Raw genomic sequence first — 68183 nt, 5'->3', positions numbered from 1 at the left:
GGATCACACTTCGGTTTAAATACTGAGCCATCTCCACCAAGGCGACCTTGGATCTGAACTCCTTTCTGAACACCTTGCCCAGCACTCGGTATCTGCCCAGGGGGTGGAGGGCAGCCTGCACGGCCTCCTGGAATTCCTGGTCCTCACAGTCGTCGGGAATGCCCAGGATGAGCAGCGAGCGCTGCTCATTCACGCCCATCCACCTGCACCAGTCACGCAGCACTGCCAGTGCCATCGCCACTGCTCACAACCTGAGGGTGGAGAGAAATGACTGGAGAGGGGCACAGACTGTCGCAGTGTGAGCCCAGCCTGTGAGGGCAAAGGGGCGAAGGGTGTGTCCAGAGCACCCCCCCACCGCCCCACCGCACAGCCAAGCCCATCCTCCTCACAGTGGTGGCCCGCTCTGCCTCTCCTCCTGTTTTGTTTGATTTTTCAAAAACTTTTTTGATATATACTAGTTTATTTACTAGATACAGAGCTAGTCACCTTTTCTATTTTTTTCTGGCATCACCTTTAGGAATTGCTGTTTCTCCCGAGGAATATGTCAAGGTTTCAAATTTTTTATGTACTTTTTTCCATAATATTCTCTCCCTTCTCTTTTTGATGTCTGTCTGATCTATAGGGATAGCCCTCTTTCATTCCTGATACTGGTAGTGTTCCCTTCCTTTTTTCTTGATTACACTCAACAGGGCTTTACCACTTTTGTTTCTCTTTTAAAAAAAATTTGGGGGGGGCACCTGGGTGGCTCAGTCAGTTAAGCCTCCGACTTCGACTCAGGTCATGATCACATGGTTTTTGAGTTCAAGCCCCATGTCGGGCTCTGTGTTGACAGACAGCTCAGAGGTGGGAGCCTGCTTCAGATTCTGTGTCTTCCTTGCTCTCTGCCCTTCCCCCATCCCTTCTCTCTCTCTCTCCCCCCCCCTTCTTTCTCTCTCTCAAAAAAAAAATTTCTTTTTAAAATTTTTTTAGGTTTGGGGCACCTGGGTGGCTCAGTCGGTTAAGCGTCCAACTTCAGCTCAGGTCATGATCTCCTGGTTCACGAGTTTGAGCCCGGCATCAGGCTCTGTGCTGACAGCTCTGAGCCTGGAGCCTGCTTCAGACTCTGTGTCTCCCTCTCTCTCTGCCTCTCCCCTGCTTGCGCTCAGTTTCCCTCCCTCTCTCTCTCTCTCTCTCTCTCAAATGAAAACATTAAATTTTTTTTAAGTTTACTTACTAATTTTTGAGAAAGAGAGAGCTAGGCAGTGTCAGAGAGAGAGGGAGAGAGAGAATCCCAAGCAGGCTCTGCACTGTCAGCACAGAGCCCATTGTGGGGCTTCAACTCACAAACCGTGTGATCATGACCTGAGCCAAAACCAAGAGTCGGACACTTAACCAGTGAGCCACCCAGGCTCCCCTTGTGTCTCTCTTAAAAACAAAAGCCGACATATGGCTTTGTTAAATGTCTCGATAATTTGCTTTCTAGTACTGATTTCTTTTCTTAGTTATAGCATTTTTTCAGCCAGCTAATTTTGCATTTACTTTATTCTTCTTTTTATAGTTTCTTTGAATGCACCATTAGGTCATTGACTTTATGCCCTTCTTCTTTTCTAATATAAATATTAAGAACAATACATTTTCTTCTGATTGCTTCTTTAGCTGCCTCCCAATAATTTCAGTAAGTCGTAGGTTTATTATTCAGTTTGAAATATTTTCCAAGTTCCTCCGTGCCTTCTTCTTTGAGCCACGAGTTTCCAAATATTTAAAAATATGTTACCGTTACTAATTTTAAATAAAACTCCCCTGTGACCAGAGAACTTATGATGTAAAAGCACAATCCTTTAAAATTCATAGAGACTTTTTTATGGCCCAACATATGATGTATCTGGGTGAATTTGCAAAGCACTTTTGTAAAGAATCTGTATTTTCTGTGGAGGACAAGGTCGTGCCCCTCCCACGGCTAGAATCCTTATTCCATCTCCCATCTCCCAGGCGACCCAGAGCCCCCCGGGACCCCACCCAGAACCCCTCCCCCATGCACCCTGGGCCAGTGGCAGTACCTTCCAGCCCATCCCCCTCCCCGCACCCAGGCTCACAGCAGGGCGGCAGCACCCTTCCAGTCCCCGGAAGCAGGGCTCCCCGACACGCTTAGACATTAACCTTCCTCTCCCACCTCCTCACAACCGGGAGCTCTCCGTCCCCCCTCCCAACCTTTACCCCTGGCTCCCTTGCTCTCCACACCCTCAGTCAGTCACCCTCCCTTGTGGTCCTCCGAGTCGCGCACCCACGTTGGCCGTCCCCTCTAGCCTCCCCACACCAAGGAGTCCTCCCACCAGCGCCTGCTGGCTGGGGCCCTTCCCCCCGCCCCCCACGCACACCCCGAGCAGGCGCCCCCTTCTTGCCAGGGGCAGTTGGCACCCTTCTTTCCCCGCTCCCCCTTCCGCCCCTCACAGCCCGGTAGCTTCCCCCCCCCCCACGCCTCCCAAGTCCTAGGGTCCTCCCCATACCCCCCACCTCAGCAGGGCGCTCTTCCCCCTCCCCCTCCGCCCCCCCCCCAGTAGCCGTCAGTCCTCCCACCCAGTCTGAGCGCCGGGCACCCTTCCTCTCCCGCACCCCCGACACCAGTAGTCAGTAGCTCTCTACCCCTAGCCCCTGAAGCTAGCCGCCACCGCCCAGCCGCCAACCCTGCCCTCTCACCACCCCACCAGGGAATCGTCCCCGCCACCTTCCTCCCCAGCGGTGCTCCCCTCAGGCCTCCAGCCTCTGGCACCAGGGAGCCCTCCTTTTCTGCTCCTCACAAGCTTAGCTATTAGGCCCCACCGGAGCGCCCAACCAGACACCCCTCAGCCAGCAGGCCTCCTCTGGACCTCCGACATTGTGGAATCTTTCGTTCCCTCGGCCGCCCCCCGCCCCGCTCCCACACCGCCACGGGCGTCCGCGTTGGTTCTCCTCTCACCCGGAAGCATGCCCACCGTCCCCCCACCCCCCACAGCGAGGCCTCCATTCAGGCCACGAGGCCTCTATTCCGGCCACAGCCCCCACACAAGGCCGCTATTCCCGACACCAGCACACCCCCCCCCCCGTGTGTCCTGTATTCCGGCTACCGCCCCCCCCAGCCCTCTTTTCGGGCCACAAGCCCTGTATTCCGGCCACCGCCACCCCCCCCCCCAACCACGAACCCTCTACTCTGGCCACTGCCCCCCCCCACGAGCCCTCTATTCAGGCGAATGCCCACCCACGAGCCCTCTATTCGGGCCACGAGGCCTCTATTCCGGCCATGCCCCCCCCCCCAAGGCCTCTGTTCCGGCCACCAGCCCACCCCCCCCCCCTCCGCGAGTTCTCTATTCCGGCTACCGCCCCCCCCCCCCAACACGAGCCCTCTTCTCTGGCCACCGCCCCCCCCCCACGAGCCCTCTATTCGGGCCACGAGGCCTCTATTCCAGCCACCGCCCCCCATGAGCCCTCTATTCGGGCCACCGCCCCCCCGCACGAGGCCTCTATTCAGGCGACCGCCCCCCACCCGAGCACTCTATTCAGGCCACGCCCCCCCCCCCACGAGCCCTCTATTCAGGCGACTCCCCCCCCCACAAGCCCTCTATTATGGCCACCGACCCCCCCCACAAGTTCTCTATTCCGGCCACCGTCCCCCCCCCCCACAGGGCCTCTATTCTGGCCACCGCCCCCCCAGCCCTCTTTTCAGGCCACAAGCCCTCTATTCCGGCCACCGCCCCCCTCCAACCACGAGCTCTCTACTCCGGCCACCGGCACCCCACCACGAGCCCTCTATTCGGGCCACAGTCCCCCCCTCCCACGAGCCCTCTATTCAGGCGAATGTCCCGCCCACGAGCCCTCTCTTCGGGCCACGAGGCCTCTATTCCGTCCACCACCCCCCCCCCCCCAGCCCTCTTTTCGGGCCACAAGCCCTCTATTCCGGCCACCGCCCCCACACGAGCCCTCTACTCGGCCACGAGGCCTCTATTCCGGCCACCGCCCCCACACGAGCCCTCTATTCGGGCCACCGCCCCCCACCACGAGGCCTCTATTCAGGCGACCGCCCCCCACCCGAGCACTCTATTCAGGCCACGGCCCCCCCCACGAGCCCTCTATTCAGGCGACTCCCCCCCCCCCCACGAGCCCTCTATTACGGCCAACGGCCCCCCCCCCACGAGTTCTCTATTCCGGCCACCGTCCCCCCCCTCACGAGGCCTCTATTCCGGCCACCGCCCCCACCCAGCCCTCTTTTCGGGCCACGAGCCCTCTATTCCGGCCACCGCCCCCCCCAACCACGAGCTCTCTACTCCGGCCACCGGCGCCCCCCCACGAGCCCTCTATTCGGGCCACGAGGCCTCTATTCGGGGCACCTCCCCCCCCCCCCCCCACGAGCCTTCTATTCCGGCCATCCTCACCCACCTCGGCTCCCCGCCCGGGCACCCCCACCCGACGCCGCCGGGAACTCCGAAGCCCTGGCGCTAACACGGCCCGCGCCCACCCTCTTACCTTCTCCAGCTGGGGGACCGACCCCACGCTCCCACTCACAAGGGTCTGAAGAACTCGCCTCAGCCGCACAGCCGGGAACTGCGTGGCCGCCTCTCCCAAGCACTCAGTGCGAAGGCCACGCGGGCTTCCAGCTCTCCCAGAAGCCCCCAGGCCGAGAAGCTAGAAAGTTCTCGGCGACGCGCTCTTTACGGAGCAAATGATTGGACCAGGAGGGCACGTGAGGAGGCAAAATGTTACTGTAGCGACTGGGCCTCGCGAGCCGTGGGGGCTCGAGGTTCCAAGGCTCGGAGCCTGCAGAAGGCTCCCCGCCTTCACTTTGCACCCGTACGACGGCCTACCGACAAGGCAGTGGCATCGGAGGGACAGACCTGCAGACCCAGGGCTCATCGTGGCGAATCGGGCAGAGTTTCTTCAGAGGTGGCTTTCTATGGTGGTTGGTAATGTCACAAACATATTCTCTATTTCTATTGATTTCGGATCTAGCTGTTTCAACTGCTGAGGCAGAAATGTTAAAATCTCCACCTATACTTGTGGGAAAGTCTGTTTTTCTCTGGAGTCTGTCAACTTTTGTTTCATGTATTTTGCAGCCCTTTTATTGGCTGCAAGGACGTCTATCAGTTCTGTGTTCCTGATTAATCGATGCTTACATCATCATTACCTTTTATGTCGGGTGATAGTCTTTGTCTTTAAATATATTTTGTCTAATTTAATAGAGCCATTCCCACTTTCTTAGGTTTACTATTTGCATGCTATATAATTTGGGATTCTCTCACTATCAACATATCAGAGTCTTTATTTTTATTATTTTTTTTAAATTTTTTTAAATGTTTGTTTATTTTTGAGACAGAGACAGAGCATGAACGGGGGAGGGGCGGAGAGAGAGGGAAACGCAGAATCCGAAGCAGGCTCCGGGCTCGGAGCCGTCAGCACAGAGCCCGACGCGGGGCTCGAACTCACGGACTGCGAGATCGTGACCTGAGCCGAAGTCGGACGCCCAACCGAATGAGCCACCCAGGCGCCCCATATTTTTGAATTGCATCTCTTGTAGGCAGCAAAATCCTCGCTCCTTCTTCATTCTGGCAATCTGTGCCTTGCAGTCGCAGTGTTTAACCCGTTAGCTCTGACTATACCTTTTGAACGGTTGGATTTCGGTGTGTCTTCTTACTGTCCATCTCAGTCCGCTCATCAGGCTGCTATGACAAAATATCACAGACTGGGTGGCTTATAAACAGCAAAATATTTCTTTCTCACAGTTCTGGAGTCTAGGAAGTCCACGATCACAGTCCTGGCAAATTCTGTGTCGGGTGAGAGCCCGCTTTCACAGTTAACAGCCAGCCGTCTTCTGCCCATGTCCACAGAAGTGGGTGAGGGACCTCTCCGGAGTCTCTCTTATGATGGATGGCACTAACCCCATTCAAGGGCTCCTCCCCACGACCTAATCACCTCCCCAAGTCACCTCCTAACTCGCTGCGATTGGGATTTAACATGTGAATTTGGGGGAGGACACGAACATTCAGTCTGTAGCACTGTCTGTCCATCTATTTTTGTTCCTATGTTCCCCTTTTCCTGCCTGAGATAATGAATTATTTAAAATTCCACCGTAACTTATCTATGGCTTTTTTAGGCAATTATCATTTTGCATTGTTTTTACAGTGGTTCCTCTACAGACTACAACGTATACCCTTAACTGTTCACTTGTCTACTTAAGGTTAATGTTGTACCACTTGACGTAAATGTAAGAACCTTCCCACCATATGGATTCATTCGCCCCCTACCTCATCCCTCATGCTGCAGTCGCCATATGTATTACGCCTACCTCTATCATAAAGCCTACAATACACTAGTATAGTTTTTACTTGACATGGTCATACGTACGATAAAGATATTAAGAGCAAATAAGTATTCTTTAATAGTTGCCTACATGTTTACCATTTCTGGTGTTCTTCGTCTCTAACCAAAAAAAAAAAATCAAATTTTCCCTCTACTGTCATGTTTCTTTAGAAAGACTCCCTGGGGTGTCTGGGTGGCTCAGTCGGTTGGGCGTCCGACTTCAGCTCAGGTCATGATCTCACGGTTTCTGAGTTCAAGCCCCAAGTTCAAGGTGAACAAGGCACACATCCTCAATTTTGGGCCTTTCACATGGGGATTCCATTCACTGTGGCTGGGGACTCAGGAAGAGCACCAGACTGGGTAGAAAAGCATGAGTTGCATTTTGGACATGTGAGTTGGACGCATCCAAGTGGAGATGTCTAGAATGCAGCTGGATAGAAGGGGCAGGAACTCTGAGGAGACGTCTGGGCTAGGGAAAGAGTGGGGCATTATGGAAAGCTCCAGGTGGCCCGGGGATGAGTCCACCTACAGACGTGTCTCACCTGCCCCTCCTCCCAAGTGTAGACATAGGCCTGGGGACGGGCCCCTAGTGGGAACAGGCAGTGGGGGGCGAGGTGCAGCTGGCTGCAGGTCGACCTCAGGCTGAGTAGCTGCCCTAGGCTGCTGGAAGGTGAGCCTCCCATCCGCCAGGACACCTCGGAAAAGCTGGATAGCTCTCGCAGGTCCCTATGATTGGTGACCCTTCTGGCCACAGCCCCTGCTGCCCAAAGGAATGCCTGGAGACAGGACACTGCTGGCTGCTCTCCCAGCAGCCATTCGCCCTTACTTCTTTGCTCTGAGGACCCCTTTTTTGTTTAAGTGTCTGTCCCTCCCTCACACAGCTCAGGGCATGATAACCCCCAATCCCCAAATCCAGAGGCAGGTCTGATTGGTCCACGGCCAGCGGCGCATGGCATTCCTAGGGCAACTATTAGTGATCTGGGCAGCCCACCACCCAAAAGGCCCAGCAGGGTGGGAGGAGAGGACTCACATTCTGTGTGAGGAGGAGGGCTTCTCTTTCTTTGGGCAGGAAGCACGTGGTCCCAACTGCTGCTGACAGACCTTCCCCAGAGCACAGAGAGCAGCCTGACTCTGGAGCCAAGACTCGATGCTACAAGAAGGCTGGGTCGGGGCGCCTGGGGGGCTCAGTCGGTTGCGCGTCCGACTTCAGCTCAGGTCATGATCTTGTGGTTCACGAGTTTGAGCCCCGCGTTGGCCTCTGTGCTGACAGCTCGGAGCCTGGAGCCTGCTTCGGATTCTGTGTCTCATTCTCTCTCTGCCCCTCGCCCACTTGTGCTCTGTCTCCCTCTGTCTCTCAAAAATAAATAAATGCAAAAAAAAAAAAATTAAGAAGCAGGCTGGGTCTTGGGGCAGTGTAGCACCTAAGGACACAGAGTGGGGGGGGGCATGAAGGGACAGTGGTAGGCACATTGGGAGGGTCAGTGAAGGGACGGGGTGGCCATACTGGAAGGGACAGTTGAGGGACAGTGGTGGCCACACTGAGGAAGGACAGCAAAGGAAAAGTGTTGGCTCCCCTCTGGGAGATTCAGCGGCCAGAGCAGCAATGCCATCATCGGCAAAGCCCCAGCTCCAGCCTGAGCTTCAAGCCCACAAAGGCCAAGGTGGGCTGTTTGGAAGGGAAGGTTTTGCTCCCTCCTGGCACCCAAGCCCGACGCCACTGCCCCCACCATCCTCGCTACGAGCGCCCCATCAAACCTCAGGGACCCCAAGGGTATGAGGACTGGCCCCCCCATGTGACATAACATCTCCCCCCGCACGAGCCACTCAGTGTTCTGACCCTCGCGCCGGGTAAGGAGCAGCCTCCGTGACCCGGCACACTGACTGCCACGCGCATTCCCAGCTACCGCACACCCCAGGGCCCCCGTCTCCCAGCAGGACGGTTTGGACCGCCCCCTCCTCCACCCGCAGGCTCCGCTCCATCCATGCCACCTTCACCACAGGGGTGCGCAGGTGCGGGGACCTGCCTAGAAACAGCTTGTGCTGTCCATCTGTCCACAAACCAGCTCACCTCCCATGTCAATCCCGGGCTCTGTCTGTCAACCTCAGTTGGTGTCAAGGCTTCGCACGGGCCCCAGACCGCCCTCCTCCATGGGAGGAATGGGCTGGCAGAGCAGGTCGGCCACAGCGTAGGTGGCATGGGGGGCAGGGGCGGCGTCCTCCCGCAGGCACCACCCCAGGCCAGCCACCTGCGACTTTGTCCCACGGCCTTCTCGGGCCTGGCCTCCCTGCACCTGGCTCAGACCCCACCTTCCCCAGCGAGAGGTTCACTCACTTCCACTGATGACTTAGATTCCCCTGGACTCCTTCTTCAGTCCCCTTCCCCACTGGGGTCCCTGGGACCTGCTATCCTCAGGGCACCATCCCCTGCCTGCAGTGGGTGAGGCTGCCTCTCTCCAGGAAGGTTCACCCTCCTCCCACAATGAGGGGAGGCACATGGGAGGAGAGAGGGAGCAGGACGGCCCTGTGCCAGTCACTGTTGGAGCTGACCGGGGCGTCCACAGACTTTTGTCATATTACGCTCTCCGGGCTTGGCGTGTGTTTGAAACTCTTGGGAATAAAAAACTTGAAAAAAGGCTAGAAGGGAAATTTTCCTCCTGCTACGATGGTGGGCTTATCAGTTTCTCTTCGTAGGTCTATCACCTCTGCTTTAGGCATTCTGACGCTGTTCAGGCTAAGTGTATAGTAATGCCACCACCACCGACGTGAGAAGCCCAAACAGTCGAACACAATGACACATCGTCCCTCTTTTCTTTGTTTTCACAGCCCTGTTACAACCATTCCACAGTGGGTGCTGGCACGCACTCCTAGAACCTGCTCCTGGCCTGCGGCTCTCATGCCCATCCTTCCATAAAGGTTGAATGTTCCAGGCCAAAGGGGCTACCTTCCCTGAGTCTGTCCCACCCTCTGCCATCCAATGACTACCAGCTGATGTGGGGCGGGAAGGCCCAGTCCCTTTCCCTCAGCAGGCTCAGCCCATTCCCTGGGATGTGGGTTTTCTGGGGCTGCTGCCGTGAGTTCCCACAAGCCAGGTGGCTTAAACCTCTAGGAGTGCACGCCCTCGTGGCTCTGGGGGCCAGAAGGCCAAACTTAAGGGTGTTAATAGGGCTGCGCTCCTTCCAAAAGCTGGGAGCAGGGGAGCGTCTTTCTCGCCTCTCCCGGTCTCGTGGGGCTCTCAGCATTCCTGGACTCGTGGCCGCACGCCTGCATCCTCTGTCTACGCCTCCGTGCGGGCTTCTCTCCGTGTGTCTCTTCTGTCTCTCACAAGGACCCGTGTCATTGGATTTAGGGCACACCTGCAGAACCCAGGATGACCTCCAGATTCTTAACCTCATCACACCTGCAAAGACCCTTTTTCCAAAAAAGGTCACAGTCACAGGTTCCAGGAGTTAGGATGTGACACATCTTTTCAGGGGCCACCGTACACCCAACTAGACCTCAAGAGCCCAGGCCCAGGCCTGCCCAGCCAGTCTCCCCGTGGGAGGGTCAGAGCCCGCAGCGAAGGACCACAGGGGGCTCTTCTGCCTCTGTTCCGGAGAAGGGCCCCCAAAGCTGTGTTGCCCTTGGCCTCCTGCAAGGCCTGCTCCCTGCAGCCAGAAGTACCCTGAATGAGTGTCCCAGCTCTCCCCCTGAGCCAGGGGCAAGTAGCTGAAGGCCTCTGGCTGCAGACCAAGGCTCTCCTGGCCAGGGCCTAGGGCCATTTGAAAACAAGAGATGCCCGAGCTCTGCTTTTGTGAGGAGGGGTACAGCTCAGAGGCAGAAAGGGTGCCCACCTCATACTCACTTCCCAGCCCCCCGCCCCGGCGGGGGGGTGAAGGGGGTGCTGGGTGGGTGAGACACGCAGTTCGCCGGTTCTTCCTCGTTGCTTTTCTTTGCCAGCCTCTTTCATAGTCCTGACCTCAAGTAACCCATTATCAGTGGAGCAAGTGTCCCGAGTCAGCCCTGGATTCCAATCCTGGCTCTGCCACATGGACGGTGGCCTGTCGGAAAATGGAGACCCCGGTGCCCAACCTGCAGCCCAGCTCAATGGTCACGAAAAGGTCTGGGGGGCAGGGGCGGCAGATGGAAAACGGGTGCGGCTCTTTCCTTCATCTGTCTGCACACGGACTTCCCCAAGGTCCCGCCTCAGTGCATCCCCTTTTCTCCTCTTTGCCCTCCTGGCTTAAGTGCGTTGGTCTCTTACTGGATGCCCCACAGCGTCCCATGGATCCCCGATGGATGAACAGATGACTGGATGGACGCAAAACCCCTGCGGTCTGACCCACGGGAGGTGCTCGGCCAATGCCGCCCCTCCCCTGGCCCCTTGGGGTGGGGGGTGGGGGGACCACGGCGGGCGGGCCACTGCTACTCAAGTCCTGGAAGCAGCGCAGATGGGAAGCAGAAGTGCCCCTGGGTGCGCTGGCAATCAGGTCAGATCCCCCCGTGGGGAGCGCTGGGACCCGCGCGGGGCCCAGCCGCCCTCCCGCTGCGACGCGCATGCTCCATGCCCCCCACCCGCCGGGGCTGGTTCCCACGCCGCCGCCGCCGCCGCCGCCGCCCCGGCCCCGGCCCCGGCCGCTCCCCGCCCGCCTCCCGGCCCTGCTCCTGGCTCTAGACAGAAGACGACGGACAGCCTCGCAGAACGCGCCTCCTGAGAGCGGCGCCCAGGGACCAGGTCGAGACCGGGCGGGGAATCCCGCCATCTCCTGGGGCCGCTGTCCCCGAGGGCTTCTCGGAGGCGGCAGCCTTGGCCTTGGGCCTGCCGGGGGCGGGGGGCGGGGGGGCAGGGGGTGGGGGTTGGGACCGACAGCCCGGCGGCGGCCCGCGGAGCCCAGGTACGCGGCCTGGCAGGACTGTGGCGGCCCAGAGCGGGACGGGGTGGAGGCCGGGCGGGGGGGGGGGGGGGGGGGGCGTCTCGGCAGGCAGGTGGCCATGGGGCGAGGGAGAGGGCCCCTGGAAAGCAGCTTATGTTTATTGACTGCGATTCGCCTCTGATCCTGGAGCTGGAGGGAGCCCCCGACGGGTAAGTTTGGATTTTGCGCCCCTGTGTGTGGGTGCGCTGGGCAGGCTGGCAATGCGAGGTGGCGGCACTCCTGCTCAGGGGCACCTGGCGAACTCAGCAGGCACAGGCGGTAAGGGTCCCAGACGAGTCCTGGCCGCTAGCTATCAAGGGGGCAGGGGGGCGGTGGTGCTCCCCTTTGGTGAGACCGCTGGTGGTGAGGAGCTCCCCAGAAGAAGGTGTAAGAAGAGGAAGCCAGGGGTGGGATGGAGGGCCCTCAAGATCAAGAGAGGGAGGGAGCGAGCTGAGCAGGGAAGGAGCTCCAGCAGTCCTCCGGTCCCACAGATGTGTGCCTGGCAGCCCCTGCGGGCCAGGCCCCTGCAGGCGTTGGCGATATGGCAGGGAAGAAAATGGCAAAACTCGCCCCACGTGGGTCCAGGTCTAGTGGCAGGGCGCACACGACAGGACAGCAAACATCTTAAATGAAGGATGATAGAGTGTGTTCATCGGTGGTAAGTGCCCTGGGGAAACTAGAGCAGAGGGAAGGAGGTGAGGGGTTGGGTCGCAAGTCTGAGTAGATGAGGGTATTTCAGAAAACCTCGAAGGAGATGAGAGTGTGTACCGGGCAGAGGGAACAACCAGTGCAAAGGGCCTGAGGTATGAGTGGACTGATGTGTGGAAGGGAATGCTCAGAGGGTGGTGTGGCAGGAGCAGAGGGAGCAAGCAGGTGGGAGGGGGGCAGGGCGAGGCCAGGAGGGGCCACATGGGTCTACTCTGAGTCAGATGGGCACCCCGGGGAGGGCCGTGAGCAGGCAAGGACAGAACCCCATTAGGAGGTGGCCCTGTTTACCATCAGTTCAGCCTCTGCCCCTCCCCCACCCCCCACCGCCCAGGACAGGGGAGACCCCAGTTGCAAGGCTGATCCTTAGATGATCCTTAGAGGGCTTTGTTGGGTGGAGCAGCGTGGAAGGCCCTGGGGTGACCTGCGGCCTCCCTAGGCCCAGGGCCCTGGGGCCGACCCACCCAGAGGGCTGCAAGCGCTGCGGTCCCCAGGGAAGGCTGCCGGAGCCAGGAGGAGGCAGCCGGGGTCTCCAAGTGCCAGGCCTCAGAGGAAGTCCGCCAGGAAGGAAGAAGCCTGACTGCAAGAGGCCTGGAGCCACTCCTCCTCACAGATGAAGAAGCCCCAGTTCCTGATCCCGCCTGTGTGGGGTCGCCTCCTGCCTTTCCTGGGGTTTGTGTTCTGTGTTCTTTTCCCGGGGAAATAGCCCCATCTCCTGGTCTTCTGTAGGCACCAGCACGAAGCCCACTCACTGGCTGCCTCCTTTTTTTTTTTTTTTTTTTTTTTTTTTCAATTTTGTTGAAATCTTTCTCTATTTTTGAGAGGGACAGAGAGCCACAGAGCGCAAGCAGGGGAGGGACACAGAGAGAGGGAGGCACAGAATCCGAAGCAGGCTCCAGGCTCCGAGCTGTCAGCACAGAGCCCGATGCGGGGCTCGAACTCACGAACCGTGAGATCATGCATGACCTGAGCCCAAGTCGGAGGCTTAACCGACTGAGCCACCCGGGTGCCCCTCCCTTTTCATTTTGAACACCGGCAAGCAAACAGACGAAATCGAGAGGACAGTCTAAGGCAGCGCAGGTGCCCACCCCCCGGGGCTAGCGGCGGCCTCCAGCTTGCCTTGTTTGCTTGTTTCTCTCTTTCTCGGTTTCTCCCTCCCTTTGTCCTTCTATCCTTCGCTCCCTGCTTTTCTCGCTCTCTCGCTCTCTCTTTCTCTCTCTCCTTTTCCCTTTCCTTTGTTTTTGCTGAAACAGTTTACAGGAAGCGTGCATACCATTTTCTCCCTACGTGCTTCAAGAAGGAAGGACATTTCCTCCCATGACCCAGTGCCGTTATCCATCCAACCCATGCCCAGCGCGGGCGCCTGCTGTCGTCTGAGAGCCGCTGCACAGTCACCCTCCAGGCCCCCACTGCCTTTGACTCCTCCTTCCTTCACACCAGCATCTCATCAAGGACTTCGTTACACTTGACCATTGGCCGTCTGGTTATCCTTTCATCTGAAGCAGCCTCTCTCCCCGGCCTCGTCTTTTCCCCCTGACGCTGAGACACGCAGGAGACCGGGAACAGCCCACCTTCTGGATTGGGCCGGTTGCTCCCTTGTAGCTAGTGTCTTGAAGTGGTCCCTCTGTCCCCAGTATCCTTTATAAACTGGGTGTGGGGGCACAAGGCTGCATTAGAATTGGGTCAAGCTTTGGCAAGAGCCTTCCTTGTGCCCTCCCTGGGGTGGCATCGTCACAGCAGGCGTGTCCGACCTCTGTCCAGCAGCCATTCGCTTAGCTTTCTGTCTCGTGACCAGCGGTAAGCAGGGGAAGACATCTTGACATCGTGCGGCTATCCACGCCTCCTAGGTCTGTCACCCGGCGGTTTTCGTGTCCACTCCGCCTTAAGGGATTCTTTCTATCTGATTAATGTAAATGTCGCCATCAGACACATGAGTTTATTTCTTCTGGGCTAGTGTTGATTGACAGCTCGTCACTGGCGATAAGGGACCTTCTTGCGGCAATTTAAATGCTCCGGGACCCCGTCCCCCCATCCTCTCTCCTGTAGCGTGAGTAAGCTGTAGTCACCCACGCAGCAAAAGCATCCTGGGCCCGCTCCCCACCAGCCACTGCCTGGCTCTTCTGCTTCCCCACCGGGGAATTGAACATTCTGGCCTCCAGCTGGGTGCGGAGCACACCCTTGGAGCAAACTTTCTTTGGCCCCGCTGTTTCCTGGCACTGAGAACCGGTGCGGAGGAACCAGACACTGCCCACTCTGTCCATGACATACTCTTCCTGCCCTTGGTGTGAGCCCCCGCTCCCTCCTGTCCCCAAGGCGCACACGTGGTCTCTCCCCTTTTGCACCCCCACCCCGGCCCCAGTCTCAGCCCCGGGACCGCCCGGCTTGGGCCCACCCAAGGGCCAGATATGAGCCATGCCCTTAGCCTGCTACTCTCTTTGCTCACCCGCAGCCTTCAGCTCTCAGCCCGAACGTGACTCCTTCAGAGAGCACCCCTCCCCTAGCTACTGTGGCTCCCTCCATAGTGCGTTTCACTAGCCTGGTCTTCCTCTTTTCCTTGACAGTGAGGCTGTTTACAGGTGGAGTGGTATGTGTGTGTTGGGAGGTTTTCTGTAAGGACCCTGACCTGAGAGGAAAAGGGGTCAGCAGTGGAGCTTCCGGGGATGGCTGGAAAGTCGGGGTGCAGGGGTCCTGCCCCCATGGGAAGAAAGGAATGAGAAAGGGGAAGCCAAGGCTCGCCGGAGGTGGGCAGGACTCCCTGTCTGGCGGCCCACCGCCCAGGTGAGGGGAGAGGGCGGCAGCTCGGTCTGGGAAAGTGTTATGGGTTGCATTGTGTCCCCCAAGAAAGATGTGTTCGAGTCTTGCCCGCCAGCAGCTGTGACTGGGACCTAACCTGGATGAGGTGGTGCTGGACTAGGGCGGGCCTCACCTCGCACTTGGCTTTTGCCAATCCCCTTAGCTTGTTTGTACCCCCGCGGTGGCAGCCGTTCTCTTGAAGGCCGGACCCAAGGTGAGCGGGGCTCCCTGACCGTCTCCATCCACCCCCTCATCATGCCCCAGCCTCACAAGTCTGGCAACCCCGAGTCTCCCCTTAGCTGCTGAGTTCTCTGAGCCCCCACCCCCACCCCCACCCCACGTTTGGTAGCCGCTCGCCCATCCTGCGACCCATGGGGGTGAATTCCCCTGCGGCCCCAGGAATTTCTCATTTTAGGTGCCGGTATCGTTTGAAGACGTGTCCATGTACTTCATCAAGACAGAACGGAAGCTTCTGGGCCTCAGTCAAAGGATCCTCTACAAGAGAGTGTTGCTGGAGAACTACCGCCATTTGGTGTCACTGGGTAAGGACCTCACACCCACGTCCCGTCGCCGCTACTGGATCTCTGAACGGAATCGCTTGTTGGTTACTGTAAGCCCGAGAATACGTGCATTGACCCGTAAGTGGTAACCGCATGGGCCCCCATCATAGTACTTTTGCATAGAAAGTCGTGGGTTGACTAGACCTCTTCTACCCAAAAGGTGGACGCACGTTATCCTTGAATGTGTATGTGCGCTCTTTGAGACTTCATTTATTTTTATCAAGGCTGCACTGTACAGAGTTTAGCAGTTTCTGTTCCTTGAGCCAAGCCAGGCGAAGAGGCCCAGGAGAAGAAGTGCGTTGGGTTTTGCAGCATGAATCAATCCAGAAAGGAGCTGGGGTGGCCCCCCCCCTCCCCGCGCTGCGACTCACTGCAACTCACTGTGACTCACTGAGACCCACTGCCTGCGGGGCTGCAGGGGGCCTGTTTCCTCCATTTCTTCTCTCCAGATTTAAACTCTATAATCTAGCCACACACAGGAGGACTACTTTCTTCCCCTTGGTTCCTTCTGACCCTCACTGGGCAGATGCAGGGTTCACAGCGCAGTTCTGGAATCGTCAGTCCATGCCACATGTCCCAGCAGCCTCCTGACCTCCCTGCAGGCCAAGGAATAACACCGTTATCCTGCTGGCCCCAATCACCGCCTGCTTGGGGCTCCCCGGGGCCTGCCTGGCCCCCATGCATCCAAAGTCCTTTGCTTCCTTAAAGGGACTCTGCACTTTATCGGGACCTTCCCGGGGCAATCTCTAGAGAGTTCTTTGTTCTCTGTTCTTGAAGATGCTGACGCTGCGCTGAGTTCAGGAGTGACTGATCTGCTTCGTTTCCATGGACAGGACTTTTAGCCTCCAAGCCTCACCTGGTCTCCTGGCTGGAGCAAGGGGACGGGCCCCAGGCAGCAGACATCCACGGGACACGGGCTGCTGCGGGGGTGAGGACGGGTGAGTGAGGGCTGCGAGGCCGGCTCGCCTGAGCCTTTTGGCAAGAGTGGCCACCCGAGCGGGGCAGTGCGGCCACCTCGGGTGGGAAGTTCCCGTTTGTGCCAGACTTTACTCTCCCGAGGAGTCCCTGTTGAGGCGCCAGATGGAAGGAGCGCCTCCTGCTGCGTCACACCAGTTCTGGTACTTCCAGCTTGTTCCCACCACTTCCCCTCTTGCCCTCCTGTCCGCTGACGGTCGTCTTGCCTCTTCCCCCGTGTCCTCGTCTCCCCCATTCATTCCTTCTCGGGTTTGGTGTGAGGGTGACAACAACAGACCCTAAACAGAGCTCCGGGGAGAGGGTGACACTGTTTGGTGTCTCTGTCTCTGTAGGTGACGGGATAGAGAACAGGACGTCGACTTCAAAGCAGAAGCATCGCCCCCAAGAGCTCCCGAGGACTGACCCTTGGGGCGGTAACAAGAGCCAGGTGGCCCGGCCAACAGGGGAGACCGCTAATCGCACAGGGAAACATGCTCGTTCCCCACAGACAGGTTCTGGCAGGGGTGACCAGCCTGGGGAGAGAGGTCAAGGCGGCTCCTCCGGCGAGGGAAGAGCGATGAGCTAGAGAAGACAGGATGGTGTGAGGCGGGATTAGGGTCTCGGGCCGCGAGCCGCGCCGGGCGCCGACAAGCGGCACCTGTGTCCGCAGTGTGGGAAATCCTTCAGTCGCGGCTCCAACCTCCTCAAGCACCGGCGCACCCACAGCGGCCACAAGCCCTACACGTGCGGCTAGTGTCTCAAGGCCTTCAAGGGCGCGTCCCAGTTCATTCGCCGCCAGCGCGTCCACAGCGGGGAGAAGCCGTTCGCGTGCCAAGAGTGCGGGAAGGCGTTCCGGGGACGCTCTGGTGTCAGCCTGCACCGCCGGGCGCACGGCGGCGCGAGCGGCCCTACGCGCGCGGCGAGTGCGGGAAGGCCTTCGGAGGCGCTCCCCCCTCTTCAAGCGCCGGGCGACTCGCGGCGAGGGGCGGCCCTGTGGGCGTCCGCACTGCGGGAGGGTGTCCCGGAGCCGCTTGTCCCTCCCGGAGCACCGGCGCGCCCCGGGCGGCCAGCGCCGCCTGGCCTGTGAGGGGACCGTGTGGCGCGGCGGCCCCCACGACAGCCGCAGGGGTGGGAAGCCCTCGGAGAAGAGCGACGGGGGAAAGGCGCCGGCCTCTTTGGGTGCGAGGGCCAGAAAGTCCGGGGACACCGCGAACGCGCAGCCACTGGCAGTGCAGCCTGCTGGCCTGGGAGAGGGCCCGCTTTAAAGCCTGGGGCCTCCCGCTCCCCTCTGCCTTTGATCGCTGAGGACGCGACTGAAGCACAGAGACCTCAGGACAGATCCACGTTCTGTGCTGGAACTGCCCAGATGCCCCTCCCCGACGCGGGTCAGCGCCGCGCTCCAGCAGGGCCCTGTTGTGGGCACAGCCGCCTCCGATGAGGGACGAGCAGTCTCTCTCGTGTCGTGGGACCATCCGCTTCGCCCCAAGACTTCTTGGTGTTTCCAGGTAAAAGCACTAAAAGCACTTTAATCTTTTCAGAGCTCATAAACGGGGGGGACGTGACGGAATTCTACAACTAGACTGTGGCCGGCCCGTGACATCACCTCAAATGCGTCAAGAAACCGTCCGAAAACGGCCTTGGGCGAACACATTCGTGGACAGCTCACGCCCAGGTGCCAGGCTGCGGGAAGCGGTGTCTCCTCTCTAAGCCCGCAGCTCCACGGGAAGAAACGGGACACGCTGCCATCATGCTGACTGGTGACCTGCTCTTTTTCCAGGCCCTCTGTCCCCGTGCCAGAGAGGCGCAGGCTTCTCCTTTGAGAAGCAGCCCCCTGGGCCCATATTCTCGGAGCCCTGGGGCGGGGCAGGGGAGTCAGGGGACACTCTGGTCCCTCGCAGGAGCGGGCTCCGGGCAAGACCCCGCACCAGCTGGCCTGCTGCTATCCGTCTCCTCCTGCCCGGTCTCCCGGGCTCACCCTACTCACTGCCGTCTGCCTCCCACACCCCGGCAGCAGAGACCAGCCTGGCCTCTCTGCCCCTCCTCCCCACCCTCAGTGCCTAAAGCTTCATACTTAGCTGCTCTTCCTCAAGCGGCCACCTCTTGTGGCTGGTGCCGATCAGGAACAAAACGAGACAGGCTACGAATTTGCACAGAGCATGCCCAGTGATGGCTCTCTCATCGGACCTTTCATATGATATTTCTTACAATGCTGCACGTTCACTTGCTTTCAGCATTTTTGTATTCAGGAGTAACGTAAGCTAGAGATTTGGGCCATATGAGGAAGGGTGTTGGTGAATCGCTCCTGAAATAAGAATCCCGCCAACCCTCTGAGAAGACCTCAGGCAGGAGAAAGAGACACCCGATGGGTGTGGTGGTGAGCCTGGCCGCTCTTCTCCCTCCTCCCCCTGAGCCCCATGGAAACAGGGTGGCCCCTTCCAATGGCACTTTCCTGCAGCCTCCTGCTGGCCAGGGGGTGGCGGCTGCTGGCAGGCTCTGCCCTGTTCTGTCCGCACCGTCCCCAGAGCCAGGTTCAGGAGTTCGGCCCCTGGGTGCTCTCAGCCCAGCGTCCTGGTTGGCTTGCCTCCTCCTTCCAGCCCCCTCCACTGCCGGGACCTCTGGCGGGCAACTGGTAGGTATGCTGGGCACCCCCTATGGGCCTCCGAGGATCGTGTGTGCCTTCCCTGCCACACAGTGAGAGGCTCAAAGCACCCTCAGGACAGTGTGGGGAAGATCTGGAAATACAGGATTTCTTCCGAGCATGCTTGTTGGAGCTCCAGTCACTAGGATGACTCCAGGAGCAAGAGATACAGATAGATAGATAGATAGATAGATAGATAGAAACACATTGACATAGAAGTTTTATATAGCTATATTAAAATGATTTTTAGACACGACTTATGGAAAGTTCTAGAGTTCTTGCAACTTGCTTTTATCTCAGAGCCCTTTCACAGGGTCTGTGTCCCCTTGTCCTTCTGCTCTTTGTGTCACGTTCATCTTTGTCGGCACTGCAGAAACAGGAAGTATTAAGGCCACTGTCTCTGAAGTCCACGGACAGGGCATGTGGAAGCGCGTGTTTTTATGAGGCGCAATCTTTGCCAGGGCTGGGGTGGATTCAGGAAGCCAATCCCCAGTGCAGAACAAGAGACAGTGGCAGGAGGCATTGGGGCGACAGCTGCCCCGCGGTGGTGGGAACTAGAAAGAGATCAGATCCCGGGGCTCTGATGTCTGTTTCCATCACCGTAGTAAGTGAGCCGTCTCAACTCTGCAGGCCAGTCAGTAACCGGCTTCACTAAAGAAGAGTCGTAGCCCCCCGTGGAATGTCATCCCATGGGTTCTACTGGATGAGCCACCTTGATTTTGTGGTTTTCTTTCTAATGTGCTCTGAAATTGGGCTCCCACAGAACTGGATGCAAAAGCTCACGCTACTGAAGGACATCCTGCCGGCTTTCCAGTCCCTTCCCCAAGAACTTCCCTGGACATCGGCCCCGTCGCGCTTCTCGACTGGTGTGCTTCAGGGATGGCCCCGTAAGACATGGTGCCAGCGCACAGTGTGTCTGACGTTGAGACCACTCGCCCTGTGAAACTGTGCAGACTTTCCAAGAGCCATTTAAATGCCGTGGCGGTGCCTCCACGTAACTGGTGAATTGCCCCGGCCGCATTCATTTACTTTGGGCGCGAGCAAATGAGGGTCTAAGAGTGCTGGCCTTAAAGGAGCCCTCTCGTGGTGTCAAGTAACCAGATGGCAGTTGGGCCAAAGGTCCCAGGAAAAACTCTAAGTGTGGAATCGTGGGGGAAAGCCAAGACAGTACGTTGGCGTGAAGGGAAGGCAGAAACCCTGGAGGGCGAGACACATGGGCATCCAGAGCTGCCACTCCCGGCCGGTGGGACACCGTGACTCAGATCAGGAAGGACAGAGTGGCGCATCAGTTCCCCGAGAGACCCAGCTGTGTCTTCCTCCCAGTTGCTTCTTCAGGCAACATGGCGGCACGCACACTCACTCAGGTGGGTGCCCCGTCCAGCCCCGTGCGGGCCTGTATAGAAGGTGGCTCCACCTTCACCCTTCCGTGGTTTGCTTCGTGGCCTCCCGCTGTGGGGGGACTCCAGGGTGGACACCTGTCTGTACTATAGGCCCTGCGACCTCTCCATCTCCGTCTTCCCCCAGCCATGTTTGAGGTCCTCGGCCCTTTCCTCTGTCCTTTATCTCTGATGGTCATTGAGCCACCAGATCCCATCCGCCCTCGATTATGGTTGCCCCAGCTGTGCCTGCCTGCATGCGGCCGTGTTTGAGTTGCAAGGGCGGTCCTGCAGTTGTCACCTGACTGACGGGAGCATCCTTGTCTGGGGCTTTACGTAGGCCCGGGAACATAGCTCTCTGCAAAACGGACCATGTCTACAACTTTGCTCGGATTGTAGCTCGCGAGACTAGCTCTGCTTTGCGAAGCTGGCAGGTGCTCCAAACAAAGAGATAGGGAAAGCTGTGTTCCCTGTGACTGTGTGGCTGTAATCCCAGACTTGCCCCCAAGGGACGGAAAAACAGGCCTGGGAAGGGGGCTCTCAGGATTGTGTTGCCATTGTCGCCAAACATCCTTAGCTTCTACATGTTGGCTTTGCTCTCGCTCCCGAGGTTGGTTCTGCTGGTGTTATGGCAGCAGGGGCGCAGCGGGATGCCTACGGCACGGCTGATTCTCCGTGAACGTCTCAGGACGGGCCAGGACCTTCACTCCTTTCCTCAGCCGGAGTTGCACAGCAGGCTTTCAGGTGGGGATGCTACATGTATGTCTTGTCAGGCGGCAGAGACAAGTGCGTCTTGAAGCCATGGCCAGAGCGAGCAGCAGGGGAGCTCTTGAAACGGGAAGGAGAGGTCGAGGGATTTCAGGCAGGGTAGGGAGAAGAAGAGGGGGCACATGGTGTGGTCAGGAACCCCCAAAGAGCAGAAGGACTTTGGTAGGACTGTTGGGGGGCAGATGGTCATGAGAAGCAGAGTGCAGAAAGCCTCAGATGCCAGACGAAGAACTTTCATCTCCACCTGCTTCCTGATGAGGAGCGATTTTTTTTTAACATGAAAGAATTATTCTAACATTGAGGAGGGGACGTTAGTGTATATTATAACCGCTAGAGCGCGTGACTTTCAAGGCTGGCCACCAAGTATACACACGACAGTCAGCCAGATGCTTCTGATGTTCATTAGGTGTTGACCTGGGATGCTTTGACGTGAGCACCTCAAATGACGTTCCCAGGAATCGCCACTTGCTGTGGGCTCACTAGCTCATCCCCTCTCATGCTCCTACTGATGTGTCTATGACTTCACAACACAGGGACCTCCCCCCCCGCCCCAGGATTTGCAGGTCGCCGATTCATCTTTCTTTGACCACCTCATGTAGAAGTATCATCCTGCGTGGGCGACAAGACCTGTTGAATGCTTGCTAGTGGACATTTGGGTTGTTTCCAGCCCGGGGCCATGACAAATAAAGCTGCTATGAGCACTTGAGTGCAGTTTGTGTGTGTGTGTGTGTGTGTGTGTGTGGATATGTCTTCATTTCTCCTGGGCGTATGGCTAGCAGTGGGGTAGGTCTCATGGTAACTCTACGTGTAACTTGCTGACGAGCCGCCAGACTAAGTTTTCCTAAACACCTGCCCCGTTTTACATCCCTACCAGCAGCGTCTGCGGGTTCCGGTTACGACACGTCGTCCTTAATGCTTATCTGTCCTCTTCATTCCAGCCATCCTGGGGGGGGGGGGGGGGCGGGGGCGATGAAATGGTATTTAATTGTAGTTTTGATTTTTATTTCTCTCTTGGCTAATGATGTTGAGCGTCTTTTCCTGTCCTTCTGAGCCACTCATATATCTTCTTTGGTAAACAGTCTGTTCAAATCTTTTGCCCATTTTTAATTGATTTATTTGTCTTATCATTTAGTTGTAAGAGTTCTAGATACAAGTCCTTTGTCAGGTATGGTTTGCAAATACTTTCTTCCAGACTGGGGCTTTGCATTTCTATTTTCATAACAGTGAGGGTTTGTTTTGTTTTTGTTTTTGTTTTTGTTTATTTTTTTTTGAAGAGCAAAAGTTGGTTTATTTGACGAAGCCCAATGTCTGGATTTCTTAAATTTTATAGTTTGCACAGTTAAGAAGTCTCTACAAAACTCAACTCCGTACAATTTGATCCTGTTTCCTTGTAGAAGTTGTAGGGTTTTTGCTCCTACATTTAGGACTATGATCCATTTTGAGGTAATTTTTGTGTGTAGTGTGAGGTGAATTCACAATTTATTTATTGTTTCTGTACGGAGATCCAGTTTCTCTAGCCCTGTCTGTTGTAAAGATGATCTTTTCCCCAATTGAGTGGCCTTGACATCTTTTTAATTTTTTTATTTTTTTTTTATTTTTTTAACATTTCTTTATTATTGAGAGAGAGACACAGAGCGTGAGCAGGGGAGGGGCAGAGAGAGGGGGAGACACAGAATCCGAAGCAGGCTCCAGGCTGTGAGCAGTCAGCACAGAGCCCGATGCGGGCCTCAAACTCACAAAGTGCGAGATCACGACCTGAGCCGAAGTCGGTCGCCCAACCAACTGAGCCACCCAGGCGCCCCAAATTGGACATCTTGCTTGAAAATCAATTGGCTGTGTGAAAGTCTACTTCTGGACTCATTATGGTGCCCCATCAATTGGCTTGTCTATTTTTATGTTACTCTTTTTTTTTTTTTTTTTTTTTTTGGTTACTGTCGCTTTATAAATAGTCTTGAAATCGGGTAATGTGAATCCTCTGATATGCTTCTTTTTCAGACTTGTTTTGTCTATCCAAAGTGTGTCTCACTTCTGCATGAGTTTTAGAATACCTTGTCCATTCCTGTGGGGGTGGGGGGTGGGAAGCCTGCTGGGATTTTGATTGGGATTGCATCGAATGTATACATCCTTTTGGGGAGGACAGACATCTGAACACCCTGAGGCCTTCAGTCTGTGAACCTAACATAGCTCCTCATTCAGGGGCCTTCCCTCCTTCCTCTCGACAGCAGCTTGCGATTTCAGTGTCCAAGCCCTGCACACGTGTTAGCATTTCTTGATTCCCGTGTTGTTGCAAAGGCCCTTTTTGTAAATAAGGTCGCATTCTGAGGTACTGGGGGCTAGGACCCCAACATAGCTTTTGGGGGGACATGATCCACCTCATAGCATCACCCAGTATCCATTCCAGCCTTCTTCTCTGGGGATAAGATCCCAGTTTTGTTCAGGGCACCAGTAGGCTCAGCCTCAAGTGACAGGTCATGACAATCCTGTATCCAGCTTTCCCCAGCCTCTCTTCCAGCTAAGGGGGGCGGGGGGCATGTGATCCGCTTGTGACTGGGACTTAAGTGGCAGTCTGCTGGGAAAGTTTCTGGAAAAACTGTTGCTTTCTTGGTACAAGAGGACAGGTGTGGTTATCCTTGCCCTTTCCCCCTTCTGTCCTTGAATGTATATGTGATGGCTGGAGCTTCAGCAGCCATTTTGTGATCATGAATCAGCACACATTTGTTCCTATGACGCCTTTGCGTAGCCCAGCCCATATTTGATAACAGCCTCAGCTATAATATGAAACAGAACTGTGCATCCCATGTTCGTGGTTCTGAGAACCCATTGTTCCAAGATTTAAAAAAAAAAACAAAAACACCTTTCTGGCAAAGACTTCTAACAGGAAAACAAAATCAAATTGAAACAAGGAAGTAAGAATCAAATTAAGCTTTTGTCTTTTTTTTCTTTCAGTTAAAATATTCCTCGCTTAATATATAACTTACTTTCTCCCATATTCTGGCTAGTTCAGTGGGAACAAGGTGAAAGGAGGTGGAGAGAGAATGAGTCAGGCAGGCAGAGAAGAGGTGGGGAGAGAAAGAGACAGGAGGAAAGAGAAAAGCAAGGTTGAGGAGGAGAATAGAGGAGATCTCGGCTGTCTCCTCAGACTATGAGGGTGGAATAAAGAAACAAACAAATGCAGTGTATCAGGAAAGTGGCCACAAGTACAGGTGACCACTGTGTGTTAAATACAGATTTTCTCTGTGTTGAATACAATTCAGGACTGTAAATGTCCTTTCTCTTCCTTGCGATTTTCTTAATAACATTCTCTGTTCTCCAGCTTACTTTTTTGTAAGAATGCAGTATATAATACACGTAACATCCAAAATATATGTGTTCGCCGACTGTCTATGTTATTGGTGAGGCTTCTGGTCAACAGTCAGCTATTAGAAGTTAAGGTCTGAGGAGTCAAAGTTACACATGGATTTTCAGCTGTGCAGGCGGCCAGCACCCCTAACTCCCATGCTATTCGAGGATCATCTGTAATAGAAAACCTGACTGTGGTGATTAAATCCAAGTTTAATTTTCTTATGTAAGGAATCTGGAGGGTAGCTTGCTCGTTCAGCAGCAGGGCATTGGTGAGGCCCAGTATCTAATTAGCTTAGCTTTGCCTCGTGATCACAAAATGGCTGCTGAAGCTCCAGCCATCACATATACATTCAAGGACAGAAGGGGGAAAGGGCAAGGATAACCACACCTGTCCTCTTGTACCAAGAAAGCAACAGTTTTTCCAGAAACTTTCCCAGCAGACTGCCACTTAAGTCCCAGTCACAAGCGGATCACATGCCCCCCGCCCCCCTTAGCTGGAAGAGAGGCTGGGGAAAGCTGGATACAGGATTGTCATGACCTGTCACTTGAGGCTGAGCCTACTGGTGCCCTGAACAAAACTGGGATCTTATCCCCAGAGAAGAAGGCTGGAATGGATACTGGGTGATGCTATGAGGTGGGTCATGTCCCCCCAAAAGCTATGTTGGGGTCCTAGCCCCCAGTACCTCAGAATGCGACCTTATTTACAAAAAGGGCCTTTGCAGCTATAACTAGTGAAGATGAGGTCATACTGGGAGAGGGTGGACCTTTCATTCAGTGTGACTGGTGTCCTGCGAGAGAACACCACGTGAAGACCCAGACACGGGGAGAAAATGGCCGCATGAGGATGGAGGTAGAGACTGGAGTGACACGGCCACAAGTCAAAGAATGTCTGGGGCCTCTGGCAGCTGGAAGAGCTGAGGACTGATCCTCCTCTAGAGCCTCTGGAGGGTATGCAGTCCTGCTGACCCCTTCCTTTCTGCCGGTCCTGCCTGAGTGCCCTCCCACGTGGCTGCTGCCGAGGTGGGTGCTATCCTGACCCCAGACCCCGGGACACCAGCACCACGGCTCTTTCCACTGTGGCCGACTCTGTTCTCGAAACTAGAGGGCACCCGGCTGGCCGCCTCGGTTTCCCAACTCTGCCCCCCTTGGGGATGGCTGCTCGCAGTTCCCTCCGTCACTAACAACCGGTCGTGTGGCGGGCCGTGCGCCTAACTTTTCTTCCTGCGAAACTGAGGTTCTTTCACAGACGCAGGTTGTGATAAAGGGGAAGAGAGCCTGCGTACTTTCAGTCAACGGATCGACACTGAGGCCACGGTGAGCAAGAGAACATCTCTGCCCTTGTGGAGCCGGCCTTCTCTCCAGGGACTGGGCTGCTGTGTGCAGGGCGGGGGTGGGCTGGAATACGGCCAGGAGCAGGGGAGAGACAGTGAGAGGTGGTGGAAATGGCGGCTCGGGAGAGTGGACATTGAAGCAGGGACCTGGTTGAGATGGGTGTCTGGAAAAGCAGTCCGGGCGGAGGGCACAGCCAGTGCAAAGGTCCTGGGGCAGTGCGTTGGCCTCCTGGGGCTGCTGTAACCAGTACCACAAATCGGGTGGCTTAAAACAATAGATATTTAGTCTCTCACAGTCCTCACCTCTTCCGCCTGCTGCCGGTCCCCTGCATTCCTTGGCTTGTGGCTACATCATTCTAATCCTTGCCTCCGATGTCACCTGGCCTTCTCTGTGTCTGTGTCCCTCCCCTTCTGTCTCTTATAAGGGCACTTGCCATTGGATTTAGGACCTGGGCAGGTAAGTCTGGCTGATCGCATCTCAAAATCATCTCAAATGTAACTGTATCTGCAAAGACCAAATAAGGTCATATTCACAGGGTCCAGGGATTAGGACGCGGACGGACCTTGCGCATGGCCCCCATTCGGCCCACCACAGATGGGAACGTTTGTGTCGCATTGTTCCGTGTGGCTGGAGCTCAAGGAGCCGGAAGAAAGGATGACGGGGGCCGCGCCAAGAGTACGTGCTCAACACCTAATCACCTTCCGGCCACGCTGCGCTGTCGCCGTTTACAGACGAAGGAAGCTGAAGCCAACCTGTTAGGTGACCCCAGCTGGTCACAGGGTTGGGGAACAGGGAGCGGAGGGGCAGGACCCAGCACCCAGGCCCTGCCGCTGCACAGCCCACGCCGGGTCCCTTCTCACCGCCCCCCTGGGGCCCAGACCAGAGTAGGCACATGGGCGGGGGGGGAGGTCAATGCCTCGTTGCTCTTTGTCGGTGAGCAGGCTCTCCAGGTTCTCAACCTCTCAGGCACCGGAGGGCAAGGACGGTGCTCCATGTACCCCAGTTGCCGGGGTCTGAGAACAGGTTTCTAGCCGTCAACGGGAGAAGTGGCCAGAAAGTCTGCGCCCAGCCCTGTACCAGCCGGCCTCCTCCTGCCCTCCTGCCTGGTGGGCCACCAGCCCTTCCCTGCCGCCATCACACCCGTCATCCTGCGCCAGCGGCCCCACGCTTCCTGCCTTCTCTTCCCGGCCCGTGTGTCAGGCCCAGGGCAGCCAAACAAGCGCTTCCCCAGACTCCTCGTTTGGCCAAGTTGGTGGAGGTGAGAAGAGGCAGGGAGCCAGTAGGGGAGCTTGCTGGGGAGGGGACAACCCACCTAGGCATTTGAGAGGCCACGCGCCGAGTGTGCGGGCAAGCTGACCCTGGCATCCGGCGGACAGCGGCCCTCGCGAGCGTCTGAGCAGGGCCGTGCGCTGAAGGGCACTCTGGGCCTGCGGCCTACACCGCGGGGCTGCGCCCGGGGCGCCGCCTCGCTCAGCCTGGAAGCCTTGGCCTGCTGGAAAGGCCGATCAAATGCAAATGTGGCACGAGATTCCCCATTGGGAGACCTTTCTCTTGTCCCTTCCTCAGAGCACCTAGGTGAGAACCCTAAATAAGCCTCTGGCCAGCCTTTCAGCCCAGGAAAGTTCTTCTTAAGGGCCCCTCTGAAATGCAAACCCCGAGGAGAGTAGGCCCCTGGCGCCGGCTGCACTGAAAAAGCTGTCATTGTCCTTAGGATAAAGGGAATGCGAGGGCACAGAAGGCCCCCCTGACTACCAGGTGAACTGGCCGCCAGCTAGGACGGCGATCTTGAGAAGTGTGCAAGGTATTGTACACTAATTATACCCCAATAAAGCTGGGATGAAAAAATTTCATTTTAGGGGCGGCTGAGTGGCTCAGTCGGTTACGCATCCGACTTCGGCTCAGGTCACGATCTCACAGTCCGTGAGTTCGACCCCGTGTAGGGCTCTGTGCTGACAACTCAGAGCCTGGAGCCTGCTTCGGATTCCGTGTCTCCCTCTCGCTCTCTACCCCTCCCCCACTCGTGCTCTGTCTCTCTGTCTCTCAAAAATAATAAACACTTAAAAAATTAATGAAAACAATTTTTTTCATTTTAAATTAAATTAAAAGAGACAAGCCCGGGGTGGCAGCTAGGAGACAAAAAATAAAGAGCAGGCTCCGAAAGGAAGCAAGGTAACACGTGAGTAAAGAAAACCTCGCTGAGGAGACCAAGGCCCCTCGGCTGCTCCAGCCCAGACCCGGGAAGCAGGTGGTGCCTGGGGAACGTTGCTGGGCTCCCCGGAGAACGGGAACATCTCAGAAGCCTCCAAACAAAAGGGAGCTGCCACAGCAGAAGCGGATATAGGTGGGCAGCTCCCCAGGCAACTCTAGAAGCTGGAGGCTGGGGAAGTGGCAGCAGCCAGGTGCACTGCAGCCTGCGAGCCCCACTCCCAGCCGAAGGCACTCACCGGGCAGGGGAAGGGGAGCAAAAATTTGGAAACTATGTCCTAGAGGCTGTTATGCCCAGAATTCGTGATCCCCAAAGACCACCAGGGAGCCGAGTCCGATGCAAAAGCAAAAGAGCCTTTATTCGAGCTAGCTCGAGCTCAATCCCCTACCTGCACTGACGCAGCGGTGAGATGCTGGGAGAGAGAGCGAGTTTCAAAAGCACAAAGGTTTTATTGGGGTCTATGGGCAGTTGGTGAGGTAATGGCTGCGGCCTCGGCCGATTGGCTGGGGAAGGGTCGGAGTCCTGTTATGCAGGCCGCCGGGCGTGTTTTGATCGGGAAGTTTGAACGGGTGAGCGGGAGGTTACTCAAGGGGAGGAGGCGTGGTCAAGGTGAAGGACACAGAACAAGATGGGGTCGGCCAGTGTAGGTCTGCCCTTTCAGAGGCCTCGGGAAGCAGTGGCGGGCCATCGAACTGGGCAGTGCTGTCTCAGTGAGTGACAGAAGGCCCAGGGAACAAAGCCCGGAGAACAGGCATTGCGCTGCTTTGTTCTCTGGGTCACCTTGGCTAGGCTAGGGTACCCACTTTTTGGACAAACGTGACTGTAAGCGTCACCGTGAAGGGACTGTTTCGGATGGATGGACACCGAAATCAGTAGACCCTGAGGAAAGCGGATCAGCCTCCATGGCTCTTTCCTGCGTCTCCAGCCCCCAAAACCGTGTGAGCCAGTTTCTTGTACTTATATCCCGCTGGTTCCATTTCTCAGGAGAATCCTGACGGATATGGTCCTCGAGCCATAAGCACGAACACACAGGAACTACACGCATAGAAACTGCAAGGCGGGCAGGCAGATGTCAATAGCATGCCATCATAACAGCATATTTTCATATAATGGCCTAGAACGGGATCGATGTCATAGTCCAAAACAAGTCAAAACGGAAAGGAGTCAAATAGCACAATTGTCGAACGAGATTCTGGAGGAATATAGATAAGTGCACATGTCTTAAGGAGACACACATTGTCACAATCTGTGCAACGTGTTTTCAAAGTTATTTATACACTTGGCCCCTGTTATGGGTTGAGTGGTGTCCCCTCCACGGAAACGACATGTCGGGGTCCTAACCGCCAACACCTGTGGAGCGGACCTTATTTGGAGACGGGGTCTGCACAGAGATGATCAAGTTACCGTGCGGTCATTAGCACGGGCCCCAATCCCGTAGGACTGGGTCCTCACGAAAAGGGGTAGTTTGGACGCAGAGACACGCACACGGGCAGAAGGTCACGTGAAGATCAAGGCCGAGATCCGGGCGATGCTTCCACAGGCCGAGCGACGCCGCAGATGGCCGGGAAGAGCCAGAAACCGGAGGAGAGGCCCGGAGCGGACTCTCTCTCGGAGTCGCCGGAAGGAGCCAACCCGGCCCACGCCCGGACCTCAGACTCCTCGTAAGCCAAGGAGTTTCTCTTGCGTGAGCCACTCAGCGTGTGGTGCTGTTACAGCCGCCCTACGAAACTCACACAGCCCCCGACAACCTTAAGCAACACATCCTCAGACCACTATCCAATACAATTAGAAATACATAGTAAGAGATGGTCACAAAGTCTTGGCAACTCAGAAATTAAGCTAAATTCTATTCTGCAAGCATCAGCTCAGGGAAAAAAATGAAAGCGAAAGGAGAAACATTTGTAACACAAAGCAAAGAGGAATGTTTCATAGCAAACCATAGAGACACAGAAGATCTCACTGGCAGAAAAGTTAGTCTTTGGCCTTAGTTATTCAAGATAGAAGACAAGAAAGATATGAGTCTTCCCCTTAAGAAATTAGAAAAAAAAAAAAAAACAGAAGAAAAAGTAAACCCAAAGAAAATAGACAGATGGATTTAATAAAGATAGAAGTTGAAGCTAATGAAGCAGAAAACCAGAGGGAGAGAGAGAGAGGATGATCAAAATGTACAAATGAGAAAGGAGAAATCGTATGTGGGGGGGCGTCTTGAGGGGTGTGTTTGCACACCCGTGTGAGTCGGTGTGTGGGTGTGAACGGGGAGGAACGTGTGGTGGCGGGGTGCATGCGCGGGAGCTGAGGTGCAGAGAGCAGGGTCCCCACGATGCCGACACTGCTCTCAGGGACAGGGATCCACAATATGAATTTCTTTTCCACACACTCGTGTGCCCCGTATGAATCCCATACAAGGCCAAGCATCGTTTAGAGAAAACACAAACAGCGGGTACCTTCCCTGAAGAAACAATGGCAGGAGGGCCGGCCGTGTCCTGTCTCCAGCTTTCTGCTCGAGGCTCGAGGTTCGGCTCGTGGTGGCCCGCTTCACACTTTGCCCTCATCACCTTGTTTCCTGCACAAAGACAGGCTGAAAATGCTCCTGGCCTTGTTGTTTGGGTTCTCATCCCTCTGCACGGATAATTCCGTTTTCAGTTGGCTTGCGTCGTGTCCCCCAGGAATGCTCCTGGTCACAGACACATCCCTATTGGCAGACACTGATGTGGCTTCGAAGCCAGTGACACATCTTGACAACAGGCAGGTGGCTGGCCAGGGTGAGCTGGAGTAGTGGTGTTGTTTCTCTGGGTCTGTCCCCTTTCAAGCCGCGTAGTTACTGTGAGTGCCCCCCCCCCCCCCCACAACCTGCTGTGTCTCAAATGCTCGCTGTCACTGTTCAGTGGGGTGCCGTGGTACAGATGTGCTGCTGAGGGACACTTGGGTTCTTTCCAGTCTGGGACTGCTGTGAATAAAGCCGCCATGAACCGTCACGTGCAAGTCTCTGTGTGGACACATAAGGTCATCTCTGCTGGGTAAGTAGATACCTAGGAATGGAATCACTGGGGCATTATGGGAGGTGCACGTCTCACATTTTAAGACACGGCCAAACTGTTTTCCAAAGTGCTTGTATCATCTTACATTGCCACCAGTTCTGCCACATCCTCGTCAGCACTTGGGATGGGCAGTTTTATATTTTAGCCATTCTAATAAACGCTAAACGTTCAGGAATTTGGGGAGCTGATTGGGAAACACCACCATTATTAGAAATGAAATTATATGAACTCCCACTCACATTATATTACAAACAAAGGAGAAACTAAAACCCCATCACGTCTTATTTCGCTGCACTCTACTGTTATGGATGCATTGACGTCCATTTGGGAGGGACGTACATTAATCAGCATACACAACAAACCAGGGCTTGGTCCATTATTATTTGTTGATTGTGTAAACTCGAGCCTGTAGTCAGTACATTGTGACTAGCAAAAAAAAAAAAAAAAAAAGAGGAAATACTCTTCCAATAGCAGAAACTATTATCCAATTCAGCTTTGGTGCTGTGTCTCTGTTTCACTTCCTCTTACTCATTGAGATAAATGAAAATAGCAACCGACATTTACGTGGGAACCACGCTCGTTCACCAGCTGCAATCACGGGTTGGGTGTAGATACAAAAGTTCAGCAAAAGTCAATGAAGGGATTTGGTAAGCATGTTGCAAGATTTGTAAGGGATTTTGCAAAACTTTGGCCATATGGAACTTATAAATAGCATATTGTACATTTTATTGTATATTTTGCATGTGTGTAGTATTTTATTATTTGTAAATTGTGTGTTCACATTCTTCATATCGATAAAACTTATAATGAAGTTATTCATGTATGTACGTGTGTGTGTATACACACACACACACACACATATATATATATAGAGAGAGAGAGAGAGAGAGAGAAACAGATATACCTACGTACACAGATACACGCATTCATGGGTTTACATTTACTTCCCGGGAAAGCTGCTGTCACCCCCTTCTGAGCACATTGCTGCTTTCCAGCAGCAGCACGGCAGCCCTAGCCTGGCTGTGTGACACACAAGGCATGACGTTCGGCCTGGCCCGCCAAGCATGGGCCTAAGGAGGGTGCCTGAGGCCAGGCCACCAAGAGGTCAGGGGAGCCCAGAGTGCTGAGACAGACGCACCTGGGCCCAGAGACCACTCTGGCCACAGACCCTGCCCACCCGGGCCTGGACTCGAGCCCCTCCTGACTTGCCCGGCGAGTGACAAGGGAGCCTCGTGGCATCACCGCCTCTGCGAGTCGGTGGCCTGGAGCCTGGCCAGCTAGATAATGGACACCTGGATCTGCTTGGGCACCAGAGGACCTGAGCGTCCCTGGCTGCCTCGAGCCTGGTGGCGTCCCCTACTCTTTCAGCTCCTGCCTGGTGAAGGCTCTTGGACTGAGGACCCACTCGGGCCCGGCCTCGGGCATCCTTCCAGGTGGGTGCCCGCGGGGGCAGGGAGCCAACCAGCCTTCCTCGGGAAGTTCAATGGCGCACAGACCACACTCCGCAACTAGCCCCCTACAGGTCTTCCCCTTACCGCGTACCCTCCCCCACCCCCACCATTCTGTCCTTGGCCGGGCCAGTGGCGCTCCCTGCAATAGAGCCCCAACCCCACTGCTCCTCTCTCCCTCGGTTGCCAACCTCCCGGTCCGAGGCCTGCTTTAGTCCATCCTCCACAAAGGACCCCGACAGGCACTGTGAAAACTTAAACCGGATTTTGCCCCTCTCCTGCCGACAACTGTCTGTGCCTCCTCATCGCCCCCAGGGTCAGTGCAGATGCCCTGGCCCCGGCAATGGGAATGACCCGACGGGGCCACTGCCTGTGTTCTGACGTCACCATTCTTCTACCTTCCACGTTGCAGTGGCTCTAGTCACTCTGACCTAGTTAGAGTGTCCTGAATGGGCTCAAGGCTTCACTCAAGCGAGTCACGCAGGTGTGGCCGCCCCACCCACCCCACCCCTTCTCACCGGCTCTGTCTCCCGGATGTCCCGCCCCTGCCTTGCCCCATCGTTTGGTCACACAGGTGGGGCTCCCGAGGCAGGTTAGCTGGCTCCTCAAAGCCCAGCAGAAGCAGCTGCTGAGAAGCTGTCCTCCCCACAGGGCAGCCTCCTGGCCCTCCTCAGGCCAAGCCACAGGGGCCCAGGACAACCTCCTTCCTAGGTATCACCCCCACTGCACCGGCCACCCCACCTCTGCTATGCACCCCCCCCTGCTGCAGGCCCTCCTGGAGCTTGACCTGCACATATAAGGCCCCTTCTGCATACATGTCTGTGTGCGAATGGGGGCGCTTCCCATCTTGTTTCATCCTGTCGTCACCTTGCAGGGCAGGGACAGGGGCTCCAGGAGAGGAAGGAGATGCCCAGGGCCCACAGGGGCGAGGACTGGAGCTAGCCTTTGCACCATCTCCCTCCCCAGCACAGACTCGGGACCAACGCACACGTTCCTGAGGCCCCGTGCACTCATTTCTTGGGCCTCCGGGGTGACAATGCAGGGAGGGGACGATAGGCCAGGCAGCAGCAGACCAGCCAGGGAGGAGGCCCACGGCCCCCACCTGACAGTCACCCACCGGGTTCTCAGCAAGGAACGGCCACAAGGAGGCGGCCCCAGGGGGCTCTGCTCCGGCCCCTGGCCTGGCTCCCTGCCCGCTCCCTCTGGGCAGGGTGGAGAGGGAAACTGGAGGTTCAACTGCTGAGTACTCGTCCATGTTTATTGAGAGGCCAGGTGAGGGGTGGCCGGCAGGGAGCTCTGGGGCTACAAGGCTGGGCAGGCCCGGGCAGGGAGAAGGCCCGGCAGGTGCGCAGGCCCAGGGCCAGCCAGCTCAGAGGATGGGGAGAGGGACAGTGGGACACCGGTCCGCTGCCGGCTCCGGGCCCCAGGGCCCGACTGAATGGTCAGAGCTGGCGCTGCCCACGGTGCCGGGGGCGGGCCTCACGCCCCTGGGCGGTGGCGTCACCGAGCCCCCCGGCATTCAGGCTTCAACGCTCGGACCATCGGGTGGCTCGTACATGGGCTCGATGCGGGCCCAGCTCCGGGCCTGCTCGTCTGCCCAGCTGAGCAGCTCAGCGGCGCGGTGCAGGAAGACCATGAGCAGGGTGTGTACGTCGCCCTCGGCTGAGTGGGCGGCACTCGGCTCGGCGTGGAAGTAGCGGCGGAAGAGGCTGCCCAGGCTGTAACCCTTAAAGCCCTGGGCCCGGGTGCCATGGCTGTGGGCGCGGTCCAGGCCCCGAAGCGCAGGCAGTGTATCCAGGCAGATGGTGTCCGGGGGCAGGTGGGCGCCCAGGCGCCGCAGCTCTGTGCACAGCAGGGGGAAGTCGTAATCGAATCCATTATGGGCCACGAGGCAGACGGGGCCCTCCTGGCGGCTCAGGAAGGCCTGTAGAGTCCGCACGACGGAGCTGTCAAAGCCAGCCTTCCGGCACCGGGCCAGGCTGTCACTGCTCAAGCCGGTGATCTCGCTGGCCTTTGCGGTGAAAGGACGCTCTGGGCTCATGCACAGCGTGAGTTTGTCCAGGACCCGGGGCAGCACGGGGACACCAGACTCATCTCGGTCTGGGTTCTCCAGGGAGGAGCGGTGCACCGCGAACAGAGATATCTCGGCCACCTCGGGATCTATACTGGGGAGCCCAGTGGCTTCCAGGTCCAGGAAGACGAAAGTCTCAGCCCGGGGCACCTCGGACATGGTGATGTGCTCGCGGGGACAGCAAAGCCTAAAGCTGCCAGAGCAAAAGGCACAAAACCTGAGGGCCGAAGTGATGGGGATGCCTGGGCCCAGCCACACACAGCCGACCCCGTGGCCAATGCTCCAACCCCTTTGTCGACGGTGAGGCCTCCTAGGGCCGCGCCACCCTCTCCATTCTGTGCCCCAGTCCCTCCCTGGCCATCATCACCACCACCAGCTAGTCAATGGCAAAAGGCAGGCCTGATGTGCCCGGATCCCGGCCCAGAGGCCTCTGCTGCCTGCCTCCAGGTACAGGAGACACAAAGTGAGCCACATCCACGTCATCAGGGACCCGGGAGGTGCTAGCCCAGGATGGCATCTTCACTGAGACACCTTAGCGAGGAGCCTCAGGCACAGCACCCTGCGCCTGCAACCCTAGGGTCAGCTGTCGGGAGGCAGGCAGCCAAGCCTCCCTGGTTTGGCCTCCTCTGGCCTTCTCCCTTGCACACAGGTGCCTTCCCCGACCTGGTCACCTGCGTCTGGGCTCCCAGCAGCTGTCCTCACCAACCCTGCTGGCCGGCTTACCTGGGGCAGCTGCTGGCCGGCTTCCTGGGCTGCTGGGCACCTGTCTCCACACAGGCTGCTCCAGGCGGCCTTTAATCAGTGGCCACGGCCCGCCCCCAGCCGCCTGTTGGGCAACGAGGAGGCCTAAGGCCGCAGGACCTGTGCGGCCGGCTTGCCACCCCCTCGCTCACTCACAGCTGCTGAGACATACACCCCATGTTTACAGATTGGAAAGCAGGCTCCCGGGCCACACGCAAGGCTCCCCACAAGCTGGAAGAACGTGTCATCACAGGCACGAGGAGGAAACGCGAGTCTGAGCAGGGCCAGGACACGGCAGCCGAGCCGAGGCCCCTCCCGCCAAGGTGGCAAGCCTTCCCCTCCAGGGCACCGCTCCACCTGGGTCACAGGGGACCCAGCAGCCCCTCGTGAGGCTAAAGGGGGCCTAGGAGCAGCAAAGAGGTGCTTGCACAAGCCATGCTCGGCCAGTAAAGGGAAGGGTGCATTCAGGATGGGACCTCAGTGTCGCCCCAGTGATCTTGGGGCGGCTTCCGTGCTGCCTGGCCGTGGCTCGCACATCTCACAAGCTCGTCCCCACCGGGAAGGGGAGATACTATCCGTTTCACAGGTGCAGTGACCCGTACTATCTAAGAGACCCTTAGCAGAGGCCGCCAGGAAGGAGGGAGAGAGGCGGAGCCTGACCTGGCAAGCCAGGTGGGCTCCAGCTGAGCCAATGTGGCTCCACCGAGTGATGAAGGACGGGCAACGCGAGAGGTGGGGGTACGAGGCGGCCTCGGCAGCGACCCCAGCCCCAGGACCATGGGAGGAGAAGTGAAGCCCAGCCCCTCCCGGCCCAGGCTCTGGGGCCCTCCCGGCCCACCTGGCTCAGTCAAGGACAAAAGGCACATTCAAGACAGGTAGAAAGCAAGAAGGCCCTCCGTGGCCAGAAAGTGGGTGGCACCGTCCCGAGTACCTCGTTCCAGAGCAAGCTATGCCAGCCCTTGGTTGGTGGGTGCCCGCGGGCCCAGCCTCCCACCAGGGGCACGGGGAGGCAACAAAGATGCCGGCTGTGGCCTGCCTGCCACAGGCCTTCGTGGGTCCCTTGGACCGTGAAGCTGCTGGCGCAGCTGGACAATGGTGACCCAGGCCCGCCCGTCCCCCTCCCTGCCTCAGCAGCCTTCCTGTCCGGAGCAGCCGCAGGGAAGTCGAGGAGGAGCGGGCGCAGGAGCAGGGGAGGCTCGCAGCCAGGGCAGGCCTGTGTGGTGGGCCAAGTGTTTAGAGGGAGGCCCCCTCCACAAGCCCCTTCCGGCCTGCCGCCGGGCTGAGGGAGGCAGAGGCCCCGCCAGTGGTGCCTGTTCCCATGCTCGGAGGGAGGGAGGTGGCCACGATGGGCGCACTGCTCAGGGAGATACTGGGTCACCCTGAGAAGCCCAGAGAGCAGCTTCCCGGACAACCAGTCAGGCCACTGGCAAGAATTTCCCAGGCGGGTGCAGGGAGGGAGGGAGGAAACACGTGCCCGCCCACTCAATTCCAGATGCGATGGGTGCCGGGTGTCGGTGGCTCGGCCCGGGGTCTGCAGGGAGTCCTCACGTGGGACCCCAAGGCCAGTCACAGTGCAGACGGCAGTAGGGTGGTCAGGTCCCACGGCAAGGCGGAGACATCTGAGGCTTGGCGTCCCCAGGTTTCACCAGGCAGGGGCAGGAGCAGGAGCAGAAGCAGTGCCAAGGCCGCCTGGGACAGCAGGAAGCCCAGAGCCCGGGATGTGGGACACCACCACGGGGAGAAGGGCAGACTGAGCAGTGGGGGAGCCATGGCCCCCTCAGCCCCAGGCAGACGGCAGAGGGGAGGAGGCAGTCAGGAGGCGGCTTCTTGGAACCCGAGCTTTCCTTTCTGTCCAGCTCAAGTCTGCCCTCTCCCTCCTTCTGTCCCAAGCCGCTGATGGGGCCGATGGGACTGCTCCCGCTGAGTGTGCGGCTGTAACTGCCTCTCCCGCCTCAGGGCTGGCCCTGCGCCCCACCCCCCCTCCGCCCGCTGCCCCCGCGGCCCTGGCTCCTCAGGGCAGAGCTTCCAGTCCCCAGACTACTCCATGTCTTTCAGACTGTCATTGAAGATCTTGTATTTCTCAGTTAGTTCTTCCATTTTGGTGGCTGCAGACAGAAAACAAAATACAAACAGCAAAGTGAGCCCTAGTGCTTCCCGGCCCAGAAGAGGCCACTCCGCACCCCCCTCCCCGCCAGCCAGGCCTACACTGTGGTTCGCTGGTTCTCCTCCGGCCCTGGGCCCACCTGCGCCTGGCGCTCAAAGGGCTTGCAGCCCGGGCGCCCGGCTCCCAGCGTGCCCCCAGACACCGCCGGGCCAGGAGCTGCCCCTGTGGGTGCCAGGCCGAGCCCCAGCTCAGGCTCCACTCACTGGGCCGCGTCCGTGCCCGTCCCCACCCTCGCTCCAGAGCCCAGGAGCTGGGGCTTCCTCTGATTCTGCCGGTGTGTTCGATCTCGGTCAGAACAGCAAGCTACGCACGCAAGCAAGGCAAATGCCACGCGCCTTAGCTGCCCTCCAGCCTGCAGGCGACTGCCACGGCCCGCTACCCGGCTCTCAGGGAAAGGGGATGCCACCATAATTCGCAACTGCCTCCTGAGGTACCAACTTCAGACAGTGACCCCTGGGCATGACATACAGGGACTTTCACTCACACCCCTCCCCCACCCTGGGGACTCGGGGCACCACTCTGGGCTCTGCCTTAACTTAAATAGACACCTTCTTCCTTCTTCCGTCTCCTGGCTGGCCCTCTGCCCTCCCACTTGGCAGGGTCTCTCACTGACATTTGGTCCTGCCTGTCTGGAGGGGGACCCTGAGGCTCAGGCATCACGGGCACCCACGGCCCGCCCCACTTGTCACCAGTGCTCCCACTGGGTGCGGTTTACCGCCCTGATCACACTTCTCCACCGATAGGCTTTTCCTAGGTCCCTCTGGGTGTAACCTGCCTCTCCAGAATCCTCAGGCCATCCCCACCTCGAGCCCCACTCCAGCTCCACTCCGCCCTCCGTGGGCCGCCTCAACCCCGGGTGCTCCACCAGTCCGCACCCCTCCCCTTTGTCCTGGGCTCGCGTGGCTCAGAGCTGTCTGGGCTCTGGGTTTAGGCCAGAAGCCCCCCGCCCTCCAAACGTGCAAGGCATTAGCTTCTGGAGGCCGCCGGCTTTGTGTCCGCAAGCCTGGACCCCAGCACTGGACCTAGGGGTGCGTATTTTCAGTTCTGTCCGTGGTGCACTTGGAATCCAGAGACGCCCCGTCAGCTCTGCGCTCACCGGTCCCCGCCCTCTATTCTCCTTCCTCGCCTTCTCTGGAGGGCCTGCTGGCCACGGGCCGCTGAGATTGCTTATGCTTGCTGTCACTTTGTTCGCCTGTCTCTTTTCTCTCTATTCTCACAGATTTGTTGCCTCTCCTGCTGCCCCACCCCCCACAGAGCTCTTTCCCTGTGATGTTTTTCAACACTTTTAACTTCTAAGAGTGTGTGCTTGTTTTTCTCTTTGTTGGTGTTTCCTAGTTTTCTAGGTTAGGGTTTGCTGCAAAGTTCTCTTCTCTCCAAGACCCACGAGCCCTGCTGGTCCAGGTCTCTCTTCTCTCTTCTCTGGCGTTGGTCCAGGCTGGGGAGAGGGGGCCGCCCCCGCTCCACTCTGGGGGAGACACTCGTGCTCCCCAGCAGGAGCCCCGCGGGGCGCAAGGCAACGGAAGTGGCCTTCCTGCCGTGGGCCCTCGGGCCAGACAAAGGCGGGCTTCTCCTGTGCTGCCGGCCACACCGGGGGCCCGGGCTGCCGTTCACGTCAATCATTTTCTTTACGTGACAGCAGGCTAAGGCCTCACTGGCAGCACCGACCTGCCTCACTGGCCTGCTTTGCCTGCTCTCTCCCCTTCTGGCCCGCCCACCACTGCCCCTCCCCGGGGCCGCTGGCCACAGGGCCCTGGGCCAGCGGCAGCTCTGGCAGACAGGCTCCCCCTTCTCCCTTGGGCCGTGGCTTTCTCCATCCACCGCATGCGACCGACTGCTACCATCCACCCCTCCACGCCGGTGCTGTCAGCTCCCCTCCGCTACTCTCGGCACCGAGGCAAAGGGGGCTTCGGGTCCACCTGGTCGACATGGTGACTAGTGAATGACGACGGGGTGGGCTGCCCGCCCCACGTCACCGAAGCCCGCTCCGCGCACAGGACACAGGCCCGGCAGGCACTCCAGCCCCTCGCTTCGGGTTTCTTATACTGGGAAGGGAGGTGGCGCAGACACACAGACCTTCCCCCGCCGCAGAGCCTGAAGAGGTCACGGAGGCCGAAGCCCTCAGTTTGTCAGGTGGGAACAGGGAAGGCGGGAAGGCCGTTCCGACTGGCCCTGGCACGGAGGTGGCATTAACCGCTTCTCCGGGGTGCGTCTGCAGGCTAAGGACTCATGTCAAACAAAACCTAGGAGCTGCAGCGATGAGAGTCAAGCCCCGGCCCTGCGCCCCGGGCGCAGAGTTTTCCCTCACTACTGTCCAGACCTACAGGATGCCAGGCTCTCCAGGGAGAGCAGGCAGTCCTGTGCACCCAGCAGTCCTGCAGTCAGGTGAGACGGCACACGGCAAAGGGCAGTAATGACCGCTGTTTTATTAATGACAGCATGGTTCAGAAGCATTTTATTAACAGCAATTAAACACAGTGCAGGGGGGAGGTCACAGTGACAGTGGTGACCAGGAGGAACGTTACGACAGCTTTTCAAATGGACGATTTTGTGGGAGTCAGTCAGGAAGGAGAGAGACCTTTGAGTGCCCGGTATACACGTGGCAAGTATTCATGCCAAGGCCAATGCCGGCTGCCTGAGGAGAGGGCTGGCTGGAGAGTCCGTGCAAAGGGATGACTCAGAAGATCTGTGACCTAGCGCCACTCCTTGGGGCTGTGCTGGGGGGACACATTTATAGGCAAATGCATCCACTGCTACCACCTGAGGCAGTGGCTAAGAGCTGGAGCCTGGGAGGAGAGGCTGGGGAGCAAGGACTTCCGACAGTCCTGGCAGGGCCGCATGTGTGCCCACGGCTGTGCACGTACCCAGGAGAGACCCGACAAGGACCCGAGCAATCACCTCGGGCTGACCTCGAGGCTCGGAGCAAGCAGGAAGTGAAGGAGAAGGAAACGTCATGAACTATCTGGCTGAGTGTTGATGAAAAATGAAGCTATACATCCAAGAAGCTCAAAGAGCTCCAAAGGGGATAAAGCCAAAGCAGTTCACACCAAGACAGATGATAACGAAAGTGTTCCAAGCCAAAGACCAGGATGATCCTGAGACCAAGAGGAGAAGAGGGGCTATAAAAGGGTCTCCATGAGATCAGCAGCTGGTCTCACATCACAGGCTACGAAGGCCTGGACACAGACTGTGGCCCACACAGCCTGACCGTACAATCTGACTCTCTACAGACCGAGCTTGCCACCCTCAGCTCCATGGCGATGAAAATGAACCAATTACGGAGACCGACGTGGTAGATGCGTCTCACGAAGACGTAATCATCAGAGTCAGGATGGCAGTTAGCCGTAGACAAGAAGAGACACACGACCTGGGACAGGGCGGCACCTGAGCCCGGCAGGGGTGGAGGGTGCGACTATTTCGTATTTCCATCCCTATGAGTTCAGGTTCCTCCCTAAACACTGTGTTTTGTATTTAAAAAAAAAAAAGACCTTTTCTGAATGCACATTTCCATAATAAAACAATAAATGTACTCGGCCAAAACTTTAATTGAAACTAAATGCAGACACACTTTTGGCCCATCCAATAACAGAAATGCCAGAAGGGCCCGATCTAGCACTGATGAGGACGCAGGAAGACGGGTACCGCGTGGCCTCAGCGACGGAGATGGGCCTCGCTGCCGTGACGCCAAGAACCACATCCTAAGGACACGATCTAACATGGGAACACTGCATCTCCTGAGCAGACTGCCAGGGGGAGGGACGTGGAGCACATAAGTGAGCCGTGCTCATGATGCAGACTGTGAAGACTGGGGAGCAGGATGGACGAACCGCGTGTGAACTAGACCGCCCCTGCCCCCGCTGCAGATGCTCGCCCTCTGCCAGGGGCTCATCCACATTATATTACTATTATATTATATTATATTATATTATATTATATTATATATAATAGTAAAAAGCTGAAAATGACCTACAGGCTCAATAATAAAAAATGTTAAGCAAATTACAGCAAATACATGGATAGAATAGGGTTTCACAATTAAAGATATTATATTACTTCAAGGGGTGCCTGGGTGGCTCAGTCAGTTAAGTGTCCAGCTCTTGATTTTGGCTCAGATCATCATCTCATGGTTTGTGAGTTCAAGCCCCACATCAGGCTCTGTGCTGATGGTGCGGAGCCTGCTTGGGATTCTCTCTCTCCCTCTCTCTCTGCCCCTCCCTGGCTCATGAGCACGCTCTCTCTCTCTCAAAATAATTAATAAACTTTAAAAAATGTTACTTCGAGATCACGGGAAAATGTTTATAACATTTTTAATGTGTTTTTTAATTGCTTTTAATGTTTATTTATATTTGAGAGAGAGAGAGAGAGAGAGAGAGACAGAGTGCTAGTGAGGGAGGGGCAGAGAGAGAGGGAGACACAGAATCTGAAGTAGGCTCCAGGTTCCGAGCTGTCAGCACAGAGCCCGATGCGGGGCTCAAACCCACAAACCGTGAGATCATGACCTGAGCAGAAGTCGGACACTTAACCAACCGAGCCACCCAGGCACTCCAATGATGCTTTTTTTTTTTAAAGTAAGCTCTATGCCCACTGTGGGGCTTGAACTCACAACCCCAAGATCAAGACTTGTGTGCTCTAGTCACGGAGCCAGCCAGGCATCCCAGGAAAATGCTTTATAAAATGGTCCCAGGGAAAGAACATAATATAAAAGTGTATATGTGGGGCGGCTGGGTGGTTCAGTCGGTTAAGTGTCTGACTTTGGCTCACGTCATGATCTCATGGTCTGTGGGTTTGAGCCCCGCATCTGGCTCTGTGCTGACAGCTCAGAGCCTGGGGCCTGCTTCAGATCCTGTGTCTCCCTTTCTCTCTGTGTCCCTCCCCCATTCATCCTCTGTGTGTCTCTGTCTCTCAAAAATGAATAAACGTTAAAATAAATAAATAAATAAATAAATAAATAAATAAGTAGAACTGTATATGTGCTGTGATTACTTACACAAAAAAGTAAAAAATGATGAGAGAAAAAAGAATAGAGATAAACAGACCAAAATACTAACATCAATCATCTCTGGGTCATCAGGTCATAAACTGTTTTTTTTGTTTTTTGTTTGTTTTGGGGTTTTTTTTTTGGGGGGGGGAGGGGAATAGAGGATCTGAAGCAGGCTCTGCGCTGACAGGCTGACAGCAGTGAGCCCAATACGGGGCTTGAACTCACGAATCGCGAGATCGTGACCGGAGTCGAAGCCGGACACAACCGGGTGAGCCACCCAGGTGCCCCAACAAACTGTTTTTACCATACCTCCACACACCTCTGGGTTATCCCAATTTCCCACAATTAATTTTTTTTTATTTTATATCCATAGAAAGCATTTTTTTTCAAAGGAGGGAAAACCTTATGCATCCGAAGAAGAAGCGAGCAAGGGGCAGTCCCCAGCTACTCCCCAAATGCTGGTCGAGCAAGAAAGGGCCACACGCGAGGCGGGCGACCACATACCTAGACTCGTGAGAGGGTTGCTGCCGCCCCAACAGATGCGCTCGTCCTGCTGCTGCTTCACCATCTGCACGGCTTCTGCCGAGGTGTCGGCGACCTGCGTGACCGCTCTCAGCAGCTGTGAGGGAGGGGGAGTGGCACAGAGGCATCAAATGCTGCTGAGCCCACCTGCAGAAGCCATCCCCTGCTTCCCCCAAGGGCAGCTGGAGAGTCACCAATCAGAGTTCTCCGTCCTCACTCCTCTCTTCTGGGCCCAGTGGGGATGCTGCGCTATTACGTGCCCCATCCCACACTAGTGGCCCAGCAAAGCCAGGGCACGATGGGAAAACCCATGTCCCAAGATAACAGAAGGGCCTCTCCAGTGAGAAAGGGCTGTACCCCATGGGACCCTGTCGGCAGAACTGTGGAGGACAGGACGGACGGAGGTTTGGAAAGTCTAGGAGTCTTTGTCTTAAACCGACACGGTGCTCGCTTCGGCAGCACTTAAGCTAAACTTGCAAAAAAACAAGATAAATGCCATGGAAGCCCTGAGCCAATGTCAGAGTTCCACGTGTGGCAACTGCACTCATAATCACAACCAACCCAGTGTTTTAGGTTGGACTCTAGGGATCTGAAATGTGAAACAACAAATGAGGAGGTAAATATTTATGTAGTCAGCTGAGCAGCGTGGGACCACTTTTTCCCATCTGTGTGAGCTGGGTCACAGGCAGGCAAACGTCTGGCCGTCTGGCTGGCATAGTTCCTGCTCATACACAAGAACGAACTGGCCACGATACACTTGGGTATATCATGAAGACAGAGTGACCCCAATACAGGGACAAAAAAGCTAGAGGCTGGGCTAAGGGTCCCATATGGTCCACTAGGACCCAGCACAGGCAGTACACAAACCTCTTCTGGCCCCAGGGTCTCGGCTCACCTAACAGCCCCCTGAAATGCGGTAGGTTTCTCAGGGAACATCCACATCAGCCCTCCCCCTTCCACGGCACCAGGAGAAGCGCCCTCCCCAACCTGTGCAAGCCCCAGGCTGAGGGCCAGAGCCCAGCCGTGCCAAGCCCGGCCCAGGCCCCTGCCCTCATGTGTGCGGCTGGGGGCTGCGGAGGCAGCCGGAAGGGAGGGGGGGAGCGGGGCAGGAAAGGGTGATTCTTACTTGGTTGCACGAAGTCAGGGTCTGGTGCACGGCCTGGACGATGGGGCCACACGGGTGGAGGTAGGGGCCCGGGCGCTGGCAGCACTCACCCAGCTCGTCGTCGTAGACTTGGAGGAAAGCCACAACGAGCTGGTGGAAGTCAGAGATGACCAGGCGCAGCTTCTGGTCCAGGGTGCTGGTGTCGGCCCCGCTCACAGCGCCCCCTTGCTTGTGCTGCTCAAAGCACAGCAAAGCCAGAGGTAGAGGGGTCCTCGAGGCCCTGCCTGCCCCTGGGGCACCAAGTCTCCTCCCGCGTCAGATACACAAGACTGGATGCAGAGAACAACTTGGTTTTGCACAAAGCCGCCCGGCTTCCAGCCTCAGCGCAGCCGCTGCCGCCTGTGTGGACCTCAGTCTCCTCCCCAGGAAGAAGAGGACGGGCCAAGGACTGGTGGGAAGGCCATGTGCAAGAGAGCCCGTGAAAGCCCAGACCTCAGGACCCGGTGCACAGCCTGCGTGAGGCCGATCTCTTTCATTCTTCCGAAAGCCTCTCCACATCTGCCCAGAGTCTGCCTGCCTCTCCCCTTCACATGGGCTGAGCACCCACAACATTCTAGAAGCCATGGAGCCCTGTGCACACACCACCTCACTTAACCCTCACGACACATTCGCTGTAAAGGTGGGGCCCCTGAGGCGGGGGAAGTCACGTTCCTTGCCCTGGGCACAAAGCGGGGCCCTTGCAGTCGGGCCCTCAGCCCCAAGCCCCATGGCCCCCGGGAGCCGACGCCCCTCACCTCCACCCTGAGCGCCTGCAGTTTGGCGGCGCTCTCCTGCAGCTGCCTGCCCAGCTCCACCACGTTCACGTCCTCCAACTCAACGCAGGGGCTGGCCCTGCAGGGAGAGGAAAGAGGACGTGCCCAGCTGAGTGCCACCGCAGTCATCGGAGCACCCGCCGGCCACACGGGGAAGGGTGTGTCCCGGCTAACGGGACCAAGTGGGACACGTACCTCTGCCAGGCACCGCTCTGCTGCCTAAGGAAGGGCTGAACGTCTAGGGACCATGGCTCACACTCGGGGCTCAGGAGCGTCTGCAGGTGGGGGCTGGAGAAGAGCTCCCCCAGAAGCACCTCGTTCTTCTCTCTGGTGTCCTCTAAGTGCTCCTTCACACTGCTGGGGCATCCCCAAGGCCACGCTGTCACTGGCCACAGCACAGCCTCCAGATCTGCTGAGGCCCCCGGCCGAGGAAGCCCTCAGTCCCCCAGGGGAGACCCCAGGGGCAAAACGAGACCAGGCAGAGAGGCCGGGAGACGATGTCTCCGCCAGTCCCTGCCCTGCTTTGGTGGCCATGACCAAGCCCCATTCCTGTGAGAGCCCGCCTGCCTGCAGGGACAGCGCGGGCACCCGTGTTCCTCCGCAGGCCAGCCTGTCTTCTCCGAGGCCTGCAGGGCACCTTCACACCGACAGCCCGGCACCGTGAGCGCTGTGCTGTGAGCACTGTCCTAGGGGGACGTCCTTCCCGGGCTCGCACCTCGCCGCGCGCCAGTGTGCAGCTGCCACCACCAGAGTGGCGAGTAAGACCCCAGCTGGAGACGTACGTGGTGGTGGGCCTGGGTGCCCAGTGGGCCCCCCAGCCCCACCACCTCCACGTGGAGCTCCAAGGTGCCTACCGGCCATTCTGTGGAGAGCCCGCCCTGAGCCTTTACCTGGAGCGGCTGCAGCATCCGGCAGTCAGGCTCTGGACCCCATCCAGCAGCTGGTTCATGAAGCGCAACTGCTTCTGGGCGCAGGCCCGGCCCTGGGCAGGGAAGGGCGCACCCACTCACTAGGCCAGACGTGCTGGGGGGTCCCCTGCCCCACACCTTGCCCTGCTGGGGCCAGTGGGAAGGAGTGGCCTGCACCAGCAACTCCCTGCGCCCGACCCGGCAGCATTTTGGAGCGGCTCGGGGCCCACGGCCTCAGGGGCTGCTGTCATCGAGTGCTCCCAGCCTCGGGTGGCGATGATGCCCGGGACCAGGCTCTGGGAAGTGCAGCAGAGATATACGGGAGCAGGGCCCCAGGGCAGGGGCTGCGGGCTCAGGCGGTGAAGCACGGGACTCTTGATTTTGGTTCAGGTCGTGGTCTTGCGGTTCGTGGCATCAAGCCCCGCGTCAGGCTCTATGCTGAGAGTGAGGAGCCTGCTTGGGACTCTCTGTCTCCCCCTCTCTCTGTCCCTCCCCTGCTCTCTTTCTCTCTCACTCTCACAAACAAATACACCTTTGAAAAAAGAAAGATACACGAGCACGTGCCCATCACACAGCCCACAGCACAGCTTCTTGGGCGGCTGTGTGGAGCACGGCAGGGCCTGCCGAAGGCAGAACACGGCCCGCAGGGACTGAAGCCGCTCTGTTCCTCAGGAGCGCCCCCGGGGCGGAGGCTTATTCTCCCTTCAGACTGACCTCTGCAGCCAGGAATGGCCTGTGATGACCCTTCTCCTCACAGGAAGAACAAGTGGCCAGACTTCACGGCTGACAGAGCCCCCCGGCCTGAAGGCAGCTGGGATTCCCAGCAGGGACCCGCCTGGCCAGGAGCTCAAGGCTTCAAGAAGGAGAGGAGACTCACAGGACCCAAACACTTACAAGCTGAGAGGCCCAGCCCACTCCAGACAGCCTGGTGTGAGCAACGGTATCAGAAAGAAAGCCGGGGCCTGCCTCTCCGTTTTAGATCTTTCCTGCCGCTGCCCTCACAGACCCACTATTCTGAGGGATGCCACAAAACGATTTGCTCAGCTGGCATCACTATAAAGCCCTCCAAGAAGCATCTGCACTTAAAGTGGGCATGGAAGGCACAGGCTGTGGTAGAAGGGCTGTGCGGTTCCTGGCGGCATTTCAAGCCAGGCAGCCCTGGCTTGGGGAGTAGATTTGGGGACAGGAACATGCTCTGCTACGTTTACAGCCCAGCTCCCTCTCCATGGGTGCCAGGCCTCATGCCTATGGCTGCCTGGCACTTTCCTACAAGCCTGGCTCCCGGCTGTGTAGCCACATCAACAGGATCAGTGGCTCTGCAAGCTTCTCAGTCTAAAACTGGGCGATTGGGCCCGGTCAGTACCTCCTGTTGACCCACTCTCCCAATCTGGCCAAGTGACACTGAGCCCGAGTAACATACCTGAGGGCAGCATGAAAGCAGAGGCAGAGGTTGGGACACTGTCTAGACAGGAGACAGCCCAGACAGAAACATGACAGCAACTATCACTCAGGACCTCACAAAGCCTTGACCAGTGGCCAGGGCTGGGCCACCCTGCCTGCTGTGCCCTCCTCGGCACAGCCCTGACTCTGGTAGCCCCCCGAATGCCCGGGAAGAGATTGGTATCCCTGCTCTGGGCTCTGCCAGCCCGGGTCAGGACCGGGACTGTAGTGCTGAGCCCACTGGGTGGTCCCAGCCTATGTGTCCTGCCCGCTCCCTGGTCACGCTCCGGCAGCCTGGGGCACTCCTCTCCCAGAGGTGTTCCATTCCACTGAGCTGCGCTGGTGATTTGTATTTGAGATGTAACGCACACACCATGAATTCACCCTTCTTAAGTACATAGTTCAGGGCTTGCTATGATAGTCACAGAGCTGCACAGCCCTTACCACTAGGTAAGCACAGGACATGACCATCACTCCCCAAAAGCAATCCAGTCCCCATGAGCAGTCACTCCCCATACCCCATCCCCCCCACCCCCGCCAGCCCTAGCCCCTAGCACCCACTGATCTCCTTTGGCTTCTATGCATTTGCCTCTTCTAGACACTTCCTATAAATGGAATCTTACATACGTAGTCTTTTGTGACTGGCTTCCTTCACTCAGCATAATGTTTTTAAGGTTCGTCCACGTAGTAGTTTATTCTTTATTATTACTTGTTTATCCACGCACCGATTAATGGAAATTTCAAGGTTTTTTCCTACTCTCTGTCTATCAAGTAATACTTCCTGTTCATGTACAAGTTTCTGCGTGGCCAGTCCTGTGGGGTCCGCAGCTGGCAGTGGAAGCACTGGCCGCGAGGCACTCTAAACTGTGAGGCACGGTTTAGAGGAACCAGCAGGACTGTCTGCCACGGTGACTGAACCATCTGACACTCCCAGCAGCAATGGATGAGGGCTCCAACCCATCCTCATCCTCACCAATGCTTGTTACTTTCCTTTTTGTTTGTTTTTTTAAATCCTGGCCCTCCCACAGCACATGAAGTGGGATCTCATCGAGGTTTTGGGAAAAATGTATTCAGCTCCTTTGCCCAGTTTTCTGTTGGCTTCCCTGTCTTATTATTATTGAGTTGTAAGAACTCTTTATGGATTCTGAATACCAGACCCTTATCAGATATATGATTGACAAAGATTCTCTTTCATTCTATGGATTATCTTCAATTACCTTCAATTTCTTGATGTCCTTTGAAGCACCAGAGTAGCTCATTTTAATGAACTCTAATTGATCTATCTTTTTCTCTTGGTTTGTGCTTTTGGTACCAAAATGACTTTTTAAAACTATTATGAACCCATGGATTTGAAATAATGTTGACAGGCCTCAGTCTACTGCGGTCATCATCCTTCCGATGCATTCATCATCTCACGATGTTCCCTCTCTGGCCAATGAGGGCTTCTATTGATAGCTGCGTGCTGAGTCCTTCAGATGTAACTGTAAATTCTTGGATGCCTGCCTTGTTCTCTTGTGTAACAAAGTGCTCCTGACTCAACTGGTACATTTCCTGCCCCAGGCTTTTGTTACAACTGGACTGTCATTGTTCTTGTCCTTTTAAGAGGATAAAGCGAGGAAACACACACATACACACACACACACACACACACACACACACACACACCACACCACACACTCAGGTTTTAAGTTAAAATACATTAAGAGCTCATGCTGATATTCCCAATTCAAATTCCTACAGGGTTTGACCAAACCTAATTATCTTATACCCATATCTCCATATCTCCTTTCTCCCATGCCCCCCACCAACTCCCAGCTCTCAACAATGCCAACATGAATTATTTTGTTTTTATTTTTTATTCCATAAAAAGGAATGAAGAACTGATCCATGTTCCAGCATAAATGGCCCTTGAAAATATCGTGTTAAGTGAAGAAGTCATTACAAAAGGCCACATACCATAAGACTCCATTTATATGAGATAAAGACAGGAGAGTAGCGGGTACCAGGGCCTGTGAGTAACAGGGAGTGATGGCTTAATGGTCACGGGATCCCCTTTTAGGGTGATAAAAATGTTCTGGAACTAGACAGAGCATGCTATGGTTGCACGACAATGCGAACGTACTTAACGCTGATTGCACACTTAAAAGTAGTTCAGACGGTAAATTTTACGTTATGTGTATTTTACCACAATAAAAAATATTTTTTAAAACAGAATAGAACCCTTCAGAGCTTGCTGGGAAATTTTTTTAATGGTTAAAATGGTAAATGTTATGCTATGTGCATTTTACCACAATGAAAAAATCTTTAAAGATAAAAAGGAAGGGAGGGGTTCCAGTTCCAGGTAAGATGAAAAGACCAGCTTCCTCTCCCACTAAATACTCACCTCTCAGAGCAGGACAGAATGCATGTGGCAGGTGTCTATAGTCTCAGAAGGGCAAGTATCAGCAGGCATGTCAAGGACGCATGCCAGAATCCTAGGTGACCATCGAGGCTGGCGATGATCTAGCATGTTCTCTCCTCTGGTCTCTCTAGACCTGCACTCAGCCCAGCTCAAACCCAGAAGGGAACATAACAGTACAGACAGAGAACTCCAGAAAAGGAAAAGGAAACCCCTAACACTCAGAGAGAGGAGGGAAAATCTCCAGGCTTTTTTCTCTCCTTCTGCTCTGTGACCCCAGACCCCAGGCAATATCATGGCAGTGGTGGCCGCAGCAACAAAGGTGGTTACTAAAAGAAAACTGCAGAAGCCAATACTCTGGGAGCAGGGAATCTTCCTCTCCATTCAGTGTGGTGCAGTCACAGAAGTGGGTGCTTTATGGCTGCAGGGCAGCAAAGGAGAGCCCTTTCCCCCAGGAACCAGATAGTATCAAAGAGAGGACAGGGAGTGACAAGCTAGAGAAAGGGATCCCATAAATCTGTTTTGAATGTCTGGGCTCACCCCCACCCGTGCAGGGATAGATCTGATCTCCAGGAGCATACTGACAAATGATCACAGGGGAGAGACCGACACCAGATCCCAGGCTGACCGTCAGGCGGTCCACATGCAGGGAGGGCCTGAACAGTAGCACAAAGGCTGTGGAAAGCGGGCCAACCCCGGAAGCACAGCCCAGGGAAGGAGGCAGAACGTGCAGCTTACGCCTGACCAGGTCAAGTACCTGCTACAACACAAATATCAACATTCTTCATAAAACTCAACAAGACCCAGAGTCAAAGTCAACGTGCGTGAGAAAAGACAATGAACAGACGCCAATCACAAGATGGCACTGATGTTGGAATTACCTGACAAATTTCAAGCAGTCATAAAAATGCCAAGTAAGTAATCATGAGTTCTCTTGAAACGAAAGTTAAAATAGAAAACATCAGCAAAGAACCAACTTTTTTAAAAATATTTTTTAATTTATTTTGAGATAGAGATAGAGACAGCATGAGCACAGAAGGGGCAGAGAGGCAAGGGGAGGGGGGAGAATCCTAAGAGAATTCCCAAGAGAATCCCAAGCTCTACACCATCAGCACACAGCCCAGTGCAGGGCTTGAACTCCTAAACTGTGAGATCATGACCTGAGCCGAATTCAGACCTTAACCAACTGAGCCACCCAGGCACCCTAAGAAACAATTTTTTTAAAAAGTATCTTTTTTAGAGCTGGAAAATAAGAATAACTGAAATTAAAAACTCAGTGATGAACACAATAGCAGAATTGAGGGTACAGAGGCAAGAGTCAGTGAGCTTGGAAACAGATTAACAGAAACTATCCAATGTGAGCAACAGAGAAGGGAAAAACATTTAAGAGCATCATGGACTTGTGGTACAATAATAAAAGGTCTAATATGTGTGTCGTAGGAGGCCCAAACGGAAAGGAGACAAATGTGTGCACTGATAAAATATTTGAAGGAATAATGGCTGCAAACTTGTCAAATTTGGGAAAAGACACAAACTTATAGATTTGAGAAGCTGAACGAATCCCAACAGGAAAGCCAAGGAAATATTCGCACAAACATAATCAAATTACTGAAGACTGATAACAAAGAGAAAGAAAAAAAAGTTTTAAAGTAGCAAGAGAAAAACAATGCATGACCCACAGGAGAAAAATTACCCAAATGACTGCAGATTTCTCACTGGAACCCGTGGAGAGAAAGAACTGCCAGCCCAGTACCCAGTACCCACCAGGAATAAAGGGGAACACTAAGAGAATTTGGACCCAGCAGACCACTTCTAAAAGAATTGCTAGGGGTACCTGGGTGGCTCAGTCGGTTAAGTGTCCCACTTTGGCTCAGGTCATGATCTCATGGCTCATGAGTTCGAGCCCCGCATTGGGCTCTTGTGTTGACAGCTCAGAGCCTGAAGCCTGCTTTGGATTCTATGTCTCTCTCTCTCTCTATGCTCCTCCCCTACTCTCTCTCTCTCACTCTTGCATGCTCTCTCTCTCTCTCTCTCTCTCTCTCAAAAATAAACATTAAAAAATTAAAAAAAAAAAAAAGAATTGCTAAAGGCCATCCTTCAGACAGAGGTGAAAGGATACCAGAAGGAGACTTGGAACATCGCAAATAAAGGAAGAATAAAGGACAAAACCAGACAATCAACTCAGTAGATGCAAAGAAAGCATTTACAAAAATTCAACACCCTTTCATGACAAAAGCACTCAACAACTAGGAATAGAAGGGAGTATCCTCAACCTGAAAAAGGGCATCTATAAAAAATTCACAGTTAACATCATAGTCAAAGGTGAAGATCAAATGCTCTCCTCCTAAATCAGAAACTAGGCAAGTATGCCCACTCTTGCCACTTCTATTCAACATTGTGCTGGAAGTGCTAGCCAGAATAATTAGGTAAGAAACCGAAATTAAAAACACACAAATTGAAAAGGCAAACATAAAGCTATCTCTATTTGCAGATGACACAGTCTTTTATATAAAAAATCCTAAGGGAATCCACTAAAAAAACATTAGAACAAATAAACAAGTTCAGCAACGTGGCAGGATACAAGAGCAATGTGCAAAAAGCAATTGTATTTCCACAGACTAGCAATGAGCAATACAAAAATGAAATTAAGAAAACAACTCCATTTATAATAGCATCATAAAGAATAAAATACTTAGGAACAAATTTAGATGTATATACTGGAAGCTACAAAACAGCTTTTAAAGAAATTAAAGAAAACCTAAATAGGGATGCCTGGGTGGCTCAGTCAGTTAAGCATCTGACTTTGGCTCAGGTCATGACCTCACAGCTTGTGAGTTCAAGCCCCATGTCAGGCTCTGTGCTGACAGCTCAGAGCCTGGAGCCTGTTTTGGATTCTGTGTCTCCCTCTCTCTGCCCCTACCCTGTTCGCACTCTGTCTCTCTCTCAAAAATAAATAATAAAACATTTTTTAAAAAAAATTTTTTTAATTAAAGAAAACCTAAATAAATGGAAAGACAGTCCATGTTCATGGATAGAAAGACTTAATATAGTTGATGGCAATACCTCCCAAAACAACCCACAGATTCGACACAAACTCCATCAAAATTCCACTTGGCTTTTTTGCAGAAATTGACAAGCTTATTGTAAAATTCATGGGGAAATTCAGTGGAATCACTAATAAAAGCCAAAGCAATCTTTAAAAAGAGCAAAACTGAAAGATTCACATGTTACAACTTACTACAAAGCTACACTAATGAAGACAGTGTGGCATAAAGTCAGACATAGATCAATGGAACAGAATGGAGAATCAAGAAATAAACCTTCACATTTATAGTTAACTGATTTTCATCAAGGATGCTAAGACAATTCAATGAGGTAAGAATGGTCTTTTCAATACATGGTGCTGGGAAAGCTAAACAGCCACATGCAAAAGAATGAAGTTGGAGACACACTTTACACCATACATAACTAACTCAAAATGGATCAAAGACCTAAACGTAAGAAGTAAAAACTATAAAACTCTTAGAAGAGGGGCACCTGGGTGGCTCAGTCGGTTGAGCATCCGACCCTTGATTTTGGCTCAGGTCATGATCCCAGGGTCATGGGATCAAGCCCCGCGTCAGGCTCCACACTGCTTAAGATTCTCCCTCTCCCTCTGCCCCTCTCCCCCACTCATTCTCATTCTCTCTCTTTAAAAATTTTTTAAAGACTCTTAGAAGAAAAGATAGGTATCTATCTTCATGACTTTGGATTTGGCAATGCATTGTTAGCTATAACGCCAAAAGAACAAGCAACAAAAGAAGAACATACATAAATCGGACTTCATCAAAACTAGAAAGTTTTGTGCTCTAAAGTATAATTCCGGAAAGTGAAGAGACAATCCACAGAATGGAAGAAAATATTTGTAAATCTGATATCTGACATGGCTTGTATCCAGAACATATAAAGAATTCTTACAACTCAACAATAAAAGACAACCCAACTAAAAAGTGGGCAAGAGAACTGAACACAGACATTTCTCCAAAGAAGATATCCAAATGGCCAACAAGCCCATGAGAAGACGCTCAACATCATTAGCCACCAGGGAAATGCAAATCGAAACCCACACACCAGGATGACTGGAATGAAAAAGATGAACAAATTTTGGTGAGTATGTGGAGGAACCGGAACCCTCACACACTGCTAGTGGGCATGTCGAATGGTGCAGCCACTTTGGAAAACAGGTTGGCACAACATTCTTCAAACCGTTAAATGTACTACATTTACTACATTGACCTGTCACTACCACTCCTAGCTATGTACCCCCAAAAGAACTGAAGACGTGTCTTCAGTTAAAAACATATACACTGACATTCATCTTATTATTTAATAGCCAAAACGTGAAAATAATTATTTCAAGAGTTTGACAAGATTCTAAGGGTAGGGGTAGGGTTCCTTTGACTGATGCGGGTGTGGATCAGGGTCACTTCTGTTCAGAAAGTTGCAGGGGGCCAGCGAGTCAGGGAAAGTGCATGGGCTTGGACCAGAGGCCTGGGTTTGAGGCCAGGCTCTGTCACTGGGTGACCTAGAGCAAGTTGTCTGACACTTCCCCTGTGAAATGGGGCTAAGATAAGTACCTACTGCCAAGGGTGAGTGTGACAGCTACTGGCATATAAAGTACCCACCACAGTGCCAGTGCATATGAAGTCACTGACCGAGGACAGGATGTGCTCTGTCCCTTCAGTCACCATATCCAGAGATCTGCCTCGGGCCTCCTCAGTGGCCTTCCCCGCTTAGCCCTAGGGGTGGCTGGGGTGTGTGCAAGGGAATCCTACTGATTCCTGTCCCAGGGGGCTGAGGAACAGTGGCTGGGATGCTGGCTTCCTGAGGCCAGAGGAAAGATACCCTCCTACCCCTAACCCAGCCTCACCGAGGTCCCCAGCCTGTGGGGACGGAGAGGACCCTCTCTTACCTTTAGGAGCTCCTGGTCATCCAGCCCACACAGCATCAGCTCCTGGCCTAGTCTCACCATCTCTGTCAGAACACAAGGATCCTATTACCGCAGAGGCCCACCCAGGCAGGAGAGGACACCGTGCGCTCAGGGGCACGCTGACACGCAGACTGCCGAGCGCCGCTCTGGGGACAGTGCTCCCGCTCCAGCATGGGTGGGCCGGTGTCCCAGAGGCCAGGCTAGGCCCAGAAGGCCTAGGTGGACAAGGAGGCGGGGACAGGATACCTAGGAATGCCTCTGGCTGTGTGACCCGCATCAGTTTCCTGGGCTGAAAATAGGGCGTCACATCTGACGTTCTTCCATGTAAGGAACACTGTCTGGCTTCTAGGAGAAGCAGCCAGCCTCCTGAGGAGCTGACAGAGGTCAGGGAACCTTCCTACAGGCCTTTATCATCATCGTCTCCTTTCACCTTGCCAGCAGCTCTAGGAGGCAGACCTCAGCTCCATGGTACAGATTGGGAAACTGAGTCACTACCTGGTGCCCAGCCACACCTTACAGGGTGCTCTGGGCATTTTCTGAGCAACCATCTGGTACAGAGAGAAAGGCCCGGACTTGGAGCTAGAAAGCCTGGGGCCAATGCCAGCTCTGAACCCCCGAAGTAGCTCTGTGGCAGTGCCCTTACTCCTTCATGGGCAAAGCCCATCTCCTATGCCGACATGGGTCAGTGATCCAACAGGCCTAACTCTGGCATCTGCTTTGGAAGGTTTGGTGCAAGAAACGAGCAGAGCATTTTTGTGAAAGCGCTAGTAATCCCGGAAACAGAGTACAAATACCAGTCATAGCCCCAAGCATGCCTACTCTACCCACAACCCTTAACCCCAAACCCTCGTGTCCTCCACAGCTCCTCTCCTGCTTAGGCCACGTCCAAGTCTCGGTGAGCCCGGCCAATCCCCGCTTCAGGATAAGCCCGGGATCTGGCCAACACTCTACCTCCACTGCCGCCCAGTCCCCATGTCTTGCCTGCATCACCGCAACATGCCTCCAGGGCTCTCCCGGCCTCCGCCCGGGCCTCCCGTTCTCAGCTCAGCGGCTGTAGGGCCCCTGCGACACCACAGCTTTAAGCTTAAGTCAGGCCACAGCTTTCCTGACAATAAAAACTGTCCTTCCATGGCCCACAGACCTAGCCTCATCCGGCCCTGTGGCCTTTCTCTCTGCCCTCGCCCCACCACTCTTCCCTTGCTCTTCACTCTGCAGTGGCCACCCCGGCCTCCTTGCTGCTCTTCACAGCTGCAAGACACAAGCAAGCCTACCTCAAGCCCTTTGCACTTGCTGTCGTGTTACCCTGAACACCATTCTTCCTGAGATCTGCCAGGCTCGCTTCTTCCCTTCCTGCAAGTCTGTGTTTAAAAGGGAGGCCTTGGGCACCTGGGTGGCTCGGTCGGTTAAGCGTCCAACTCTAGATTTTGGCTCGGGTCACAATCTCACGGTTTGTGAGATGGAGTCCCATCTCTGCGTTGACAGTGTGGAGCCTGCTTGGCATTCTCTCCCTCTCTTTCTCTGCCCCTCCCCCGCCCATACTCACTCTTTCTCTCTCTCAAAATAAGTAAATAAATATTTTAAAACGAAGAGAGAGAGGGAGGCTTTCCCCAACCATCTTATATCCACAGGAGCACCCTTCACCGCCCATGCACCACTCTGCCCTCACCTGGCTTGCTGTATGGCACTTCTCACCATGCAACACAGAACTTTGCTGCCTCCATCTATCACCTGTTTCTCCCAGCTGGCACGTAAGGGCCGTGTGAGCAGCACCTAAAACAATGCCAGGTGCGTGGGAGACACTCCACAAATACTGGTCAAATGAATTCATGAACTGTCCGAATCCTCTTTGGAGGATTATACCCTTTGACAAGCCCCCGTGTCCTACCACCTGCTCTGACACTTGGCACGCTTCCCCAGGTGGGCGAGGCCAAGGCTGTCACCCCAGCTCTACAGAAGAGGAAACTAGGCCGGGGATGGCGAGGTCGAGGCTTTGGCTGGACTAAGGGCACGGTTAGTACCTGTGGGTGGGTGGGTGTGAAAGAATTCAGATACAGGCTGATGGCCAGGCTCACCTGGCCTTGACGTTGTCCCATCAGTAGGAAAGTGCCGGCCATAACACACTGGGGAAAGGGCAGCACCGCTGTGCAGCCCAGGCCGGTCCTTCACGCTCCAAGACACGACACCCTGTTCTTCTGGGCCATTTCAGCCTCGGGGACAACTGTCCCTGGATAACTAATCTGGCAGTGACGGCCGGGGCCTGCACTGGAGCTCCAGGGTCCAGGTCACCCACCCTGGAGTAGATGGGCCAAACGCAGGCCCACGAAAATCTGACCTTCGGAGACACCATTGTGAGGACTGTTCCCTATCCCCTTTTGCCTAACGTTCATCACCAGATTAAGAACCGTTTCTGCCAACAAAAGATCGAAAAGAAGCAGTTACAAGACAAGCCCTATGGAGAGCTATCAAGCGTGCACACGGCAGAAAGATGGGGACGGAACCACCAGTGGCATCGGCAAGAACCAGTCCCCGCCTCTGGTGCCCTGGCGGGTGGGCTGGCAGGGTGACACATTCTTGGTCTCATTCGCATGCCCCTGTGAGAGGAACTCTCCCACTGGCCTACGCACAGGGTGTGAGTGTGCCCTGATTCTAGAAGGCTCTGGCAAGATCTCCAGGGTGTGCGCTGGCCAGCAGTAAACACCAATCCGATGGGAAATTCACTCCGTCTTGCTAAGGAGGCCACGCACAAGCTCAGAATCCACCCCCCAACTCCAAAGTCCCGTAACGCAGACTCACCTTGGATCTTCACCTCGACTGGGGCCCCCTTTAGTGAGCTGAACTTGTCCTGCCAGGAGGGGCAGACCCTGCAGGCAAAGAGCAAAACTGGTCAGTCCTGAGCGGGCCGCAGAGGCTCCTAGTGACCTCTCCCCGCACGTGCTCTAAAAAAGTGAATTACTTGTGCGTGAGCTAAACACCACTGAAATGTTCACTTTGAAATGGACGCTTTTATGTGATGTGAACGTCAACTCCATAAGTTACCAGGGGGAAAAAAAACACAAGATATTTCTGCAAGTGAACCTCAGAAATGTGGATTTGAATACTGAAATTTAAATTCTCATGATAAACAAAATGACCACCCAAGAGGAAAATCCTGATTTCCTCAAAGCTTGAAGCTCTTTCTCAGAAGGAACCGAGGGGCTGGCTTTTCTTTCAACCATGCTGCAGGTTCATTTGAAGGCTGTCCACCAAGGCCCTTCCTGCCCGGGCATCCTTGAAGCCCTGCCTGGGTGTCCCCTGGGAAGCTGGGGGAGGGCCAGGCCCACAGACATCCTGGCATCCCTCCATCACAGCAGGACCCGGGCACTGACCTCCCACTGAGCTCCCACCTCCCAGACCGCAGGCCCACTGAAGCCAGGAGCCAACTTTTCTTTTTATACATCTGGGCTCTAATGCCATGGCAGCCAGCACAGAAAAGGCAGCCAGTGTGTATTAACAAATGAATAATCAGGGCCTCTTGCCATGGAATAATGTGCCATTAGTAAATGCCCATGCTTAGCTCTTTCAACGGAAGGACGTTTTCTCTTTTTTGAAAATCTTAAATCAGCAGGACATTAGGCTACTCCAGTTCACACCTTTAAACCATTTGGGGGCTCCTAGTGTGATAGGTTCTGGGATCACAGCCCCAGCCCCTGGGTTGGGAGACAGCAATCCCAGCTGTCCCCCTAGGTCCAGCAGAGCCCCAGCCCTGATGATACCAGATAGATACATGGGACGGTGGCCACTCATAAGCATCTTGCCTTAAGACACCGAGCTGATGGGCAAAACCGTTTCCAGAGACCACATCCAAAGGCAGGCGTCATAAGCAACACACAGCTCAGGCCCCCCAGACTGGGTCTCCTCCATGATCACGAGACGGTCTGAACACTGCACCCCCAGCCCCTAGCACCAGGCCTAGCACAACACCAAGGCCGTGGGGACGTCGCTCCAGCTGCTGAGACTAACACCTGCCTGCCAGGGAGCCTCAGGAGCTGGCTGCCAGGGCAAGCCCCGCCTACAGAAAGATGAAGAGGCTCTTTCCACAGGACAGCAGGGACCGGGACTCCACTCTGCCATCATGGTGTAGTGGCCTGCCAGCCCTAGGGACCTGCTGACTTTGCATGGTAGAAAAGGGCAGGGCAGCTGTTCCACGAAGCGGGCTCACTTCTCCATCCCTGGGGCCACGCCTCCGAATGAATGCCTGCGTCCCAGGCCACACCTGCCCTGACAACACTGGGACCCTGGGAGCTGGTGGGGCCACCCTGCACCTGAGGCCCCGGGCCCCACGCCGCAGAAGTACAGCAGAGAGGGAGCCTCAGCTATATCGCCTGTCTTCAAGACTCACTGAGGCAGCCAACTTTTCTGCCAAAAAGGGGTGGGGCAAAAGGAGTGGGAGAAGGAGCCCCCCGCCGTGTGAAACGCTAGGAGGCTGGGCCCTGGGCCTGGTTGCTGGGCGACGCTCCCACTCATAAGGCGCCAAGGAGCAGAGAGCACTCAGCAATCCATCAGGCTGGACCACAGCAAACCACTTCAACACACTAAAGAACAAATCCACAAAAGCCTAAGCGACCTCACTTGGAAAGGGCTTTCATTAAAGTTGATTTTCCTGAAGCAGCAGGGAGCAGGGCAAAAAGGAACGGCACTCAAGGCCTTGAAAAGCAAGCACAGCTCTTCAGGAGCCAAGGAAAGCCAGGCGCCCTGAATTCAGCAACGCAGGGGACCCCGTGGCCCTGCTCCACCCCACGCTGCGGGCCAGCTCGGCACACGGGCCGGCCAGAGCCAGCACGCTGAGCCCCACGGCCAACACTGGCTACAGCTCCCAGGTTCCACCCGGAGTGGGGTGAACAGAGCGGCCGTAAGCAAGAGCTGAAACGCAGAAGCCACGTGCAAAGAAAGCCTACATGAAATATGGGAGAAACTGAAACTGAATTCTATCCAATTCTCTTTTCGGGCCCTTGAAAGGCCCAGGGCACTTTTGCCAGGTTGCGATTGTAAGAAGCAATTATCCGTTCCCTGCCTATTCCTTCAGAGGATTCAGCTTCTTGTATTTATAAAAGTACTAAAAGCACTTCAGGAACATACCCATACACTCCCACGCATCCCTCTCTGGGCAGCAGGTGACCCAGTCCCCAGCATCAGATTGGGCCAGGCAGATCTGGGCTCTGTCCACAAGAGCCTCTCCAAGACATGGCTGTGGCCTCCCTCGTTCTGGGAGAACGCTCGAGACCCCATTCCCACTACTGCCTCTCCTCCTGAATTCCTGGACCATGCACTGGTCCTTCCAGGGCTGGCAGTGACTGTCACATGAGCCATGTGTCATTCCAAGCCAGCCTCCTGCCATCCTGGGGCTGTTGCAACAGTCTACATCTTGGTCTCCCTGCCTCCAGCCTCTCCCCTCCAAACCCATCCACCACAGAACCCCCGAGTCACCTTGCCAAAGCTGCCAACTCCAGAAGGTTGCTCCACGCTGGCCCTGCCTAGAGCGTGAGGTACAAAGGCCTTCATGCGGCTTGCAAGGCTCTGCATGAGCTTCCCCGAAGCTGCTCTTCAGGACACTGCTGCCCAGCTCTCCCTCCTACACCTCAGTCCCTCACCCCTGTTGAAATGAGCACCTGCCATTATCTGTCCCCTCCCAGATCAAATGCCACCTCCTCCTTGCCAGCACCCATAACATTCAGAACACAGAGATATGCCCAAGTCTGGGGCTCATGCCTGAGCCCTTTGCAGCACTGGAGTCCCCGTTCCTTGAGGACACCCATCCGAGCCTGAGGCGCCCAGAAGGACACACGGGTGCGCATGTGTCCATGCACCTGCTTGTCAGCCCACAGCCTGGACCACACGTGCGGCCTGGGGCTGATGCAGGAGTCCTACCTGCTACCTGCCCTCCAGCAGCTCCCAGTACTTTGCAGAGCCAGACAGGACAGCAGGCCGAGACAGAATTCATGGGCTGAGGGCTCTGGTAGCGGTATGCTCAAAAGGTTGTGGGTATCCAGCGGAAAGATGGATATGTTTTGCCCTGGGAGCTGGGGAGAGTTTATTTTTTTTTATTTTAGAAAGAGAGAGAGAGAGAAAGAGAGAGGGAGGGAGAGAGGGAGAGAGAGAGAGAGAGAGAGAGCAAGCATGTGAGCCAGGGAGAGGGGCAGAGGGAGAGGGAAAGGGAGAGAGAGGGGGAGAATCTTATGCACGCTCTAAGCTCAGCATGGAGCCGGGCTTGATCCCACAATCCTGGGATCATGAACTAAGCTGAAATCAAGAGTTGGATGCTCAAGTGACTAAGCAACCCAGGCGCCCTTGGGAGCTACTTTAAAAGGAGTCGGGCCATGTAAGAGAATGTGTAACATGCAGAGACCTGAAGGGTGTTTCCAGGAGGGAGAGAAAAGGTTATGAGAGTGCTCTGAGGCCTGGAAGACAGGACAGGCTGCTGGAAATGCAGAGGCCCTAACATGCAAACGCCTCCTCTTCCTCCCAGCCATTCATTAGACACCCAGCCCAGGGCGAGGCCTGCTGCCGTCCAGTGGCCTGGCAAGTACACCAGCTGGGTGCAGGCTGGATCCTTGCTGCTCCAGTACCGGGCGCCTGCCCGGGCATCTTCCTTAGCTGCAAGGGCAGACAGGCAAGGCTGAAGAAGAACAGGCCCACGCCTGGCCTCCTGAGAGACTCCCGTACCAACCGTGGCCACTCCAGAGAGGGCCCCGGGGTCACGCCCAACAGTACAGGAGGCTGTTCTCCATGAGGCTTGGTCAAGCCTTCCGCACTGCAGCCTTAAGACAGATGCTCAGCTCAGGGGCTGCTGCTCCTAAGGAACAGACTTCCCTTAAGACTTTCTGGATCTTTGCCCTTGCCATCTGGGCAGGCTTTGCTCCCCCTGCAGAGTGCCAGGCACACACAGCAGGGCACACCTTGACCTGAAGGACTGGGAAACAGGGTCTCGGCCCTGGTTGTCACTCCTCAGTGGCAAGACGTAAGACAGTTCACAACTCCAGACTGAGAATGAAGGGAGGGAGGCCCTGTCAAGTCTGAAACTAGTAGAGCGAGAAGAACACTCAGAAGCACCACGCAGCACTTCAGCAGGGCAGCAAATGGCCCAGCTAGAGCCCTGGGGTGGGGGTGCCAAGGCAAATTTGAGCCCGGCTTTCGTGGCTGGCACTTCTTTCCCAAACAGCTGCTCTCGTGATGTCCGGGGATAAGGTATGAAGCCCTCTGGGAGTACCACTGCTTGTAAAAATATCAACCCCTCCCCCTTCCCCAGGTGGCCCCGGGGGTACCCCAGGGACTGGGAGGAAGAAACAAAGATGTTACCGAATACACATCCACTCCAGGATTTCCAAGCGGTACTTCGAGGGACTACACAGCAGTTCCTGAATGGTCTTGGGTTCTGTGATATAAAGACCCTCCAGGACCGGGCAGTTGAGGTCCTAAGCAAGGAAAGGGAAAACCAGGAAGCTTTAGAAAGTCTGACCGAAGGGCAGAGATGCACTTCTGCTCTCATGCTCTCCATGCACCTTCCCTCACACCAGGCTGGTGAGCACACGCGCTCCCCACCCCCGCGGCCGGCACGCGGCCAGCAGCGCTGTCCCTCCCACTGTCCTTCCGTCTTGCCCAGAGTTCAATTCCCCTCGTTCTTAGCCCACCTGCAGTGGCCTGCCACCCCGCCTCCTCAAGTACGCCCCCTCCGCGCAGTGTAACCTAGTAGCAACTAGGGGCTCTGACGAGATTGCGAGATTCTGATCCCGGCTCCCGGCTAGGAGACCCAAGGAAAAGTCGAGTGAGAGCGCCCTTAGCGCCGGTCTGCAGGGGACGGGGAGGGGGACCGGCGAGGGGTGGGGCGGAGCAGAAGCAGGGCGTGCCGGACCCCGGCCGGCGGTCGGACCTGGTGGAGCGGGTCTCCTCCCCACGGGCACCTGACTCCCACTCGACAGGGTGACACGGACCCCGCCCGTCCGTCTCCCCCTAGACCCCGCGAGCTCCTGGAGGCCAGGGCCCGTGCCCTCCCCGCGTCTGCACTTGCTTCATGCGCCCAGCCAGGTCCCGCAGAATTCCTGCAACACAAGTTAAGGGGCAGCGCCCGCGTGGCGCCAGCCCGAACTACCAGGCACGGACCACGCAGACGGCAAGCGTGGAGGCCCAAGGAGCAGAGACAGGTGCCCCCCCCCCCCAGCCGCCCCTGCAGCGGGACACAGGCCGCAGCCGGGAGCTAACACAAGGGCGGGCGCGTCGCGCCGCCGACTTCCGCTGTAGGCCCTGCCCTCCCCGCCGCCCGGCCGCCGCTGTCCGGGTGGCTCCCTGGGCCCGCGGCACCTTTAGCTTCGCGAACACCTCCACGGCCGCCTTGAGCACGCCGTCGTCACCCTCGTCCCGGTAGCCGTCGCCGTTGCCGCCAGCACCCAGTCCAGCCATGTTTCGCGCTCTGAATCGCGCCCCGCCCCCGCCCCAGGCTCACCGGCTGACCCGGCTGCCAATCACACCCAAAGCCCTGCGCCCGTCCCGCCCCCCCTGCCTGTGCCCGCCCCCCGCCCCTCCCACCCTCTCCGCGCCCCCATTGGGCTGCCGCTCCAAGCGCGCTGTGGCACCACCCAGGAGGCCGGCCTTGGGGAAGGGGCGGGGCGCGGGCTAGCGCGGCCTAGCTCTCCGTGGCCCCCTCGCTCACGTCGCCTCTGCTAGCTGTCTGGGCGGAGGAGGCGTCCGGGCGAGCCTTGTCCGGGAGAGGGCGCTCCTGCCTTGGGCGGGTTGTCCTCTCGAGGATGGAGAGGCGCCTTGTGGGTGGGACGTAACTGGGACTTGAGCATCCCGCTCCCCGCGCGGGGTTCTAGCTCCCGTTTCCCACGCTCACGGCTGCAGCTAGAGGGACGTTTCTTGTGCTCCAATCCGGCCCCACGACTCACTAGCTGGATCACTTTGGGCAGCCTACCCAATCTCTCCATGCCTCCTTGCCCTCACCTAATGGGAAATGACGAGAGCGCTTACCTCATTGGGTTGCAATGAGAGAATAATTCCTCTGACAATGCCTGGCACGTACAAAGCACTGTGTAAATGTTCACTATTATGCTGGGCCCTGCTACCGCCCCCACCTCCTCCCCGGCTCTCTTTCATCTTCCTGGAAGGTTCTGTGGCTCCTTCCCTCCCTGTCCACTTGTAAATTTCTTAGTATCTCTCACAGCCCTCAAACTCAATGAGTCTGGCATGAAATTTCACCACCCATCTGCCCCCAGACCTCCAACGCCCCCATCCCTGCGACCTGTTGTTCAGACGAGGCGGGCAGCTGCTGTCAGCTCCATCCTGTCCGGAGCCTCTCCCTCCTCTGTGCCCTGTCTGGCCACGTCCTGGAGACAGGGATCAAGAGGCAAGTCTAGAGACAGGGAGACCCAGGGCCCTGACAGGACACAACTGCAGTCATCTGAGTGACAGCCAAGGGCTCTCAGCTCTGTCCCAGGAGGCGGGGGGACGCAAGAGTGTAAGTTAACAGAAAAAGACCCCAGCCCGACTTTGTGGGGGCAGGGCCTGATTCCCTACTGAATGCTTTGGAATTGCAAGCTATTCTGAGGACCCAGCACCTTGGAACTGAGCTGAAGAGACACGCAGGGCACCACAAGGCCCCTTCCCCTGTCCAGCATGGCTGCTGCCTTGGGCCCTTCTGGCAGCTGAAGGCTATAGGGGCTTTGGGTGTTTTGGGCTTTTTTTTTTTTTTTTTGTCTCTTTTTGTTTTTGTTTTTCTTTCTTTCTTTTTTAAAAATTTCATTTCAATCACAGCTCCAGCTCAGACATTCAAATTCTTGTGGGTTTTTCTGTGGATCTTTCCTAGGACTGGGGAATTTGGCGGGAGAAACCACAGCAGTGTGGCGGCCTCCCCCACCCTCCCCATATCCTCTGCTCCTAAGGATCAGGAAGAAACCAGCTCCTGTGTATTCTGGAAGAAAATTCCCCTTCTCCACCCAGCCCGATGGAGCCAGTACTCCTCTAAGCAGCCCTTCCCCAAACTCAGCAGCTCTGTCCATGGCATGGGGTGGGATGTGGAGGGGTTGGCAGGGCCTCGAAGGAAGAAAACCATCTTAAGAGGTCAAGGGGTCCATCCCCCTCCATGAGGGACGTGCTGGCTGGCCCTCAGCTCGCGGAGATGGCTGCTGAAGACACAGCAGCAGGCCGCAGCCTCCCTGTGCACACCACCCCTAAATCATGGTGCCTCCCAAGCTTCCTCCACTGGAAAGGCTGGAGGCTGGGCTGGGAACAGAGGCTGCTGGGCCCCTCAGGGAGGGGGGAAAGAAGGGGCCAGCTGGTAGAAGCGTCTGGAAACTTGGACTCAAGCTCAACACAAGGAAGCACCTCTCCCAGAAGACACTGTCTAAACACTGGCTGGCTGCCTGGAAAGGGAGAGCACTCCCTGTCTTGGGAGGTGTGCAAGCCCAGAGAGGTGGGTAGGGATGTGAAAGGGTGGATAACTAGAGTAAAGAAGGAGAGTGCAGCCCTCTGAAGGGCACTCCTGCCCAAATCGCCTGTCTAGGAAGGAGGCTTTGGTGCATCAGGGGCCAAAAATGAGGCTGAAGGACGCATCCACCTAGGAGGGGGTTGGGTAGGGGTAGGGGGTCAGTGGAGAGTGCGGGTCCCCAGGCGGACCTAGGCACTTCGCGCAACAAGAGCCAATCTCCTGATCGTGGGGGAAACTTGGCCGTGGGTCCCAGCGGGGCCTCAGCCATGTGTCAGTACTTGGAAAACAGGTTGGAAAATGAGGCCAGTTGACAGGCACTGGCCCCACTGTACCAGGGATGGGCTGGCGGGCAGTGGAGGCCAAGGCGGTCAGCCACGTGAGGCACCTCGCCTTGTGCAGTGGGCACAGAAACGTAAGCCAAGCAGATGCCCTCACCCACTGGCCTCCCTGCCCTGGGGCAGCAGCTGTTGGCGGGAGGTATGCAGGACATCCGGCAACAGGAGGGTCTGTGAGAGCATCTCCACTGCAATGTTCAAGCCGTCCTTAGCAACAGACCCCAGGGCTCAGGGGGAGCCTTAACCAAGGCCCCCCTCCCCCAGCAGACACCGCCAATCACAGGAAGCTGGAGTTCAAAGGTTTGCCTCTCCATCAAGGAAGAGAAAGCAGACTGGCTTCTGCTGCATCTGACAGGGGCCGAAGGCCTTGTTCCCTAGAAACTCCTGCCCCCGAAAGAGGGGTGCCTTTGAGGGACAGAGGCCCCCTCTAACTCCCTCTCTCCTCACCCCCCTCCTCCTCCCCAGTAGGAAGAGATGGAAAGACTCCTCGCCACGTCCCCTGGTGAGCACCAAAGGCAGGCTCTTGGAGAAAAGGCAAGTGACGAATGTGTGTGACATTTCGGAGGAAGAATTCAGTTCTTCTCCACCCCGTGGGAGAAGTAAGTGGCCGTTCCTGACTCTGGATTTGGGGGCGAAATGAGACAGGGTAACGAGGTCAGGCTGAGGATGGTCTGAGGTGCAGACTTTCCATAGGCGAGGCGAAGGCTGCCTTCTCTGCCCCTCCCTCTCCCCGTCCTCCTTCCCCAGCCTCATTCTTCTGCCCCTGACCGAGCTACCCCACTGCACTGGGCTGTGGGTCACCGCCCACCCTTGTGCCCAGGTCTCAAAGCCAGCCCACAACATGCATGCCAGCCGGGAGCCTGCTCAAAACGAGCCGTCTTCACAGGTGGGAGGGGGGCTGGAAAACCAGAAAGTAAGGGCTTTTGCAAATGAGACCCGGAGGAGCCACAAAGACTGCAGAGACCCCAAACTGCCACATGGGCAACGAGGCCTAAAGGGCTCCTGGAACAAGGGTGATGTTGACTCTCTTTCAGGTGGCTGTCATTCACCCACCTCAGGGCCCTGGGGACTCGCCTGGCCAAGCACACACACTACTGGAGTCTAGTAAGTCCAGAGGACTCCAGAGCTGCCACTACGGGCCCGACAGATGTGAGCCTGCCACAAGTACTGGGTGGATGAGGCTGTCAACCTAGGAGCTGACTGATGACCATCCATTCGAGAATGCTGTCATTCTACACCTCTGTGTGGACACCGAGAGTCTGGCACATGAGGGTGGGGAGGCTGTCCTGGGAACTTGGCATTCCTCTTCCTATCCTTTCTGGTCCCTGTGCTGGGGAAGGGACCATGGCAATAGAAGGCAGGGGCAGCTGGCTCCCTGCCCACAGGAACACTAAGGAAACCTCGGCCTGCCTTAGGCCTCCTGATTCAGAGCCTCGGCCTCACCTCCCGCTGCTGAGGGGCCCTCAGAGCCGAGGGGACGCTGGGACTTCCGAGGCCACAGCGTCCTGCAAGGGCACACTTCACATGCCTAGAACCCAGATCAGATCTCAGACTACTCCTAGGGTCTGTGAGGTCCGTCCCCTCTGCAGGCATTTCTGGGGGTGTAGACGGAGCCAGGCTGCGTATTTGGGGGTGGACCCATGACTCGTGAGGCTGATCCTAGCCCCCATAGATCCGGGGGTGAGAATGAACAACGTCGAGTGCGGGGGGGGGGGGGGTGGGGGGCCATGGTCAGGGTCTTCACTTTCCTTCTTGAGCCAGGCTCTAAAAATGGGGTGGGGAGGGGGGCCCCTGGAGGCCTTTGGGATCCCAGCTCCAGGTCTCATGCTCCCCATCTGCAGCGGCCCAGGCCGCGATGCGATGTGCCGCCCTGGTGAGGGGTGGGGGGTGGCCGCGCTGTGCTGACGACAGTGCTCAGTGGAGGCAGGGGCGGAGGGGCGGGGGAGGGGGCGGCCCCACACGCGTGTGGGGGCTCAGTCGCCCCAGGCAGCAGAAGAGGAAATGGCGGGCGGGATGGCCCCCTCCGTAGGGAGACACTCGGGTCTAGACGGCTTGGCAAAGCCAGCAGGGCTGAGTCACATGCGTCTGGAGCTGGAGATGCAGGCGCCAGGACTGGAACACGACCGTGCCCACTCCGGAGGGCCAGGCGGGGGAGGGGCGCTCAGCCTCGTCTTCCCGGTGCCAGGCCTCCAGCTGGCACCCAGCCTTGCTCCCTGCCTGAGGCCCCTCAATGCCCACCTGGCAGTCGAGCGGGGCCCAAGTTATTGGTAGGAACCAACTGAGTTTTTGGCGTGGCCGTGCTCCCTCAACCCGGCCGCAGCAGCCTCCTGGGACCTTTGTGCCCCAAAGCCCCCCTTGTTGCACTCCACCCCCTCCGGCCCACCTTCTACAGGCACCTTCCCCCGGGGAAGCTGAAGGTGATGGCCCCTCTACCTGACTGCCAGTGCACCTCGCTCCCCACCACCCCATCCGCAGCCATCGTGGTCCTGCTCGGGGTTCTGTGTTCCCCTTCCCTCCTTCTCCTTTCTCTGTCTCTCTGCCTCTCTCTGTCTCTGTCTCTCTTGCCCTCCCCTTACCTCTTGTCCTCCCTCCTCCTTCACTCACTCAGGAACACCAGGTCTCTGGATGGGCTGATGTATTTAGTGCTCACAAAAGCATCTGCAAAAAAAGTTGTTTAATTGGGACCAGATCCTCTGAGGTTTTAATGGCATTAAAACAAGATGGGTTTTCTCTGGGGAAGAAACTGCTGGCAACAGGAAGAGGGCACAGAAAGTTTGGCTTTTTTTCTTCTCAAAGCTTGAAGGGGAAAAAGGCCCCTGCACCTTTCTTTATATACTCTAGATGTGTGAGCGTGCACCCTGAGAGTGCGTGCCACACTTTCCCATCGACAGAGCCGGGCACCCACGTGTGTTTGCACCTGCACACAGGCACACAC

The 68183-nt window shown here is 56.0% G+C and overlaps 3 protein-coding genes and 3 long non-coding RNA genes across 13 annotated transcripts in view; 3 read left to right on the top strand and 3 right to left on the bottom strand.

Moving 5' to 3' along the window:
• Positions 1-4622, bottom strand: part of LOC109259855 (paraneoplastic antigen Ma6E-like) — a 6544-nt gene extending 1922 nt beyond the window's left edge. Inside the window, exons 1-2 of the mRNA XM_053891650.1 lie at positions 4474-4622; positions 1-251 (exon numbers count right to left, since the gene is read on the bottom strand). The exon at positions 1-251 is cut by the window's left edge and continues 1922 nt beyond it. Of these exons, the coding sequence (XP_053747625.1) occupies positions 1-235 (235 nt within the window). The 5' untranslated portion in view covers positions 236-251; positions 4474-4622. The remainder of the gene's footprint in view (positions 252-4473) is intronic.
• A 6627-nt stretch (positions 4623-11249) lies between these two features.
• On the top strand, positions 11250-17051 carry LOC109259857 (uncharacterized). 6 transcript variants are annotated; one of them, XR_008418209.1, is made up of 5 exons: positions 11250-11995; positions 12337-14181; positions 14474-15232; positions 16028-16188; positions 16558-17051. It is a non-coding gene; the product is annotated as an uncharacterized LOC109259857 (long non-coding RNA). The 6 variants fall into 6 exon arrangements; XR_002076779.2 differs by having other exon boundaries at positions 11250-14181; positions 14474-14904; positions 15106-15232; XR_002076778.2 differs by having other exon boundaries at positions 11250-14181.
• Positions 17052-19025: 1974 nt separating this feature from the next.
• Positions 19026-21697, top strand: LOC109259858 (uncharacterized). Of its 2 annotated transcripts, none has more exons than XR_008418212.1 (2): positions 19026-20962; positions 21541-21697. It is a non-coding gene; the product is annotated as an uncharacterized LOC109259858 (long non-coding RNA). The 2 variants fall into 2 exon arrangements; XR_008418213.1 differs by having other exon boundaries at positions 21393-21697.
• A 3443-nt stretch (positions 21698-25140) lies between these two features.
• LOC109259879 (uncharacterized) lies at positions 25141-27132 on the top strand. Its single transcript, XR_002076786.2, has 3 exons — positions 25141-25642; positions 26085-26116; positions 26196-27132. It is a non-coding gene; the product is annotated as an uncharacterized LOC109259879 (long non-coding RNA).
• Positions 27133-33589: 6457 nt separating this feature from the next.
• Positions 33590-35260, bottom strand: TREX2 (three prime repair exonuclease 2). Its single transcript, XM_019437738.2, has 2 exons — positions 35147-35260; positions 33590-34616 (listed from the first exon to the last, which is right to left on the bottom strand). The coding sequence occupies exon 2, from the start codon at positions 34580-34582 to the stop codon at positions 33872-33874; it is 711 nt and encodes a 236-aa protein (XP_019293283.2). The 5' UTR covers positions 34583-34616; positions 35147-35260; the 3' UTR covers positions 33590-33871.
• A 1902-nt stretch (positions 35261-37162) lies between these two features.
• Positions 37163-62921, bottom strand: HAUS7 (HAUS augmin like complex subunit 7). 2 transcript variants are annotated; one of them, XM_019437677.2, is made up of 10 exons: positions 62792-62921; positions 61793-61908; positions 57254-57321; positions 54443-54504; positions 45636-45727; positions 44941-45102; positions 44728-44824; positions 43955-44167; positions 42811-42925; positions 37163-37269 (listed from the first exon to the last, which is right to left on the bottom strand). In XM_019437677.2, exons 1-10 carry the CDS (start codon positions 62888-62890, stop codon positions 37202-37204), a joined length of 1092 nt encoding a protein of 363 aa, XP_019293222.2. In that variant the 5' UTR covers positions 62891-62921; the 3' UTR covers positions 37163-37201. The 2 variants fall into 2 exon arrangements, with proteins under 2 accessions (XP_019293222.2, XP_053747430.1); XM_053891455.1 differs by lacking the exon at positions 62792-62921 and adding an exon at positions 62364-62760.
• Positions 62922-68183: the final 5262 nt, after the last annotated feature.

This window comes from Panthera pardus, unplaced genomic scaffold (genome assembly GCF_024362965.1).
Source record: "Panthera pardus isolate Hobbes unplaced genomic scaffold, ASM2436296v1 HiC_scaffold_27, whole genome shotgun sequence".
Taxonomy (NCBI): Eukaryota; Metazoa; Chordata; class Mammalia; order Carnivora; family Felidae; genus Panthera; species Panthera pardus.
The sequence above is the reverse complement of the archived record's forward strand: the minus strand, read 5'-3'. Positions and strand labels throughout refer to the sequence as shown.

What these genes read in the sequence shown, in the direction of transcription:
- TREX2 (XM_019437738.2), bottom strand. Translation starts at nt 34,582, where the DNA reads ATGTCCGAGGTGCCCCGGGCTGAGACTTTCGTCTTCCTGGACCTGGAA.
- HAUS7 (XM_019437677.2), bottom strand. Translation starts at nt 62,890, where the DNA reads ATGGCTGGACTGGGTGCTGGCGGCAACGGCGACGGCTACCGGGACGAG. An exon ending in GGATGCTGCAGCCGCTCCAG is followed by an intron (nt 45,103 to 45,635) that starts GTAAAGGCTCAG and finishes GGGATGCCCCAG; the next exon opens with CAGTGTGAAGGAGCACTTAG. An exon ending in CAACCCTCTCACGAGTCTAG is followed by an intron (nt 37,270 to 42,810) that starts GTATGTGGTCGC and finishes TTCTGTCTGCAG; the next exon opens with CCACCAAAATGGAAGAACTA.